The following is a 57758-nucleotide window of genomic DNA, read 5'->3' as shown; positions in this document are numbered from 1 at the left end:
AGGTAAGGCACTGCTGTCTCCTCATCCTTGTGGTGATGGTGTCCAGTGGCACAGCCAAAACCAAACCTGGGGGTCCCAAATGGTAGATGGGGATCCTGAATGGCAGCTGGGAGTGAGGGATGGCAGCTGCTGGAGATGAACACAAGGGATGCAGGAGGATAAACCATCCCATCTCTCTGGATTGGTGCAGTCCCAGCCTTGAGGACACCCACCAGGGCAGAGACTGGGAGCAGTCCCCTCGCTGGAACCCCAAGCCATGGGAAGATGGAGACTGATGTTCCAAGCATGTCTGGCAGAGAGGTGGTGCAGTGGAGGGGAGGCTCCCGCCAGGTTGGAACTGGGGAAGGCATCACAAACAAGAATCAGAGCCACCACATTTCCCAGGGCTGCACACATGTGTCAAGTTAAGCGTGGCTTTGGGAGCTGGCAGCACTGCCCTGAGCAGGGGATGGATTTGGGGAAGGCTCCTGCTGAGGCTCTGCAAGGATCCAGGGAGGGAGGGAAAGTGCTGGCCGGCATTCTGAGCCCGTTGGTTTTCCAAAGGGGATGCAGCTACCTTTCAGTGCTTTCTTGGCCAAAAAAATAGTCAGTGGGGACATCTTCAGAGCCAAGGACACGGCTGGGGGTGTCCCCTCGAGATACAAGGAGATCTGTGGACTTCCAGGCAAGAGGTGGAGGGACTGGAGCCCCCACTGATGAGCACAGAGGACATGGTGGGCCCAGGCTGCTGTTCAGCCACATTAATGAACAGTCTCCAGGGGAGGACAGGGACACTGAAGGTCCTCAAGGGTCTTCCCCTTCACTGGGCTGGGGATGCTGGCGTGGCAGAAGATGGAGTGGCTTGGCCAGCACTCGGTGCTTTCCTCCCTGCCTGGGGAGCCGAGCTGTGATGTGAAGTAAGGACAGGGACACATCGCTCCCCGCCATCACATTGGGTCCAGGACCTGCTCTGTGTCCCCAGGACAGTAGGAAGTGGTCTGCAAAATAGCTCCTAAGCACACAGGCACACATTCCTATGTGCAGAAGCAAGCACGAGGGGATGAAATAAAAGAGACAAACAGTGAGACGTTTGCCTAATTCACATGGGGCGTAAATAAAACCATGTGGTGCCTCCGAACAAAATGATCCTTGGATTTTTACCAGAAAGGTTTGGCCATCCCTGGGTTAGGAAAGGTTGGGAAACCCATCTGTAGGCAATTCATTGCAAGCAGAGCTTTCATGCAGGGGACAGTGCGAGGAGGGCACCTCACAGACGCCAGGGACTGGCTGGGCCCTGCACACGGGGGAATGTCCTGCTCTTCCAAGGCTGTAACTCATTCCTTATTATTTGCAGACACAAAGCCGTGTTTCAGGGCTTCATGCCTTATTCATTTCAGTCTTTATTCCTGACATCTGTATACAATCAGAGAATCCTTTAGGTTGGAAAAGACCTCTAAGTCCGTCAAGTATTTTTCCCTGAAACGCAGCAAGGGCAAAGCTTTAAGGGACCCCGTAAGTAACTGATGGACAAATGCCCACCCCATGGTGTCCCCAGCTTTTGTCTGCTCTCCTGTCTGCACCAGCAGGGCCAGTGGAGCCTGCCACACTCACATCCATGGGGACAGAGCTGGAGGTCCGTGATGAGCACATGGAGCTGGCCTCACCTGTGTGAGCAGCAGGGTGGGCATCAGCCCTTTGGGATCAGTTATGAAGGGGATGGGGGGAATGGTTCTCAGAGTGACATCCCAGACCGCAGTACCCCAAACCACAGTTTGGGTTCAAGAACTGGAACATTTTCCTAAAGATGGTGGGATGAGGTCTCCATCCTCAGCCATTTCCAAGGCTCTCCCCACCTCTGCCCTTTCTCCCAGGCTGAAAATCTTCCCTGTGTTTTCTGGAGCAACTTCAGCTCCCTGACTCCAACCCACCATCATAAAGCAGAGTTCCGGCAAGAAATCTCCACGCCAGGAAACCTGTCAGCATCGTACAGAAGCGCAAATGTCTTTAACCCCAACGCCTTTCAAAAGCTGAATTCCCAGAAGTTTTGGAGAGGTCCTGCCAGGAAAAGTTTTGTGAAAGACTGGGAGGATTGCAAAAGGCACCGTTTTTAGGATAACCACCAGAAAAAAAGCACAAAGCCGCCCCAACACAGCAAGTCCTGCTGCCAGCTTCCCAGCATGGAGCTGCCTTCGGGAGCAATCCCTGCCAGAGCCACCAGCATCGCTCGTGTCCCAGAGCCCTCCGTGTCCCCACACCCACTGCCAGCCTCAGGGAATGAAGGAGCTGGGAGCCCCCAGCCTGCTTTGGCCATGGCAGCAGGCTGTGGGGTGCAGCCCGTGGCCCTGTCCAGGCAGCCAGGAGCAAGCCGAGCATCCTGCCCTGCATTTGGAGGACACATGGCAGCTGAGCTGGCAGGCTCTCAAAGGGCTCCAGGAAGCAGACGCTCAACTTTCACCAGTACAAGGGAGGACAGCCTTTGAGACCATGCTTCCACACCAGAGCTGTTTCGGATGGGGCTGTGCAGCACCCACAGCTGCATCTCCCCTCATTTCGCCCTGCATGTGACCAACAGCCCTTCATTACTGCCCGTCCCTTGTTGATACAGTTTTAATTTTTGTCACCTTCCCCCCAGTGTGCCCAAACCTGTTGGAGAGGCTGAGCCACCTCCCTGAAGCAGCAGGATCCCCAGACTCACCACTTTCCAGTAAGGCAGCTCTGTATGGATGGATGGCATCCAACCCAGGCAACCGTGAGCACGCCGACTGTGGAACAGTGCTCTGGGTACTTTCTGTAGACCTCAGGTAAGAGAAGGAGAGGGGCTTACAGGTCACTTGGTGGTGGTGCAGGAGATCCAGAACCTCTGCCTGGACTTCCTGTTCCACCTGCAATGGGAAAATTATGCGTAGCTTGGAGCTCAGCTGAGATCTCTCCACAAAGGGAATAAACAGCATTCCAGAGGCCAAGGGGAAGGAGGCAACATTCATGTTCCATGCTTACTGCCTGTGCCCTTATCTCCTTCAGCAACCACTCTTGTCCCAACCCCCCAGGGTTGTGTAGAGAGCTGGGTTTTGGAAACACCTGAGCTTTCCTGCGTCAGCAGCTCATCAGGTGAACGTGCACACCCGGGGGCTCTGTGTGGGGAACCGTCCGCTTGGCCAAGCAAACCCCATGCCAAGTGCTCCATTGCCCGGAGATGTTGTGGACTCTCCATCCCTGAAAATGTTCAAGGCCAGGTTGGATGGGGCTTAGAGGGCTACTGGAAGGTGTCCTTGCCCCTGGCAGGGGATTGGAGTGAGATGAGCTTTAATATCACTTCCAACACAAACCATTTGAGGATTCTGATTCTATGATCTCTCTCTGTAGGCTGCCTTAGAGTAACACCTGAGCCCCAGGGCTGGCTCTGGCATGGACAATCTCCCTTGGCAGTGCAAGGGGAAACCCTCCTCTGCCTTTGCTTGTAGTCTTTGATCTGGGCAGTGACCATATGCACCAGCTCTCAACAGGCAGATGATGGTAAGCAGCACCAAGAGCCACAGCAGGGAAACCCAAGGATTTGCCCCCACGTGCTCGGGCCCATTGAGGACTGGCAGGGATAGAAAATGGGAAGCACAGCTTGAACCGAAATGATCCCATGGCTCGCAGGTTAGGGACCAGCCAGCAACTTCTCTGCCACAAGCCCACCTCAGACCGCCTGCCCCAGGAAGATGTGGGCACCACGAGCTCCTCCCCGGTGCTGGCAGCAGATCTGTGCTGAGATGACGGGCTGAGGTCCCTGCAGCAAACAGCAGCTTTAGCATCGTTTTGCTCTGCGGCCGTAAGAAAACCTGCTGCCCTCAGACACAGAGGCCAATTCTATCGCTCACTCGTGTGACAGTGCGGAACTTTAACCATTCCACGAGGGCCGGTGCCAGCCCTGGAGGAGGCAGCAGAGCCCGGTGGGCTCGGCGGGCTCCCGGTGCCAGGCGGGGGCACGGGCAGCCACGCTCGCTCTGCCCACCCGCCGGCAGCTGAGCGCCGCTCCATCTCCTCCGACATCCGGCAAGGGAAGGGAACAAAGGCGGAGAACAATTGCCATTGTTTTCCGTGCCTTTCTTCAGGGCAGCTCTTGCAGCACAGTGCTGCTGCCCAGTCTCTCCGGCTGCGGCCCCGCGGCTCCCTGCGCTCGGAGCTGTGCAGACTCCGGTGGGGACTCCGGTGGGTGCCAAGGTGCCTGCCACCAACCCCTGGAGCCTGCTCTCCAGGAGCATTCTCAGTAGGGTTATCCCACTCGCCACAGCTCCTGTCCTACTCCACAGCACCACTGGGCGTTCCTGAGGTGCTCAGCCATGGGAATGTGGCAGTGCTGGTTAATGGTTTGACTCCATGATCTTGGAGGTCTTTTCCAACTGAACGATTCTATGATGACACCCAGATTCCTGTAACCACCCATGGCACAACGCCTGTGGTGGGGAAGGGGCGAGCTCAGCACAGGCTCAAAGTGAAGGAGATCACCCTGATCACTTCTGTGTGTCTCCAAGGGGGAACAGATGCATCTACAGAAGAATCATTGAATGGTTTGGGTTGGAAGAGATCTTAAAGCCTATCTCATTCCACCCCCTGCCATGGCAGAGACACCTTCCACTATCCCAGGTTGCTCCAAGCCCTGTCCAGCCTGGCCTTGGACACTTCCAGGGATGAGGGATGGGCCAGCCACAGCTCCTTCTCTGAGCAAAGAAGGCATCTATCATGTGAGAGAGAATTCAACCTACAAATTTTGTTGGATGGGGTTGAATGGATGAAATAAATCAAATGCCCCTTGGTCACTGACTGGGTGCTCCAGGGACAGAGGCTGAAAGTTCCAGATCCTAAGTGAGGCTGGATGGGCAGACTTTGGACAAGTGGCTTCTCCAATAATAGTGACGTTTTTGTAAAGCCACACTTCATGCAGAGCCTTAGGAGGTTCCTACAGCCCACAAACCCCAGCCCTCCCACCAAGGCCATGCCCAGGCTCCAAGGAGAAGATCCCGTATCAAAGCAGGATCTGGCCAAGGACAAAACTCAGCTTCTAACTGCCTCCCCAGACAAAGGGGGTTTGAAAACACCTGCACTCCAGCCTGCCTGTCTGGAATCCTCCTCCACTGCAAGAACTGGTAAGAAAATCTGAGCTCTGGCTGAGCAAGGCCCCTCTGGAGCCACCCTTGCAGCAAGCCTGTAGATATCAAAGAAGGATCTCCTACCCCAGAGGTTTTTGCATCAGAACAAGTTCACCTGATCCGATCCACTCCATATTTTATCATTTCCTAGCTCCCAGAAGGATGAATGGCAGGGGGAAGCAAAGCATCCCTGGGGATGAGCTCTGCAGTTCAATTTCACACCAGAGATGTGGGCATGTCTCTAACACATCTGTCCCACAGAGGGAGATTCCCCCAGCACCTGACCTGCTGACCAAGCGTGGAGGGATCCACCTGGGACTGGATCTGGTCAGATCTCTGAGGGGTCTTCCTCTGACTGGCAGAAGACAGGGATCCTGGTGAAGCACCACACCAGGAGAGGACTCTGTGTGAGCCCATGTCAGGCAGACTTAGCAAAGAAACCCACATTCATTCAACATCCCCATGCCACCCCAATTGGTTTCAATCTGCCAAATTATTTTGGCACGGGGAAAACTGTTTTGGGCCCAAACTTCCATCCTAGCTGTGGGTGGAGAACCTCCCCCTGCTGGGCCCTGCCACCCAAGCGCGTGGGTGCCCCCCACCCCCTGCGTGTTGCATCCTGCATTTCTGCTGCTTTGAACCCACCTCCTGTGTCACCCCCAGCTGCAGCAGGGGTGTTTGCCTTTGCTCCTCAGTGAGCTCTGTCCCAGGACACCCCTCCTGGCCACCCCCTGCAGCCCCTCCAGCCAGGGACACCTGGCTCGGCTCAGAGCTGTGACAGAGCCACAGCCCATCCCCACTCAGGATGCCCCACGCACTCAGGCCAGGACTTGGCTCATGTCCCCCATGTCACCTTTCAGGGACATGACCAGACAGACCCGCTGCCAATCCCTCCCGAGAGCTCACACACACACTGCTCACCCCGGCAGCTCCCCTGTAATAACCCATGGGCCTGTCACTGCCATTAATTAGCCATTAACATACCCCATCATCTTCCCTACTGCCCAGTCCCATCTCGGGGGGTGTGAGCCACCTTCAAAAGAACCTGGCTGGTTCTCCTGGGGCTCTTACCCCACCTGTCCCGGGAGAAGACCCATGGGAGTAGGGCTGGAGTCCCAGGGAAGGCACAGCCCTCCCAGTCATCCCACACTCCCAGGGGCCATGAGAGCACCAAGCAGGACACCAGATGTTAAATGGCTTGAAAAACTCCCTCCTCAGTGATGGGTTTCACCCCTGCAGCACCAGGGAGCCTGGCACAGCACTTTTGGTGCCCAAGAGCAGCAGGAGAGGGGACATCAGGAGCCCTCACTGGGGCTGGCAGCTCAGGCCCTCAGATGGTAGAGGAGTTCTCCAGATTCCTGCAATTTCCCCTCTGGTGCTACCCCCATCCCTACCTCCAGCAAGACCCCCAGCATCCCTTCCCTCCCACTCCTCCAGCCTCTGAGCTTCCTGAAGCACTGAGATTTTCTTCCTCTCCTGAGTCAGGGAAATTTGAAAGGGAAGGCACATGGCACATGTGAGCTGTGCTGACTCTTGCCAGGGCACTGTGAGGATGTCCCATGCTCAGCCTCCATCCCTGCCCTGGCTCAGCCCCACCCCACGGGACAGGGGAGGCTGCTGCAATCCCACATCCCAGACAATCCCAGCATCAGCAGCACGGCTGCCACTGGGAAGGGACACTGCAGATCTGTGCTGCTTGTCCCTTCCACTCACAGGGGTGGGACACACAGAGCATCTCACCAAGTGACAGCTTCAGGAGGACACCGAGGCACAGAGCTTCCATTGCATCCATCCCACTGCAGAACAGCACCTTCCATTCAAGATAGCGCTCCAGAAAGGCAAAAAAAAGCTGGCAGGGAGCCCGGGGGTGGCTCTGCCCCCGAGCTGCAGCCGTTTCATGTGGCTCCAACGCCTCTCACACTTTCAAAGGCACCCCAGCCCAGTTAATGGATGTCTCACAGCCCACTGTGTGTGTTCTGACACAGCCCCTCTGCCAAGGAAAAACAACAGTGAGCGTGTGTGGATGTGTGTATATATACAAAGGCTTTCAAGAGGACGTTGCTTGCATTTTTACAGCTTTGTTGAAGGGTTTGGTTGGGGTTCTTTTTTTAATATAAAAGCCTAAAGCAAATATAATCCAGAGAAAAGGATTTTTTAAAAAATCTTTAATACTTTACCTACATGCATAACACCTGTAGAGCTCTGACACTCCCCAAGGAACATGTTTTATAATAAGTGTTTCAGGCAGAAAAAAGACAACTGCTCAGAAAAACATTGCTACTGGCCAGTACTGCACATCCTGCCAACACGAGTGTTCATTCAGGGACACAATTAAATCTTTCAGGGAAGGCTATCCCAAGAGCTACACACCAGCTTTACAAGCTTTATCCTTTAGGTGTCCCCCACCTTCAGTGAGGTGTCTGTGCCATGAGACCCTCTCAGCTGGTGACAGCAGGAGCCCACAAACCTCCACTGTGTGAGCTGAATCCTCCTGCTTTATGCAAGGATTCAGTTTGTTGCACAATAACAAAGTTTTAGTTCTTTTTGGCAAACAGAAACAGAGAGTCTAACATGCCAAACACACTGACACCTTTAAACTTTTCAGTTTAAACATTCCAATCCCAGAATGGTTTGGTTCGGAAGGGACCTTAAAGCTCATCCCATTCCACCCCCTGCCATGGGCTGAGACACCTTCCACTATCCCAGGCTGCTCCAAACCCCATCCAAGCTGGCCTTGGACACTTCAGGGATGGGGCAGCCACAGCTTCTCTGGGCACCCTGTGCCAGGGCCTCACCTCACTCACAGGGAACAATTCCTTCCTAAATGAACACAATGAACAATCAATTTCTTTTGATGAACACAAATGCTCACCCACTGGCTTCAGCTGAGTAAACAGCCACCAACTAGGACAGTCCTCACCTCGACACCAAGTTTTAGTCCTCTGAGGTGAACTTCTGCCTACATTTTGTCACCTTTAAGACTGAGAGGTAGATATGGTCACTGGGTGGCTTCAAATGCCATCAATTCAGCAAGCCCACTGCATGTCAGTCACTTAAAAAAGAAAGGTTTTTTACTTTTGAACAGAGATTTAGGGACAATAGAAACTCTGAGTAGGAACTTGGCATCTGAGAAACCTCCTTGAGTGGAAGCTGTCCCTGTCTATGTCCAGGAGGTTGGAACTAGATGGTCTTTAAGGTCCGTTCCCATTCAAACCATTCAGTGATTCAATGATCCACGTGCTCAAATCCAAGTGCTGATACCAGCACATTCTGAATGAATTTTGCCTGGAAAGTCCATGCAATCACGTCAGCTCTTTCACTCCTGAAGCATCCCATGTTTTAACTGGGTTAGAATGAAGCCTTCCACTCCTTTGGAGCAAGTCTCTTGGCCGTGTGGTTACTCATATACAACACCCACTGCAATACATTTGTGTACAACTATAAAAGGAGAAAATATAAGCATTTTATTTCCAGTATACAGACTAAATCCCACCATAAAATCGAGATAATTAGCAAGCACACATGAATAAAACACTCAGCACTTCAGCAAACCCCACTTTGCTGCTCTCTGGCGTTGTTCCCGAAGGTGGCTGCAGGACTCCCAGGAGTAATCCTCCCTCTACTTCAGAAAACACTCCCAGTTTGCATAAAGTGCTACATTTTCCTGTATGCCTTGAAATACTAGTTAGGTACAACACTATTTCATCATCTCTGCTCCCAAGCTATGTCCAGTCCCACTTCCACCCTGACATCAAAGCCACAATTACTTCTACAAGGAGGTAAAATCAGGTTACAGCAATACAGCTCCTCAGAGGTGCAGAACGATGGCAAAGTGCAACCTGCAGCACAAACAGCACGACAGAAATGCTGAACAGTTGTACCACACACATGCACACCATCACCTCTGTAAAGCTTTCCTCATGGTGTGACTCCTTCCACGTCACACTCTTTCACATTAAAAAAAAACCAAACCAGCCCTTGTCAAATTTAGCCCATTTAAAGCTGCCAACAAAATTGGATTCCATGTGCTATTAATGGGCAAGTTATTGCTTGTAGTGAATTGGAGAAATTTGGACCTACACATGAGATTGGCTTGCAAAGCAGAAGGGTCACAGAGGCCCCTCAGCAGTTTTAGGGAGTGACCAGCTGGTATTCCCTGCACCCTTCACACTGGCTACAACACTGCAGTCCAAAACACACATCATACCTTCCTCCAGCAAACAGCCCACCTTCTCTCTCTGGCTCCTATTTAATACTCAAGAGCACTCAGTGCAGAGTATCACAGGCAGTTTTTGTAAGTCCATCACGCTCATCTAGACAGGGCTGTCATGGCAAGGCAGTGCCAAGTCCTGTCACCACTCGTGTCACCAGAGTGAGCTGATATCCTTGCAGAGCTACCAACATACCCAGAGCAAACACATCCTCACTGGATTGTCCAACTGCCAGTGATCTATCTCGCCCAGGTGAACTTGGACAATCCAGCCTTTACACCTTGTGCCTCTAACTGAGTGTAAAGGTTACAATGAGTGTCTTCAAGGGGTAATAAAGCAGCTCTTGGGATTTCTGCCAAGCCAACACTGACTCAAAGGCTCAGTACAAACTCACAGTGTTACATGGGAACACCAGGCCATTCCAGACCCCCAGCCTGTCCTCACAGCTCACTCCTCAAAGTTCCTTTCTTTGCTAACACACCCTGACTATAGCCTTGCTTTACAGCCTCTCCTGCTAACTATACTCTTCAAATCAGATCTGACTGCAACTGCTGCCCTTAACCTATCAAGCACAGAATGGATACAGAAATTCCTGCCTACTGCTGCTCCAGATGCAATCCTACCTATAAAAACACAACTAATTCTGCCAGCAGAGGATCCAAGCCAGCACTGCTCTCCTACATCAGATGGGTGAGGGAGGGCTGCAGATTGCCAAGTCTCCTTTCCACACCACAAAGTAAGGTAGCAACCAGCAGCCTTTGGAAACAGCATTGTCTCTGTATTTTTCTCTAGCATTTAAATCCCTTTTCCACACAATTTAGTGAGTGAACTAGAGGCTTCTCTGGAGCAGTGGAAGAAAAGAGATGGTAAATAAATAACGAATTATAAGAACTAGGCCAATAGTTTTACGAAGTTTTCCTTTTTGGTACCAGCACTGAGCACTGCTCGTTTCTGGGTGGAGAGAAATACAAAACACTTCAGTCTCTCTGTGAGCTTAAAGTCCGAGTGACTTCTGCACAATCTGCTTGGCAATTTTGTTAAATTGTTCTCTGTCTTCCCGCCACATCTTGGAGGCGTCTACATTGGCTCCACTTTCATCATTTGGCTCTGAAACAAGAAAGACAAAGGTAGGTGGGCAATGGAGCTTCTTGCTTCTTCAGGAATGCCACTTCCCCAAGGCTTTGACTTCTCCTCGAGACTGCAGAAACACCACTAAAGCAAATCCAATGACAGCTCCTGGATTCCCAAAAGGCTCTGAGTTAACTGACCACAAGAGAAAGGATATCACAACAAATTGGAGTTTAGGCAAAAAACAAGTGGCACAGGAGCAGGACTTTGTTTTGTTTGTGTTTTCAGCAGTGGAGCCCCACCATGCACATGGCCAATACAATGTGGCACCCCCAGTGCTGTCAAGGGCTTTTAAAACCGCATGTTTCTCCCTGCAGAACATTTTTTTCCTTGTTCTCCAGCTTCCCAGACACAAAGCCCCTCCAAGCAGGCCACCCAAACAGGCTGTCACTTGTTGGGACGGCCTGTTCTATTAAAAACCAACAAAACAATCCAAGGAAAGACATAGAATATCCTTTCACTTCTGCAACATCTTACATGTGATGATTTCAGAACGTTTTACGACGCACATGGAGTGCTCAAATCCCAGGCGCTCCCCATTTTGTACAGAAAGCTGAAACCCAGGATTTAGCAGGTCTGTGGGCAGCATGCAGCAGGACACTGTCCTGGGGCTCCAGAAGGCACTAACGCTCTCTGTTCACTCCCCCTGACACACCAGTCCACACCCACCCTGGCCCAGTTCATGGCAGCATCTCAGGCTGACATCCTTCTCTGCATGATCCTGATGGTCCACCTTAGAAACCAGCAGGTGTGCAGGTCACCCAGTCTGGGAAACCTGGGCTTACACCACCTGCAGGGCCAGGGCTGAGAGCTTTCCAGTACCCTGAAAGAAGCTGACCACTGGTGTTTTAGCTTGATTTCTCCAAAAGCCATGGGAAAACAGGATGCACAGGCAGAGAACGAGACCAGTGACTCCCACACTTCCCAGTCCAGGTAAGGCTGCACCACAAACCCAGCTCTTGGAAGGCATGGGAATGTCAGGGGTACTCTTTGTCTGCACAGCTTCCCAACTGCAGGTTACTATTCCAAAGCTAAAACAGTTCCATGTAGGAATCTGCTGCTTACTCTTTGGTCAACTTTGCAGCTTCTAAACCCATTTATCCTTCAAAACCAGTTCTAAGGGACATGGCTCTGCCTTCTTCAGGCTCTGTCCACTGTGTAGAAAATGATTCATCTTTCAGAGAGCTGTACATGACAGAGCTGATCCACAGCCCTTGTTAGATTTAGAGAAAACCCTTCGAAAGGCTCCCCAAAATGTTTTTCACCCCAGGTCTCTTCTGAAGAAGCCTTCCTCTGAACCAGAGATGGCAGAGTGGGGCACATTCCCTGGCTAGGAATAATAAAGAGAAACAGAGTGTGCTGGCTTCTGAACCAGAGGCCATGGGCTGCAGCTTACTGCACTGGTTAGGCCTGATAACCCTTCAGCTGCCAAAGCCAAACCCAACACAGGCTGTAATCCACAGCACTAAAAGCTGAGTGCACAGCACAGCAAACACAGACACGGTTTAGTCCAGGAGCAAGGGACCAGCTGAGCCTCTCACCACCTGAGCCATCACCACTGTCTCAGTTGCTACCAGCCTGAAAGGAAAGCCTTGCAGTAACCCCCACCTGTTACTAATTCAGCTGCATTTTTTTCCCAACCCTTCTCAGAGCACTGCTTTACTAATAAATAAATAAATACCAGGGCTTTACCCTGGTTGCTGCTGTGCAGCTGCCCACGTGCTTTGCTCAGTGAAGAAAGCAGAAAGCAAGAGGCAGCTCCAGCTCCCTGAGGAGGGCTGCCAGGCCAGCAGTGCTCACCTGCCAGCATGCTCACCACCGACAGCAGGATCTTCTCCACGCTCTGCACGGGGCTCCAGCGCTCTGCGCTGCTCTCGTAGCCCATGGGATCATCCCCAGGGGCATGAAGGATGGAGATGCACACTCTCCCATCTGGGTAAACTGCACAGAAAGAACACAGGATTGGCTCTTACTTAGTGGAAATGCTCGGCATCTCTAGATCAAGCCTTGAGACTTGGCTTTTCTATGATTAAAACTAAATCCAGGTTTAGGTTTCCTCTTTAGGTAAACAACACAAAGTCTGAAAGAAAAAATACCTAGGACAAATCTTCTTTAAGCAAATCTAACAAACTCCTTCCCCAACAGGAACCTGCTGGGAGCACTTGTGTCATTTAATAATCAGTGACAGGCTCCATGGAAAAAATGAACAATGCAGCCTGGTGGAATAAGGCAAGAATTTATGCACAGACACAGCTCCAAGCAGGTAACCAGTCTGATTTAAATGAAAATGAATGCACATTGGAGTCCTCCACTGGACCATGATCATGAAAAGGATTACACAAAGGAGGGAAAAGTTATGTTATATATATTATAAACATGAGAAAATATAAAGCGTCATGTTAAATATACTATGAACAGTAGAACTGATCTTTTTTTGAACATTACTGAGGTGCAATCAGAAGAATTCCCACTACTTTTTTTTTTTTTTTTTCCTTAAAGCTCAGCTGCATTAAAGCACCTGGAAACAAGGAAACCTATGAATTAAGGATCCAGGTGCTTCCCCTCCCACCTTTAGCATAGGCAACACGTCTGCAACAGTACAAGCTGTCCTCACAGAGACTGAGCTCTACTGACTTGGTAATGAAACCAAACAAAGGCTGAAGAGGCATCACAAAAGAAAACACTGCTCTACCAACATGGCCTAATTCTCCTGCATGGCAGGCTCCTGAGGAATGACAACTTCAGGGCTCCTGTTCCTCAGGTGACTAGACTGGTGCCATTACCAGGAAAGCAAGACAAAATAAAGTGGGAATGCCTGCTGGAAGCAGCTGTGCTCATTTCCAGTTCCTTCCCTTTGCCCAGCTATGTTGCCCAGGCACATAAGCACTGTGGAGGACTTCCAGTCGTCCCTGCAGCCCCAGGCTGGGCACTGGGGCTGGTGTAACCATAGCTGGAAGAGGTGAAACAGCAGGAGCTGAATCAGCACTTCCTGCAAGTCAGGAACCCTCTGGCAGAAGGGATTTCACTGGTGAGGGGTCTCCTGTTTCTGTGCAGTGCCTCATTTCAAACAGCTGGAACACAGCAGCACAGGCAAGACATCAAAGGCTGCTTCCAGGAAGATGTATGGATCTTCTCTCCCTCTCTTCAGGTGAGACCTGCCCCTGCCCAGCTGTGGGGCCCCAACCTAAGGACGTGGAGCTGCTGGAACGAGTCCAAACGAGGCCACAGAGAGATGCTCTGGAAACAGGCTGGGAGAGCTGGGAGTGCTCAGCCTGGAGAAGAGAGAGCTCCAGGGAGACTTCAGAGCCCCTTCCAGAGCCTGAAGGGGCTCCAAGAGAGCTGGAGAGGGACTTGGGACAGGGGACAATGGCTGCACACTGCCAGAGGGCAGGGCTAGATGGGATATTGGGAAGGAATTGTTCCGTGAGGGGGTGGTGGGAGCCTGGCACAGCTGCCCAGAGAAGCTGTGGGTGCCCCACCTCTGGAAGTGCCCAAGGCCAGGCTGGACAGGGCTTGGAGCAACCTGGGATGGCAGCTGTCTCTGCCCATGGCAGGGGGTAGAACAAGATGGGTTTTAATGTCCCTTCCAACAATCCTTCCCAAGCCACCCATGATCCTATGATCTCCCCACACTGATGCTCAGTGCCAATAAAAGCAATGCCATTGATCACTACTTAGTTACTTTTGCCAGAGTATCCAAGAAGGTCATTTTAATGTAAGAGAAGACAGCTCTGTGGTATCTCAATTCCCCTTTCACATAACATAAACTGATGATGGGACAAAGATGAGGGGACACACCAGACTTTTTAAACATTTTCCTTGCGATTTCTCACAGGAGGAGGAATAAAAAGAGAAAGCACAGCCCAGTCACCCCTTTCTGCAGCCTCTTTGGGTAGAAGCAGCCCACCACAACTACAGCTGAGAAGAAAGATTCAAGTGTCTGCTTCAGGTGATCTCAGCTTCAGATTAAAAAGACTCCAAGTCACAAGACTTTAAGGAGCTGAGCTGACCATCCAGCATGATCCAGTTCATCTCATGGAAGAAACACCCATGTGTAAAGCCACTCTTTAAGACAGGAGTCAGGCAATTTGTGCTTCTCCACACCCCACTCCTCCTGGCAGTGCTGCACACAACACAGCTGCGAGCAGTGAACCTCAGGCCAAGGCCACAGCTGGAGCTGTGGGGACACGGATTTGCTCACGGAGACCAGTCCTGGCAGGAAGTTTGGGTAAATTAGTCCAGCTGGAGCAAGGTGCTGACATGGCTACACTGCTCCCAAGGGCCAAAGTGCCCTGCTGTGGACATCAGAGCTCCAGAGGGAATGCCACACTGCCTTGGGCATGTCCACACAGTTCTGCGCTGTGATGTGCAGGTGTGTCTTCCACAGGAGAACAGAAAGATGTGGATTAAACGGGCAAGAACCTGCATGAGTGGTGCTTCCAGAAGGGAGTAACAGAAACTTCAAGAAATTGCACAATTCCTTGTATATAGGGTGAAATAAATCAATTCCCAGGTGAGATTATGAGCTATGTTTTCCAAGTGTAAGAATGCCAGCTGAAGAGGAAGCACTAGGCAGGAGTGCAGCATTTGCCTTTTCCTGCTCTTGAGAGTCACAGACCTGACAGCCTGAACACAGACCCAGCTCATCAAACCTGGGCAGTAATAAACAACCTTTGCACAATCCATGTTGATTCAGTAGATGTCAAAAGCAATGATTTTACACAGAATTCCAAGGCTAATTCCAGAAAGTAGCAGTCTGGGCTGCAAACAGGGGGTTTAAGGTTTTTTTCATGTCCAGGACTCAAACTTGTTGGCTGTACTTCTTGTCACTGCAATTACTCCCACTGAAGAGCCTTCAGATCATCCTGTCAGCATCTCAGATTCACTAAGGCTGGAAAAGATCTCTAACTCAATCAGTAGCACAGAGCAAAGGCCAGCAAAGTCTTAATATTAAACACACACTGAATATGTGTTGACTGTTTGGACAGAGCACTCTGTATTTCAGAGAGATACCCCAGAAATGCTAAACTTGTGATTTCAGGGGGCAAAAGCCACACTGCCTAATAAAGCTGCACCCATGAAGAACTTTTCAGTCCTTAAAACAACACCAAAAGTCCTAAATACAAGAGATTAGAGCACGATTGAATTCATGGTGTGTTGGGACAACTCTCTCAGGCACATGGTGGGATTCCTGGGGTGTCCTGCACAGGGCCAGGGGTTGAACACCACGATGCTGATGGGTCCCTCCAAACTCAGCATATTCTATGATTCTGCATCCGGAAAGAGCCTGTATTAATTCACTAAGTCTCACATCCTGTACAGAAGATTTAAAGGCATGGAATTTGCAGGAATCCTTGTTGGACTGTTTATGAGCAAAAGCTTTAGTAGGAATAATGGGATAAAGAGAAAAGGACCCTAAGACAGAGCAAAACTTCTGGGCAGCTGAATGCTCGTGCTGCCTGCTCAAGGTGGGAAAGGGAGAGAGCCATCCTAGGGAAGGATGCCAGCTCTCCTGCTGCAAAAACTTCTTTTTTAATTGTACAAACAACCCAGCCCCCCATGCATCCTGCTGCATCAGACTCACTGTTGGGATGGAACATCTCACACGTGAACCTCATCTTCGGAGGACTCAAGGGGTAATCCAGGGGGAAGCTCAGGATAGCAGGGAAAACCCCGTACTCGAAACAGGTGTCCTCAGGACCCCTAGGAACAGATAAAATGTCATTCAGCAAAGTTTTAAACAGCTCTTTCCCCCAAATTCTTGTCTAGTGAGACATGTGAGGCATGAGTTATATCATCTTCTTCAGGAAACAAAGAGTTAAGGTGCTCTTACCCCACACCTCATAAACTTAAATCCAAATATGAGGCTTGGGAGGCAAGGGGGAAATCAAAGCTTGCACGCTAAATTACTAGGAAGGTCACAACACTGTTTAATTAGCAGGGTGTGTCTGGATATAATTGGAGTATCTGGCTCCAAGGCATGTTCCAGGATTTGAGTGTCTGCACGTCAAGCGAAAGCAGAGGCAGGTGTGGGACTCCTGTGCCTTTGAAGATACTGTTATGCTCTACAAGACAGAGATGTCAAATGCTGGAGCTCAAAATTAATTTATAAACGCCACCGAGATCCCAGCTGCCAGTATCTAGCACAACCACACAAACACTTATCACTGCCTGATGCAGAAAGCACAGCAAAGGCTTGTAAAAATAAAAACACAGCTCAGAGCCCATAATTGGCAGAAGAGATGAAGGACAACAATGTGTCATTGCAGACTGCAGGTACTGAGTTTGCCCTCCCTCGAGTGCAGGTGGAGAACAAATGGCTTCATCAGGGCTCTTGTAGAAACATTTCCTTATTGTGTTCAGAATGTAGTTCAAAGTGCAATCAAGTTGAGAACATAAAGACAACTATTTCGCCCTGCCTACATAAAGCACTTGTGGAAAGTGAGCAAAAAACAAGTTTATTAGCCATGATTTATTCAAACTTGATGAACCATCTGGAAGTTGTAACACAAACATGATTTCCCTTGATTGGAAAGATGACGAAAAAAGCTTCAGCACTGAAAATTGTTGCCAAGGAAACCTCATGTATTTAGTAAAAAGTCATTCAAAACAAACTGTCTGGGAAATATGGGTTAGGAATATATTCATGCATTCTCCTCCCAGTCCACTTTCTCCATGCCAGAATGAACATTAAAGTTGGAGAGCAGCAAATCCTAAAGCGCTAGAAGACTTACTGTCTCAAACTTTGGGATTCAAAAGACCTGGCTGGTAGATAAACACAAGAACTATGTGATTTAAACATGAATATTGACACTGGCAGGCAAGGTAAGAGAAATGCATCAACATTCTGCAAGAATGAAAGCTAAACCGTCTCAACCACTTTGTTCCCTTTCTGGCCTTTTCCCTAAATTTAGTCAGGATTCAATTCACATCTGAGAGTAAACTGAATGCATTTTTTCCTGACCATTTTAATTCCAGCTGCATTTTAAAGACTTATTGTTGAACTTCTGAGAGTATGTACATACAGGCATTGAAAAGCTGGTGGGTGTCTATGTTCTGTTTTGAGAGCAAACCCACAGCCTTAAGGGCTCTTCTGTCAAATGCACTCAACCCAACAAACTCCATTTTAGGCCCTGTATTATGTGAGCAAAATGCTTTTGTTTTAGCCACTCAGCGCTGCCAGGATCAACTTCAAAGAAATTATTAAAGTTAATCCAAGACAGCATTTGCAACTACAAAACACTCAGCATTTGAACTTGACAGCATCACTTTTAGCTCACACAGGACACTGGCAGGGCCAGGGAGGTAAGAGCATGGCAGCTGCTGCAATCACCCCCCTGCTCTGCAGTGATTCCAAAGCTGACAGAAGACACAGCATGAAAATGAGAAGCTCTGAGCTCCAGGAGCTGGATGTTACTGAAGCAAGGGGCAGAGGAGAGTGGTGGGTATCCTCCAAACAGGAGAGAGAAGTACCTTAAGGAGGACAGCTAAAAGGAGTTGTTCAGTTTAGAGAAAAGGCTCCTCAGGAGGGACCTTCTACAACTCCCTGGGTGCATCCAGGTGGGGGTCAGGCTCTGCTCCCAGAGGATGAGGGACAGGTCAAGAGGAAACAGCCTCAAATTGCAACAGGGGAGGTTTAGGTTGGATATTGGGAAAAATTTCTTCCCTGAGAGGAAGAAATTCAGCCTTGGCACAGGCTGCACAGGGCAGTGGTGGAGTCACCATCCCTGAAAGCATTCAAAAAACATGACTGTGGCACCTGGGGACATGATTTAGTGGTGTATTTGTCAGTGCCTGGAGAATGGTTGGATTTGATGGTCTTAGAGGTCTTTTCCAACCTTAACGATTCCATGATTCTAATTCTATAATCACAGCTTCACATACATTTGCAAATGGCTTATTTGTAAAAAGATGCTGGAAAAACCCCAAACCCCACAATCATCAGATGCCCAAAAGGGGAATGGAAACAAAAGTCATAAGCCTAATTATAGATCTAATTACCTTTCTAAACAGCTTTGTGATAAGTTGATTTCAATTGATGCTGTTTAGTTTTCAAACAGTCTTTAGGCTAATAAAGTTCTTAACCATTGCGTGCTTTTGTGTCTTTTGGGGATAAACTTCAACAGCAACACACACTTGTACAGGCCAACCAAAGAGGGCAAAACTTGGCCTTGAAATGTTAAATAAATGAACACAACACAGCCTGAAGGACCTCACGCAGCACTAGGGAATTAACTGAGCAAAGTAAGGCAAACTCTCCTGAAATGATGCTGCAAAGATCTGGCTTTCAACAACACTCCCCACCTCCTGTCCTCAGAAAGGTTTTCACATGGGTATTTTTAGTTCTGTGCCCATCACACTCATTTTAGGAGTGTAAGATCTGTTCTATCCTTTATTTTATTATGGTCTTAACATTTATATGTTTTGCATTTCTCCAGCATTGCTGCTGCAGACAAGAACGCTGGAGATACAAATTATTATTTCCATTATTTAAAAATGCATTCTTTTAACTCCAAGTGAAGCTCTTACATCAATCTAAGTAACATTACCCAGTCTACCTTTGAATTGATAAATGAGATCTTTTTTCTCTTAGGTCTCTCTTTTTTAAAAAATTATGTGCCATTATATGTGCTTTAGCTTTAAATAAACTGGGGGAAGGAAAAACAGTATTCTGTTCTTTTCACAATTATGTTTTTTACCATTTGCACTTCATCCGTCTAAAAATTTGGAGGCAGCTTTACTCTCATTTTCTCATCTGCACACCTCATTCCCTGAATCTCACACAGCACATTTGAGATTACAAAACACTGGAGGAGATCACCACAGACAAACACAAACAGCTCATGTAACTTACTTTCCAAGGGTATTGCAAACACTGCTACTAACAGGGTTTGTAAAGAGATGAAAGTAACCAAATATGTTTGGGGTAAACATGTTTCTATTGTATCACAGCTTCAAAATTGAGCAGATCTTAAAATATAACTTTATTATGACACACACACAATACAGAAACCAAAATTAAAGCACCTCCGCCTCTCATTTTACGCTGACAAAGACCTGAAGCTCAACACTCAGCACTTTAAAGGGCTTTCAAGTCTGCAAGCAGCTCCTCTGTTCTTTAAGGATGTGACGGGGAAACATCAGAAAAGGGATTTTCTAGGCAGTTCAGAAGTACTTCTGAGTGTCCCTCAGGAAATCTGTACTTAGCCACACCACTCCTGCTAGGAGGAAGTACCAATAAGCAGGAATTTCCTTCCACGTTCCAAGAAGTGCATTAAACCCTCTGGGATTTCCACACTCCCAGCAATCCCAGCTGTCTCACCTGAAATCTGGCACATTATGAAGCAGATGTGCTGACTGTGCTTCTCACAGAAAGCCTAAGACCCTGCAGCCAAAATCTCTGGTGTCAGGCAACACAACAACCAATTTCCATGCTAAGTGTTTATTTTCAGGGGACTGAGCTACCAGGAAGCACAACCTGTTATCCCAGGAGAAATCGCTGCACATAAGCAGAGGGTTTTGCCAACTCTCACCATCAATGAGCAAACAAGCAGTGGTAACCCAAACCTCCACTCACCAAGGTCCAAAATAACTCAGAGGCTCTGGCAGGATCACCCACACAGCCAGCTTGTGTGGAATTGGGAACTGGCTACGGCTCACCGTGCTTTGGTATTGGTTGCACGCCTGAGCCCAAGAGACAGAAATCTTGTTTTTCATCCCTAGACAACACACTCCAAGCAAACTGAGCTAGGAAAACTCTGCCACCCACGCCAGCTGAAAATCTCAGCAGTCAGCACTGGTGGTTGCAGGGAAAACCTGCCCAGATCACAGCAGGCATGGAGCGAGCGGGGCCACAGCCACTGCCTGCTGTCCCCAGAGTCCTCTGGGACAACCCAGCCCTGGCTGGAGGAAAGAAATCACCAATTCTTACCAAAGGAATCCTGAAATACAGATCTACCCTAACAACAGACCACCAGCTTCAAGATGGACTCGGTGGTCTGGAGCTTCTTCATCTTTTAATTGTGCAGCATTTGCATAAATTGTCAGACGTGAGTGACAAACGTCTCTTTCCCTCTCCTCTAGCATTTTAGAACTTTATTTTGTAAAAAGCACCAGTTATTCCATGTACTCAAAGTTCCCAAAGAAGGTACAGCATGAGTAGGAGTACAAGCAAGAGAGAAGACAACCTGTAAGATGCTGGGCAAAGAGATTTTGTCCTTGCATGGCAAATTTTGCTACCAACAACCACACACATCTGGGGAGTGGAAGAGAGAGAACACAGCTTTGTAAAGGAGTCTTCACCACCCCCAAAACTCAGCAGGTCATGGTCAGAGCTATTCACCAACAGAAGAGTGAAGCTCTTTCTACACAAAAAACTACATCCAACTCTTGACAACACCAACAGATTCATGAAGTGTAAAGAGTTTTAAAAGAATTACTTCAATTTCAATACTTTTTTTATCAAAACCTTTCAATATTTCATGAAAAATTTTCAATAGTAAGTAAAGTAATTTTAGACATTGATTTTTTTCTCCTGTCACTAATAATCTGTATATTTTGCTCCACTCAAAACTTGTCCTGCATTTGCAGTTAGGCAATGTTCCAAGAGGTATGTGTGATCTACAAGCAACTGTTTGTTTCCTATAGTGTTTGTAAATGCAGCATATATCCAAGGGAGCCCAAATGAGGACAAATTTGCAAGCTTATTATTATGACACCTGTGCAGGAAGTTATCACAACAAGTTGTACACATCACCAATGCTCTGTTCAAAGTCCAAATGTTTGGATCAGAGGAGTTTTCAGCCCAAGGCAGGCCAAGGCTGATGTCATCCAGAACTGACAGTACTTTTTTACATTCTTGCTCTCCTAGAAGCTCACCACAGCAACTGCTGATTTCAGGCACCAAACAGAATTTACTCACATGATCAGGGCTTCCCATTCAAAGAAGTTCTCTTCATTCATGGGACCTGTGAACCAGAAGAGAACAATGCTCAGTGCTGCCTGAACACAAGGTTACAGCTCAGAGTGCACAAACCCTGCTCGGCTCCTCACCTGCCACAATCCCTTCGGGTGGGTTCAGGGTCAGCTCTGCAAAAACAGAAACACAAGGAAGGTGAGGTGACTGTGAGCCCAAGCATTTCGGGGGGGGGGGTTGAGCAGCCATGGCTTAGCACAGGGGCCCCACCACCATTGCTAAATGCAGGACAGTGTTCTAGACAAAAGTATTTGGCACTTCAGGGTTTTTCCAGCTCCTAGAACTAGCCTTGGAACCACAGAACTATTAAGGTTGGAAAAGACCTCTAGGATCATTGAGTCCATCATCTTCACAGAGGCAATAATTTAAAACTTTTCACAAAGCCTGGGAAATGCTCTTGTTTTGCACCTCTGTGCAAAACAAGATACCATAACAGCCTGAAGTTTGTGTTCCTGTAACCTCTCAGCACCCATTCAGGTTTGATGCACTTCCGTGCAAAACTCAGAACAACACAAAAATAGGAGAAGCAGACACATGAGAGCAGCTCTGTTCCCTAAATTCAATCCAACTCCTCCTGCATAGCTTAGAAAATGTGAGTCAAAAATAATATAAGCAGCAATAAAACAGCCATAGCTGCACAGGCAAGTTTGGATCCATCAATCCTCACTTTCTCTAGGAAACTGATACAGTTCCAAATTCATGAAACAATCTTCAGCATCAGCCCCTTAATTCAAGCTGGTGAAGGCCAATACACCATATGCTGATAAAATAACAACCAGACTTTCTCCTATCTAGGGGACTGACCAGCAGTTTCATTTCTGATGTTCTCAGCAGCAGCTGAGGCACAGTTCAGCCACAAGCAGGCAGCCAATGGGCCAAGCTGTCCCAGGGGGTCAACACCAGCCCCAAGGCTCTGAGTGAGCCATGGGGCAGCTGCTGGGCCTGGTGGCAGGAGGGGACACTCCCAGCTGCCTATCCAGCACAGTGCTTCCTAATCAAGGGCCTCTGCAACACCAGTGGCCAGTAACACACAGAACACGGCCACAAGAACCCCCACACACATTCCCAGGCAAGAAAACCAACAGGAACACCGACCCAGGGAATATCTGAAGTCACAAACCAATAAATGAGACATTTGACCTGATTTCTGTTCAGGCTGTAGGTGAAAACCACGTGGGTAGTGCTGCACAGAACAGATTTCTGTCTTACAACAGCTCCTTTATTGCAGAATTTGAAGAAGATGCTGAGATGCATTGCCAGGAGAGATCATGTAACTCTTCTGTTTGCTCAGAATGCCCTTAACCTTGGCACAGCCCTCTCTGAAGTTCCAAAGCCCAGCAGCAGATTGAAACTCAGCCTTAAGGTTTTCCACACGTCCTGGCATCCCATGGCAGGTTTTTCCAGATTCACATTGGGTCTCCAAGAGCTTTTCTTGTTGATGTTTTTAGACAGAAAGAGGGAGATGTCAAATACAGGAGCTCCTGGAATCATTTTGCTCCATCTTGTGGTTCTCCCTAAGAAGAAAATCCCTCTGATGTTTCATTATGATTTCCCTGGAAAAGCTGGCAGCAGCTCCTGTGGTGGGCAGCCACAAGGAATTGTATCACACAGCACTCCAAGGAGAACAGGGGCAATGGGTCTTCATGAGGACAGAGCCCACAGAGCAAAGGGTCTTCATGAGGACAGAGGTTCAATTCTCCACTTCCTTGCTCAGCTCCGCCCTCAGAGAAAGGTTTCCATCCTTAAGGATCAGGTAAAGTAGAAAATGGGCATTCAGGGGCACAGGAGCTTTGATTTTGAACAGCTGCTGCTGCATCTGGTCACTGAGAAAGGAAAAAACCCTTTTCCACGGGGATGATGACATCCGACCCTGTGATTTCTCCAGAGCTGTTCAAAGGGAAACTGCGAGCCCAGTTTTCAGAGAGGCACAACATGAACCACCAGGAGCTGACACAGCATCAGCTGCTACAGCTCACCAGAGCCTCCAAAGCAGGGTCATTTCAATGGAATATCAGGGAGGGGGGTGCTTATGAAGATACCCTTTTAGATTAGGGTGAGAAGAACTTTCCTGCCATGGGCCTTTATAGACACATGTTAATATTCCTTAGGTTTTGTTGGTTTTGTTTGTTAAGTTTATGTCACCCTGTTACCATAAATGCACACCTGCCAGAATGTTCTCCCTTCCCTTGACCCCACTGTGTTATTTTTGCTCCAGTACCACACCCCTATAACCCCATTAGTCCCCCTGGTTCCTGGCCACCCCTCTGCACCACATTTCCCCATCCCTACTGGACCTTGACCCTCAGAAACACCTTTTTATCTGCTATATAACCCTGGACCCTTGGCCCAGTTTTGGCTCTCGTCCCTGGTCTACATTCGAGGCTGTACCTACAATGCACACAATAAAGATTTCGGATTTCCAAACAGTGCCCCTCTCCTCACCTTTATCTCAGCCCTTTATCAGCAGAGTGCACCAGCCCCGAGGCACAGGTCGCTCTCAGGGCCATGCAGGAGCACGATGCTACAGGGGGTGTTCAATTATTTATAAGCGAGCAGCAGAAGGCAGTGAAAGGCTAAAACCAACGCTCTGATCACATGCAGAGCGACTCTGACCAGCGAGGCCAAACAGCCCCACTCAGTGCAGAAATTTTCCTTAATAGCCAATCTAAACCTCCCCAGGTGCAAGTTTTTATTTGTTCCCCGGGAGCAGAGCCAGACCTTGTAAGCTTAAAACAGAGCTGATACTAGAGAAGTGTGATGCTTCCATCAGGAATTCAGGGCAGATTTGCTGCACACACAGTCAGTGCCTTCCTTTTCATTTCACTGCTCTTTGTGGAGTCATTATCAGCCAATTACATCTTGGAGATGGTTCTCAGGAGCACTTCTTGTTAAAGCACTGAAGAGACTGACTTCTCCTCCTTAAAGGAGAAGTTCAGCAGTACATTTGCTAAAAACTGCAGCCCTTTAGCAAACCTGCAAGGGGATTAAAAGCCCAGGACTTAGGAAATATCATGGGCATGTGCTCACTGCAGTATGTGACACATCTGGACTGAGGTGCTTGAACACAGTCAATTTTCTTCGGACTCCACACCACTCCCCCCAGGCTGTAAGGACGGGAAGTACCCACTGAAACACAGCCACGTTCAGAAGGTTTATTATTTCTGTGACATCCCAAATCTCACAATTAACATAAATTTCTTACTTTCGACCCAACAGCACTTCCCAAGAAATCTGTTGGCACTACAATCCACTGCTCTGTTTGTACCAGGAAGGGAATCCAGTGCACACAATCAGGCACCACAATTCTCAAGTCTCTAGAGATTTAATTCTTCCAGAGTAATCCATTTTAGACTTGAAATTTCAGCCAGCATAAGACATCTTCAAGATCTATCATCAAGAAACAGTAAACATTAAAAAAGGTTTCCATCTCTTAACTCTCACAAATATAAGCTACTGAGAGACTTAGGTCAGGCCTTAATACCATTAGACATCTAGAATTAACAACACACATGTCTAATAAAAATTATGCCCTTTTTTATATCTGACTCTTTTAAGCTTTAGCCAAACTGGTTCTGGCAGTGTAGATAGTATATCTGACAAAGCAGAGCAGTGCAAAGATCTAAATGAGGACAAAAATCCCAATCCATGTCATGTCAATGTCCACAGTCACCTTTCCTTCTGCAAAAGGAAAGAAAACCTGTGCAATTCCACAACCTCTCCCAAAATGCAGTAATTTATCTGGACTCCAACAGGTAGAAACTCCTCACAATGTCAAGAATTTTTCACAGAAGGAAATGATAAATCTTTAAATGAAGACTTAAACATGTGTGCACACATGCACAGAAAAAGATGAGAGACAAAAATTGAAAAAGGAAAAAATGGCAAGAATTAGAAGTCTGGTAAGGAAAACAGATCCACCAGCAAGGCACTGACTGCCAAACACCACTGCCACAACTAGAAGTAACTAAAGGGAAGAGATAGAGGAGAAGAGAGGAAAGTAAAGAAAAAAGATTTGTCCACAGCTTTGTACGTAACACATGCAAGATTTCATCCAAGGTGAGCAGTCAGGAGAGGGTCACTGAAAACCATTTCCATGCCCACATTCACCCAGGGCCTCACCCAATCCATGCCAGCAACACACATCATCAGGAGAGAGAACCTTCACACTGAGCTGAACCTCAGACTCCAGCCCTCTCCCAAGGTAGGACTTGCTCATTTTCTGCAAAAAGAGGCAGCAGAACTACCTACAACCAGGAGCTTTTTTTATTTGTCAAAATAACCTTTGCTGAAAACCTCTACAGGGCTAAGAGCTTCTGAAGAGCTACAACTAATTGTCAGTCTTTACAGAAACACTAGGGAAAGGCTGTGAGTCAGGGTTGATTCTGGGGTTTGTTCTAATGGAAAATAAACTTGCACATGCAGCAGAGGGGAATCCACAGACACCAAAATGTCTGGCTTACTGCACTGCTGCAACTCAGGTTTCCAGAAAGGACTGTGCAGTCAGGCACTGCCAGTTACACTGACTTATTACAATACTGTGTTTTATTGGGCTTGGGAAAGTGCTTGTAAAGGCAGATCACAGACAAAACATTATCTCTGTTCATGACTAGTGTTACCCTGGGAAACTAGGCAGAGTCAGCTTGTGTCTGCCTGCAGCATTAAGTCAAAATCTTTCTGAGGTCATTTAATATCATTTTTCCTAAAGATTTCATTCATACAAGACACTCCAGTAAGACCTCTTGTTATGCTCCTCAACAACAAAGGATCATAAATGCTTTTTTGAGACACAGGGCACAGATACGAGAGGACAGAAGCAGTGCCAAGACCTTCTGTGGTTGTTTTTCAGGTCACTGCCTCTGGATCTCAATGGGAAAATGCAGATTTCTAGGACACGCTGTCAGCAGAACCTCTCCCCACACAGCCCTGGGGCTTGCTCACCCCCCCAGCTGGCAGCTGCCCTGCTGGGTGGGGAGCTGAGCTAACACCTGTGTGACAGCCTGAGAACAGGCACAGTGCTGGCAGGAAATGTGTGTCTATAAATACTCTCTTTCACACAGGCTGGAATCTTCCACTAAATGATGACAGGAACAACTCCCCATCCCTGGACAGCCTGGGGAGCACAGTAAGTGACCTTCCCTGGAGCAGAGGACCAGTTCTTACAGCCCAGCTCCCTCCATCCCCACCAAATATTTCTTTTCTCCATTCTACCTTCTTGCTGTAAATAAAAGCCAGAGTACTAAAGCACCTAGGTACACAAACAAATATTTCTCGCCCACAAAAGGCACCTTTGGGCACCTCTCAAACTCATCGGAGGAGATGAGCCTCTCCAGAAGAACCGGGAGTCCCAGAGGGCCCCAGCCCACTGCAGCAGGTCTCTGGTCCCTGTGCTGAGGATCACTGCTTGCCACCTCCTGCAGTCACATCCCACACTGACTCTTAAACAAAGTCCATGTCTTTCATTACTAAAATCGAGTTTAAATCCTTTTACTAATCACTCTGCTTCTACTAAGGACTTCACAGAATTACAGAATTGTTTAAGTTGTAAGAGACCCTAACACTCATCTCATTGCACACCTTCCACTAGCCCAGCTTGCTCCAGGCTCCATCCAAGCTGGCCCTGAACACTTCCAAGGCTGGGGCAGCCACAATCAGAAGGTATCTGCCCTGACAAACACCTCGAATTACCTTTGATGTAACAGAGCTCTGCAACAGAGATTTCCACACCTGTATTCTATTCCATCTGGAAATTTTAACAGGGAAAAACATCAGAATAACTGGCCACTTGCCCAGGGTTCCCAGCCTCCCCCTGACTAAGGTCCTGGAGCCACTGCACCCCGGAGGTGTCCCCCGCACTCCACCCGCCTCCCGGTGTCCCAGCGGGCGGGTTCGGGGCAGGACCCCCTCCCAGAGCCTCCTCAAAGCCGGCCGGTGGCCCTCACCCCCGCCCCGGGGAGCTCTGTAGGGACGCAGAGAGGACCCCGCAGCCGGAGGGGCGGAGGGGGTCAAACAGCGGCCGGCGGGGCACGGGAGCTGCCCCGGGCGCCCAGAGGGAGGCCCGCGGCCGGGCCTGCCCCGCGGCCGTCACGGCCCCGCCCGGCCGCGGGCCCTCCCGGGCTTTGGGAGCGATCCCGCCAGGAAGGCAGCGCGAGGGGCCCAGGGAGCGCCACTCACGCTTGTACTCGGCCATGAGCCGCTTCAGCGCCGTCCCCGCCATGGCGCGGCCCCGCCGCCGCTTCCGGGTGCGCGGCCAGAGCGGCCGGGGCTGGGTGGGGCGGAGGGCGGCGCTCTATCCCGCCGGCGGCTCCTCTATGGTAGCGCCCGGTCCTCCCGCCGGCTCCGCGCGGGGCAGGAACGCACCGGGAATTCCCTGTGGGACACGGCGGGAACGCGGCCGCCGCTCCCACGCGGTGGGAGGACACAGGAGGATACGCAAAATGCCCCACGGAGCGGGGCAGTGCGCGTTTGTAGCTGGGCACACCCCTCGGTTCCCTGGAGCAGCCTTTCCTGCCGGGGCGGCCACGGGGAGCGGGAGCAGGGTCCGAGCCCCGCACGGGATTTGCCGTGGGCAGCAGCGAAGGGCGCGGCAGGGTGGAAATCCGGGAACACACAGCGGGATATCCCAGCCCATCTCAGCACCGACACGGGAAAGGGAACGGGGGCCTTCCCAGCGAGATCCCAGCAAGCAGGAGCATAGCTAATGCGAACAAATGGAAAGAGAAAAGGCTGATGATGATTCCATGGAGCAGCCGGACAGCCTGAGTTGAAATTCCTCTGGAACAGGCTTCATGGAGCCCAAACCACCACACAAATAATTACACCTCAGCAAGGCTGGAGAGGCAGGAGAGCCGTTTATTATTGTTATTGTTATTATTATTTTGAAGACATCTGAATGTCCCTCCTCACTTACTAGGTCTTCTGCAAAGTTTGGTGACATTAAAAGGCAATTCCTCCCCCCCACCCCCTATTTACCAAGTTTATCTACCAAAACGAAGTATTAAAAAGAAACTTGAGGCCATAGAGAAAGAGTCAAAGTTAAGGGAGCAGGGCAAAGGGACAGAGGCTGCCCTGTCCTCAGCAAACAGCTGGAATTTCAGTCATGGGATTTTTATAAGCTTGCACAACAAAAAACCCCACAACTACTCTATCACAAGCATTAAGTTCTTGGACTAGCTGCCCTGGTACCTCCAGTTCTCCAATACTGCAGGACAAAAAATATCCCATTTCTGCATTTAAAAGTATATTTTGGCCCACTTTTATTACAATATGAAAAAACATATGTAAACCTTAACTATTTAAACTCTATCCTAAGCATTGCATGGTGTTCTAGCCCCAGTGAAAGGTGCAATGCTGCCCAAGAGACTGAATTTGTAACAAGAGCTAAAAACTTAAAACCAGAATCTCTGTTCCTTCTCTCAGGCACAGCTTAGAAGGAAACTTTTATGCTAGCATTTGGCATGAAAATACATTAAACTATTTAAATAATCTGAACTAAAACAGAAGGTCAAGACCAACAAGAGCCAGGCATGAACACTCAGCATCCTAACACAGGGATGAATGCTTAGGCCACAAGTTTAAAGAAACAGACAAAAAAAAGAGAATACAAACAATACATTAAAAAAGGTAACAACAGAAAGATAACACACATAACTTAATCTGAACATAAAATGGTTAAATTCAGACACTGCTCAATCCCTGCAGATACTATTTTGACTTGTGCAGGCACAATGACAGTAACAACAAGCAACTTTGGTAAATATCCCTCTGAAATTTCAAAGAACCCTGTGTGATTGGCATGTTCATTTGTTCCCTAAGAAAACAGGAAATCCAAGGACAGATGAGAGAGTGAGGTGTGATGAGGATCCTCAAAGTGTTCTCCAAAAGATGCTGTGTCTTAGCACCCTCCACCTGTCTGCTGCTTGTGCACTTCTATCTCCGTGTTCCATCTCCAGCTGGGGGAGTAACACAGGAATTAGTTTAACATTTTAAAAATACAGAAATTCTAAGTAATACAGAAAACTTGAAAAACACGTGGTGACAAAAGCACTTGGCTCTCTGCTCCTAGTCAGCAATGGAGCACTGCAGGAATAACTTCAATTAACTAAGACATGAAACACTTTCCATCAGTCACCCTGAACAAATTTTGGTGGAACATGCTAAACTTACAGAAACTATTTCAGGATCATTTTGATTTCAAGCTCCTTTGATCATCACTCAGACACCCGAAGATCTGTGTAGCAATTTGCAATAAGAATGTTTTTCATACCTGTGCAGGTGTGTCTGCTTCTTTAACTGCCCGCCCATCAAACAGGAACACAATGTGCCTCATTGAGAAGCCCTGCAAGTTCAAAGTTATATCTGAGAAACCACACTCGTGTTTCTGAATCCAAACTAAGTATTCATGGATTTACTGTCAGAACAGTTGTTAACAAAATTAACAAAAGACAAGGTGGGGGGTGACAGAAGATAGATTTAGATTAGGTATTAGGAAGAAATTGTTCCCTGTGAGGGTGGTGAGGCCCTGGCACAGGGTGCCCAGAGGAGCTGTGGCTGCCCCATCCCTGGGAGTGCCCAAGGCCAGCTTGGACAGGGCTTGGAATAGCCTGGGATAGTGGGAGGTGTCCCTGCCCATGGCAGGGGTGGAACGAGATGGGCTTTAAATTCCCTTCTACCCCCAAACCAGGCTGTGATTCTCTGATTAAGATTTAAGCACCAGGACACCGAGCATATTTGTCTTGCTGTCTATACTGAGGAAGGTCAAATGCTGCTCACTTTATGTTGCCCTTAACACCTGAGTTACCACACCACTGAATCCTGTTCTGACAATGCTTAATCACATGAGGAAGTCTTTAATCCCTGCATCAGGAATTGAGGACCTTGTTCTGCCCTCTAAAATCCTTCAAACTCCATGGGATTCACACTTCTGCCACCCACAGGAATGCTAAAACTCCCTGTACCTCTCCAAAAACCCAGAGAGGTGTCAGGGAGCAGCAGGCACGGAGCAGGGCAGAGTGTAAAGTTTGAAGAAGCAAAGAAAGGATCCTGCAAGTACCAGACAAGGGCAGACGAAATCCCACTCAGTTTCCAAAGCCACTCGCATGCCCACCCTCTGCTCTGGGGAAAGCAGAGGCATTGGGAGCTGCAGGCTCAGGAACGGAGCTGCGGGGATACATCCTTCTCCTGAGGAGTTCGGGATGGAACACAGCGCTCACAGCTGTGCAGGAGGCACCAGCAGACACAGGAAGGGAGGAGGAAACAACCCGTGAGGAAGCTGTGGCATACAAGAGTTTCTTTTGTGCCGTTTTCCGAACAGAAGATGCACTCAAAGCTGATGAAGGTTTTGGCGATGACAGGACTGAGGGTTCGTGAATTGTCTCAGAGTCAGGATCGGAACCGGAGGAATTTTTGTAACTCTGTCAGGGGACATTAGGGAGCACCCGAGGAGGAAGAGGCAGCTTCCATTCCCCGATAAGATGAACTCCGCACCGAGGGGCTGCAGCATCCCGGCTCCTCATTCTCCCACACACCTGGACACCCTCACCTTGCCCACGAGTGTGTTCCGCGATCCGGGCACAGAAGCGGGGAGGGCTGCACCAGCACGGGGACGTTTCCCCGGGGAGAGCGGGGGCGGCCGCGGCGGCGGAGCCCTTTGGGGCCGCGGGAGCCCCCGGGCCGTGCCCGCGCCTACCTGCCGGCAGCAGTGCGCCTTCATGAGCCTGCCCAGCGGAGCGTGCCGCTTGATTCTGAACTGCCCCATGGAGCCGTCCTGCCCGGCACCTTTCAGCTCCATGAGCTCGTTCTCCGCTCTCACGCCTTCCTGGACGGAAACCTGCAGCATGCGGCGGGCTCAGAGCCCGGCCGGGTGAGCGCCGGGGCCCCGCTCGGGCCGGGCACCACCGGCCACGTCCCGTGGGACCTCGGCCGCTCCCGCTCCCCTGGCAGGGACATCTCGGCGGCCTCGGGCCGAGAGCGGGGCGGGACCGCACGGCAGCCGGGCCTGGGAAGCGGAGGAGCGGCCGACCCTGCCCCCGCCTGTCGCTCCGCCTCTCGCTCCGCCCCATCGCCCCGCCCATGCCCAAGCTCCGCCCATCGCTCCGCCCCCATCGCTCCGCCCCCTCCGCTCCCCGCCTCACCCTGGGCTCCTCCTCCGACACGGCGCGCGGGGGGCGGGGCGATAGCTGGGCGGGGTCTCGCGCTGGGGGCGTGCCCAACGGCCGAGGGGCGGGGCGGGGCCGCGTGCAGGCGCGTGCCCGCTGAGCCGCGCGGGGGCGCTGTGCTCCGGCGCCGAGCCCGCCTGAGGGGAGCGAGCGGGGCACCCCGGAACGGCCCCGGGACACCCCCGGGACACCTCCAAACAGCCCCTGGACACCCCGAAACAGGCCCAGGACACCTCCGGGACACCCCGGACACGGCCCCGGGACGCCCCCGGGGCACCTCCAAACAGGCCCTGGACACCTCCGGGTGTACGGGCCCAGGTGAGAGCAGGGCGCCAGGTTGGTGCTGACGGAGGTGCCCCTGCAGGGAGGGGCAGAAAGGGCTCCGGGCTTGTTCACAGCAAAGCCCCTAAATAGGAGGACCCTCCCGGCTGAGTCCACTTCTCCCACGGGCAGTGCCCTTGAACCGGTGGCCACGACTGCCTCCTCCAGCCTAGGGCTGTGGTGGGGCCAGGAGAGACGAGGAGGTTCTACCCCAAGAAAGAAAAAGTGCAAAGAAAGGTCACCTGTAATATTGAAGCATTCAGTGAATATGACCACCCTCCACCCCTTGAGATGACCTCCAGGCCCAAAAAAGGACTTCCACCAGTAGAAGGCAAATTCATGCAACTTAGTTCTAGGAAAGTGGTGTTTGTGCATTAGGAGGCTCATTGTAATGAATATGTGGGATCGGGATGGAATAAATACCCTGGGAAGTTTCACCACACACATCAGATTCAAGGAGATATCCTTCAATGTGTTCAGCCCTGATAAAGAATGACTACTTTCCAACGCTTTAAATTGAAAAAAGAAGTTTATTTAACTGATATCTAATACCTAATATCTAATAGCTAATGGCTAACATCACTATCAATATCCTACGCTCTCCCTAAATTTCTACAACTCTTTGCTTTCCCTACCACAGCTCCCACGCCCCAGCCTTGCAGCGATGTGTCAGTGGGCAGAAGGCACCAGGCGAGGCCCTTGTCAGCGCCTTGGTTTGCAGTTCCCGCGGGCCATGCAGGCCGTGCATCAAATAAAAAAAAAAATCAAATTAAAAAAAGAAAGATGACGGGCGGGCGGTGCTGGTTGTCCCCTGCGGCCATCGCTTCATCTCCCCGCGGTGGCCGCTGCCCCAGCCCGTTCCTTTGCAGGTCCTGCAGCTCTCTCCGGGGACGCTGGCGCGGCACGGGGCTCGGGGCCCTGTCCCCATCGGCGAGTCTGCGGCGCCGGCCGCCTCCAGGAGCAGCGTCCTCCTGCGCCTCCCGCTGCTGCCGCTGCCGCCAGCGCACCACGAAGGGATGGAGGCGGCGGGGCCGGCACGGGGCCAGCGCGGCTCGGCTGTCCTGGCCCTGCAGCCGGCGGAGGGCCTCGATGGGCCCTTGGCACACCGGGCAGGTGGCGGCGGCGGCGGCCCGGGGCTGGATGCAGGCGTGGCAGAACACGTGTCCGCAGGGCTCCACGGCTGCGGGGCTCTGCAGGAAATCCACGCAGATGCGGCACACCCTGACGGGCCGTGGCGCCGACTGCTCTTGCCTCCCCTCTGCCATTGCTGCTCCTGCACTTGACTTCTCTTAGCTGCTTGAGAGCACTTGAAAGCTTGTGGCACTCAGAGGCTCCTCGACCTCTGCTGGGACACAAAGGACTCAAAGTCACTGCCAGCACTCAGAGGTTCCTCAGTCACTGGAAGGACTCGGAGGTTCCTCCTCACTCACAGGCAGGACTTGGAGCTTCCTTGGTCACTGGCAGGACTTGGAGGCTCCTCACTCCCTGGAGTCACTCAGAGGTTCCTCAGTCACTGACAGGACTCAGAGGTTCCTCAGTCACTCACAGCACTCAGAAGAGCCTCACACACTGGTAGCACACAGACTCCTCGGACACCAGCAGCACTCGGCTGCCAGTGGATCCTCAGTCTGAGTGCTGTGGCACTTGCTAACGCTGGTGTCTAGGGTGACACAAGTGGTGTCATAATGGTCGAGAGGTGACATCACCGGGCTCTAAGGGGCACACCCAGGAGCTCCCCATCCACAGAAACAGATCCTGTGGCACAAAGCCCACCTGGCAGTGGGCTGCACAGCTCAGTGTTCGCTCAGCTCCCTTCCAGGCGGTCCCTGCTGGGCTGGGGCTGTGCCAGTCACACTTGCCAGGACCTGCTCTGCAGAGCTGCTTTCCATGGCATGTCCTGGTGCCTGGGCCTGCACCTCCCCAGGGACAGCACCCTGCAGAGCCCTTGGTTGAACTCCAGGAGCTGCTGTCAGCCCATTTCTGCAGCTTGTTGAGGTCCTTGTGGGTGCAGAGTCACCCTCTGCTATCACAGCAGCTCCTCCCACTGGAGGAAATTCAGCGACATTGCTGAGGGTGCCCTGGGCCCCATTATTCAGGCCACTATCAAGAAGGAAGAGGACTGGTCCCAGTACTGGTGCCTGGGCTACACTGCTGATGCTCAGGCTCTAGCTCAGCTTCATGCTGCTGATCAACAGCCTTCCTCACAGGGCAGAGCTGGGTTGCAAAGCTCTGCCTCACACAAGGCTCCTGCTTCCTCCAAACTCGTGGGAAATGTCTGGGTGATCATTTATCAGCCCCAGTGAGCATTTCCCCTTCAAATACAGCAGCTCTGGAATCAAACACAGCATCTGTTGAATTGTTTGCCTCTTGCACCACTTCTCCTGGAAATACCATTGTAGCACTGCACACTGAAGCCACCCCTTGCAATCCTTTTGTGCCCTCCACAAAGAGACTGAGGTTGTTTGGCAGAGCCTTTCCAGCCCTGGGCACCTGCAGGGCCCTGCTGCTGCTGCCACCACAGCCCTGCTGTGACTGGGATGGAAGAGGCTGTGATGACAGCAGCCAGCCCAGCACAGTTATCCACCTGCAGCTGGGCAGCCTTGGGCACTGCTCAGTCTGTCCCCAGGATTTCACCTCTCAGGATGCTGCCTGTTTGTCCCACCTTGCCTGTCACATGCTTGGAACTGGCCCAGTGCCTGCTTTTTGTGGCCTTTGTGTGCAGGGCTGTTGAACTCTCCTTAGGCTCAAAGCCAAGCTCCCTGTCACATGTCATTAACCCCTTCTTGCCAAGTTCCCTTGTGCATCCTCCTAGTGCCCACTGTGGGCAGCGGGGCACTGTCCCACTCCTCAGCTGTGGTGTCCCCATCAGGATACCACAGTCGAGACACCATGGGAACCCACCCTGGTCAGGACAGCTTTCCATTGTGGCAGCCTTGCACAGGGCCAGTTAATCCCCATGAAATGTCATTTCAGCTGCTGGGCTCCACTCTCAGTGACACTGCAGATGCCTCTGCCCAGAGCTGAGCAGGCACCTTGGCCATCCAAGGACACAGCTTCACCTCTCCCCCATGGCCCAGCCAAGCCAAAGGGTTCACAGATTTTCAGTGCATCAGCCACACGATCCCTGCACACAGCAACCTTCACAGGAGCAATTAGAAACATCACGAGTGGCTCCATCCCAGGCTAGGGGAGGCAGCCCCCAGGATGAGCACGCTGCAGCCCAGGATGAGCTCAGGATGAGAGCAGAGGACACAGTGCCTCTGTCCAGGGACACTGGGTGCTGCCCTGTCAGCATGGCAGGGCCTCTGCTTGTTCCCAGGGCACGGCCACACTCCTTCCAGGCAGGGCCTGGCTCCCAGCAGGTCTCTCTGCTGCCCTGGCTCAGCAGAGGACAGAGCCAGGCACAAGTGGGGTCTCAGGAAGAGCAACTTGCTTGCGGGGGTCCCCCATCCCTGCTGGGCTTGGAGGCATCACCCCTTCACGCTGGCAGCAGGGCCAGTCAATGGGAGTGCTCAGGGAACCCAAAATGAGAATACAGGTGCCAGTCCTAGGGGCAGGAGGGGCACTGGAGCCTGGTGCAGCCCAGCAGGGGAAAGGCAGCTCAAAAGGCTTTAGCCCCAGCTGGCCCTGGACGCTGCTGGCTCTCAAGCAAAGCCCCCACAGCTTCCCCTGTACCTTTGGCTGGCAGAGGCACCCGGGCCCTTTGGGCCAGCACATGCAGGAGAGCCCAGGGCACAACCAGGACCCTTTTCAGCACTTTCCCTTCTCTTTACGGGGCTCCACAGTTCATCTTCCACACACAGGGAGACTCGAGCCAAACGGGGATCTCTGAATCCTCCTCTTCCTGCCGTGCACACCCACACACGCCCGCGGCTCCTGCCTGGCAGCAGCGAGCGCAGCCCCTGCCCGGCCAGCCCAGCTGCCACAGACAGAAGGTGGGACAGCAGCCCCCACCGGAGCCTGGCACTCAGTCCCTTTGTTCCTCCCTCCAGTCTCTGCTGGCAGCAGCCAGGGACAGTCTGCAGGAGAAGTCCCCTGCCAGGGCTGCCCTCGGAGCACGCTGGCAGCAGCCAGGGCCTGGCAGCCACCACAGCGGCAGCAGCGAGGGCTCCCGGCCGCTGCGGCTCCTCGAGTGCAGCTGCAGCAGCTTGTGCCCAGCTCCACAGGCCCTGTGTGCACAGGGAGCCTTTGACCCAAGCCCAGGGCAGCCCGGGGAGCCCTCCCAGCTGCCAGGAGGCCACAGGCAGCTTTCCTCAGCCCACACTCTCCGGGTCCCTGCACAGGGGCTGCGCGTGCTGCAGCAGCAGCTCCATCCTCCTTCCCACCCCAGCTCCCTCACACAGCTCGGGCTGCAGTCTGAGCCCCCAGGCCACCCCACATACACAAGGGCTCTCTCCTAGACATGCCAGGGGACAAAGGGACAAACAAACTCTTGAGAGAACACCCAGCTCCCTCCTTAGAGAGCAGCCTTACTTCCATCCCAAGCTCTTCCTAACACCTGAACATCTCTGGGAACAAATTACTCCTTTCAAGCCCAGCAAGGGCCCAAGGCAACCTTGCTTCTGCCTCCCCCAGCGACCCTCAAGGAGTCAGAGCCCTGTAACAGTGACAACTCCAGCGGCCACTACTACCAACCTGTGCCTGCTGTGGAAGGAGAATTGAACTTTCAGACCACAACAGTCTGTAATTGAATCAGTTTAATATACAGTCAGCATATTGTAAATGCACTTGAAACTTACAGTATTGCTAACAGATGTGGCCAGTGAGACAGAGACCACCTTTCTAGAAAGGCACAGAGAGGTAGGAGAGTTGGGGCATTTCCCCAGATTAGTTGCAAGTGAGAAGGTGCACATAAGACCTTCCTCCTGGAAGCACCAGATCACCAGAAACTTGTGCTCTTTGAGAGGACTGCTGATGTGCTGGGAGAAGTGCAGGCACCTGGAGTGACATCCAAAGCCTCCTGCTGACCCAGGAAACTCTTGCTGGCTTTTGCATATACTAAAAGAAAAAAAATAAGAGGGGGCAGAGCAGAAGAGCCCAGCTCTGTGTGCATGAAGTGTTCTTGGTGAGGCAGCAGTGAGGGAAATGTGACACTGCTTTTGCCCTTGGCTGGGACAAGGACTGTCCCGTGCTTTGCTTTGGACACCACAGCCACCCCAGGGGTGAGTGAGAAGAAATGCACCGTCCTCAAGTATTGCCACCATGGTTTCTTGCACCAACAGGGCAAGAGAAAAGCTCTGGCCAAACCAAGCACCTGGAGTGGGGACAATGGTGTCACCAAGCAATGGTGCCATCCTCAGAGGCAGCTGAAGTGGCACCATGGTGGTGAGGGGAAGCCTGGAGACTTTTGGCTCTGCAGAAGGCACGGTTCACCAGGGGGGTAGGGAGGTCTGGAGATGCTAATTCTCAAATTTTGCATAAGGGTTCTCTTCCTTGAACAGGCCTAGAAGAGAGCAGAGATTTGTTCAGACAGCAGCTCCCACACTGCTCCCAGCCAGCAAGAAAAGCAGCCCTGGCAAACAACTCTTTGTCATTTGAGCATCCTCAAGCCTCCCAGCTGCAGTTCTCCCAAAACACCTGCTCTTACCTGAGCAGTGCCCACAGCCCTCACTGCTTCACTCTCCCCTTCTGCACAAGAGCAGACATCCATTGAGAAGCTTGACCTGATGGCAAACTCCTCTCCCAGGCAGGCCCTGGACAGTCCAGGTAAAGCAGCCTGCCTGATCTTCCAGAGTGCTCCCTCTGCACTGCCCTTCTGTCAGACTGGAATTACAAGCACAGAGCCCAGACCCAAATTAAATTAGAACTGTTCCTAGACTTGCTTCCCTGCTCCTCCACTGAGACTGGGAAACAGCAAGGCAGGGCATGGGGCTGGCTTTTGGGCTAGCAATGAGCCATGTGCTGTGCTGTTTGCTGCTTTCCCAGCTCAAGACTTTGGAGGAACAGCCACAAAAGATAAGATTGCAAACTCTGGGGTCAGGCTGCAGCAAGACAGCCCCAGAGCACAGGTCTTCCACAGGCAGGTGCTTCCCCACCAAGAGCTCCTTCAGTCACAGCTTTGCCTGCTCTTTTTCCCCCAAAGGAGCCAGCCCATCCAGAACCCTGGGATCTGCTGCCTAACCTGGACCTGCAACAGGCAGAGGAAAGGTCTCTGGCTTTCCCTACAGCCCCTACAAAGCCAGAGACCACCAAGGGCAGCATGTATGAGCCCAGCTGTTCCACAGCCAGTGGCAGAGGCCCCAGCAGCCCTAATGGGCAGGCTGGGAGCACTCTGCCCTGCACAGAGCCACTGGCTGCTCCCTGCTTCCTTCCAAGCTGATGTTCCCCTCAGGTAGGTCCAGCCCAGGTCCATGGGACTCACCTGAGGGACAGTCCAGCCCCAGGAGGGAGGCTGTGCACTGCCATCCCCAGGGGACTGAGACACCTCTGGGGCAGCTGCTGGTGGCACAGTGGGATTGGGGTGGGATTGGTGCCTGCTCTGTGCTCTGCAGCCGTGGCCATTCTGATTCCTACCTGGCCCCACAGCCCAGGCTGTGGCTCCCCAGCCACTTGCTCACTACAGAGCTACTGGAAGGCTGTGCCCAAAGGGTAACAGCATTATGATGGTGATGTGCCTGCCAGCTTCTGCTTCTCCCCTCAAGTCAAGCTCCATCAGCTTCTTCTTCATGGTAAACTTGGAGGACACGTTCTGGGGAACATTATAGACTTCCTCTCCCCTGCCCAGGAAAAATAGCCCTTGTGTGGGCTCACACACCATGCCCCTAGCATATCTGCACTTGCTCTGAGCTAAGAGAAGCAGGGACCATGCTTTCCCTGCTGGCCAGCTCTCATCTACAGCTGTAACCATGGCAAGGATTACAGTTACTGAGGCTACTTCATCTAAAGCTTAGTTTGAGTCACTCATGTCAGCACTGTACCGTATTTTCTTCGGATTTCATCATGCCGTGATTTCATCTCTGCTCTCCTGCGAGAAGCAAACAGAAAAGCCATGAGTCAGTAACTGGTGATACAAAACAGAACAAGGAGAGCCAGAGCTCCTTGCTTATTCCAACCAAGGGAGCTCCAGACTGGCAGGTTTGCTCAGCCTCCCACCTCCTGGAGGCTCTGGGGACCACCGGAGCCCACACCAGTCAGCAGCCCTCAGGGAGTTGCATGCACAATACTTGTGATGCTCATCCACGAGTCACCCCAACAAGACATTCCTCATGAGGCTTGTGTATGAGCCAGGGCTGAGGCAGCCACTGACTGCCTGTGTTGAGCCCCACATGCCTCCTGGCATCACATTTGAAGGCACAGACAAGAGCCAAATCGTTCTGCAGCCTCGGGGCCTGTGGTACAATCTCACCTCTCCTCCTGCCGCACCCGCCTCTTCTCCCGCTCCCTGGCTGCTCTCTCGTCATCCTTGTCTGGCCTGGTAGACAGAAAAGTCCCTTAGTGCCATCAGCACTCAGTTCTGCAGCAGCACACGGCTGCATCTGAGCTGCTCCACACACAGGGGACCCCACTGATACTTGCTTTTTGCTCTTTTTCTTACAACAGCAGCAGCAGCAGCAGACCCCCAACATGATCAGAAGCGATCCTCCCACCACGGACATTGCAATGATCAGGGCTTCAAAGTTCACTGAAGGATTTGACAAAACGTGTTTAGCACACACAGACACTGCCTGGAGTTACAATATATAGTCATAGGATCACAGGATCATTAATGTTGGGAAAGCACTCTAAGATCATCAAGTCCAACTGTTCCCCCAGCACTGCCAGGTCCCCCAGTAAATCATGTCCCCAAGTGCAACAGCTCTGTGTTGTTTAAACACTTCTACGGATGGTGACTCTACCACTGCCCTGGGCAGCCTGTCCCACTGTCTGACCACCCTCTGAGAGAAGAGGTTTTTTTCCTAATATCCAACCTAAACCTCCCCTGGTGCAACTTGAAGCCATTTCCTCTCATCCTACAGCCATTTCCTCTTGTCCTGTTTATGAACATACAACTACTGCCACCAGCAGCCTCAGTCACTGGGCTGGAGATGCATGAGCACCTGGGAAACAAATGGACATTGTTAGCTGTAAATATACCAAGTGTTGGTACCCACAGATAAACACCAGCTGAGTACATGTACCTGCTAGCAGGAGTGCTCAGTTACTGGCTATGAAGAAAGGCAAGGACAAACTCACTCAGGTCAAACTCCTCTGGCAGAAACATGAGCAAAGCTATCTTAATCACTAATCCAGGTAAAAAGTAACCATCAAGGGAAAAAAACCAACAACTGAAGGCTTCAGGGCTAAAGAATGACCTCTGGCAGGGAGGACTCACTGTCCATGGGAGGCAGCCTCAGAAGCCATCTCTGATGAGATGAGCACTTATAGGTGTCCTTGGGCAAGAGAAAAACTGAAACAAGATCTGTTGGGATTTATCAGCTTGGGGCCAGCAGTGCTGCTCAGGCAGCTGAAGGCCAAGTCCTGCTTTCTGCACCTGAATGCCATGTCTCCCCAGGGCTGGGGGATCTGCTTGCCCATACACAAAACAAAACCTGCTGGAGCACCCATGAGCCCTGGGCCCTGCTCATCCCACTCAGCTCCTGCAGTACTGGCAGTAGAGACAGCAGCCAAAACTGACACATCCAGATGCCAAGGATTTCAGGTGACAACAAAGAGGAGTTCCTTCCAAATATGATTCAGGCTGTTCCCAGGCTTGAGCCCGTGGAAATGTTTGCTTAGGAGTCACTTTGCACACAACAGCCAGGTTACAGAAATCTCAGTGCACCTGAACCTGCTCAGAGCACTTCTGAAAGTCATTTAGTCCAACTCCCTGCCATGGGCAGGGACATCTTTCACTAGACCAGGCTTCCCACAGTCCTATCCAAGCTGACCTTGAATGTTTCCAGGGATGAGGCATTCACCATCCCTCTGGGCAACCTGTGCCAGTGCCTCATCATCCTCATTGTAAGAAACTTCTTCCTTTTACCTGTTCTAAATATATCCTCTTTTAGGTACTCCAGGCTGAGATGACTCCACCACTGATTCTGTTTTCAAAGCCTGCAGCAGCATCAGTGCTTCTGAAACCCTTTTGGGGTTTCAGGATGAGCCTGGGGTTCAGCTCCCTCCTTCCCACACAGAGAGGTCTGTGGCAGTGCACCAGGCACTCCTCCAGCTGATGACAGAGCCTGTGTTACACACACCAAAAATGCAGGCTCACGTAAGAGCTAATCTCCCACAGGACTAATCTCCTCTACAGCAAGTTTTGCAAGCTAAGGAATGTGTTCTATAATGAAACCTTTTGTGAAGCTGCTCACATTAAAACTAGCATTTCAAGGTCTTACAGAACTTTCAGAAAAGCATACCACAGGGCTCACAAAGAGGAGATTCTTCCTCCACAAGCACAAGAGCAGTTTGAACTCTTGTGGGCAGACAAGAGAGCCCAGCCTCGAGCAGAACAGATGACAGGCAGTGACAGTTCAGCTCCAGGCTCCTCATCAAGGGGGTGGGTGAGAGCAACCAAGCCCCAGCTTGCTGCCTTCCTGCTCCAGCCCCCAAAAGCTGCCTCCTGTCTGAGCATGAACATGCACTAAGCTTGGTCTAAACAAGGCACCAATCTCTCCAGAAATCCTTCAGAAAAACAGAGCAGCAGGGTGGAGAGGCAGCTCAGATCCAGCTGTCCACCACCACATGCTCCCAGAGGAGACCTGCATGTGCAGGGATGGTTTTAGAAGTGGTTTTTTTTTCTCAGGTGGGTAAGAGGTGAGCAGAACCACAGTACACTCAGCACTAGAAGCATACACAGAGAAGTCACCACATCTCTGATTCCACCTGGAGACCACCTGGGACAGCAGCCACATGAAGAGCCAGAAGCAGTGCACAGAGTGATGTGCCAGCTGCACAAGAGAGATCTTCTGGGATTCAGCCACCAGGAAGGGCTGCACAGGCCCACAGAGAACCTTCCACTCGTGTTCCCAGGCGCTAGCCACGTCTGGAGCCTCCATCACACCAAAGCATAAGGGATGTATTTTGGAGCAGCTAAATCCTCACGGGTCCTACTTGCCAGAAGGCAGGGAACTGCTCATACTCTGCTTGCCCACCCACGCTTCAGGAAGCCTGCAGAACCCTGACTGACTTCAGCCTGTCACTGCTACACTGGCAGAGGGATGGGGAGGCAGGGGAGCCTCCCACAGCAGCAGGCACTCCTACAGTCCCCAGCCAGGGCTGGCACTTACCCCAGCACACCCCCCAGCGCGCAGAGCGCAGCTCGCACAGCTCGGCCGGGGGAAGGATCCTTCGCACGGGGTAATCCATGCACCTCCTGCTGCTGGCACACCACAGGCACTGCAACACAGGGAGCACAGCGTTACTGCTGCGCTGCCAGTGAGCCACGCTTTGCTTTGGCAGCCTCAGCACAGGGTCACCGCTCACGAGAGCCACACAGCACCCAGCAGCAGCAGGGTGCTCAGGAGCGAGAGCTGTGTCAGCACAGATCACTCCAGGTGAGGAGAGTGCAGAGCTCTAGAGCAAGTAAAGATGCTGAGACTCTTTCTCCTGCCTTAGAATCATAGACTATCCTGAGCTGGAAAGGACTCGCAAGGGTCATTGAGCCAACTACTGACCCTGCCCAGGACAGCCTCAAGAATCCCACCGTGGCTTGCACAGTTAATGACACAAATTCTTTTTGTTTATTTTTGGGACAAGAAGAAAGCCCTTGAGACAAAGTACTCTAGCTACACAAAGCTGATAAGCAGGAGAGGCGTGCATGTGCCCAGCCACTACCAGACCATCTGCAGAGCTTTGCACGCTCCTCTCCTGGTGGCTCCAACCCCCAACCCCAGCATTCGGAAGGGTTTGGTCAAACTGGTTCTGGCTACATCAGCTGCAAGATCTGACTCAAGTTCAAGTTTGCTGATATCTGCGATAAGGCAGCGCAGACTGGCAGGACATCAGTACACATCCTGCATCCACCCAGTGCCACAGCACAGGCTGCTGGAGGGGAACTTGCCCAGCCAGTCCAGCCCATTCTGTCCCTTCTCCAAGAACATTGCCCATCCATGAGGAAGCAGCTCAGTAATTTCATTAGTCTAATAAAAAAGCACACAACAAAAGCCACCCAGTTTCTAGCAACCTCCTCCCAGGGCACCAGAGAGGGATTGCCCTCTCACCCCCATAGGTGGGTGGAATTTGCAGCATGTCTGCGACAAGGGCAGGGGACCAGCCCCCCTTCCAGGAAGGAAACGTTTTTGGGCATGGTGAGAGGTTGGGAGTCTCACTGCTGCTACTCACGGTGACATTTTTCAGGCACTCTTCACAGCTCCTGTTCGTGTACTGGCGACATTCTGCAGGAAGGAAAAAAGACACCTCAGGACTTTGAAGAGTTTCAGTGGTTTAAAACTCTGGGCTCCTCCAAGCCTGCTCCCACCCACCACGGGACCAGCAGCAATGCATGCTGCTGCTGCAAGAGCCACCAGCTTCAGCACGTGTTCCGTGTCACAGTGGGAGGCACAAACACCAATGGAAGTTCATCTGCCTTGCTCTGCTGACAAAGCCCTAAGCTGTGAGTTCCTCTCTTGGGTTTTATTTCCCTAAAAGCCTGAGCATCTGCTATGGCAGTAGGGCAGCCAGGGGACACAGCTAGAGTCGGTCTAGAGGGACACTACGGGGATGAGGGCAAGCACTGGGTAGGTGGCACAGTCCTGTAGCACCAGATGATTGATTGAGCAGCAGCTCAAGCAAACAAGCCCCAGGCACAGAAGTTGCTACCAGGAGAAGCAGAGGAGCACACAGGGACACACAGAGCTACAGATCCTGCAGGAGGTGAGAGCTGTACCCTAACCCAGCCAGTTCATCCAAATCTTCCTTCAGCAGCACACAGGTCCAGGCAATGGGAGCAGCACCACAGCCCAAATCTCTGCTCATGTTCAGAACCTGTTTCCACCCCCGTTTGGCAGAGGAATACCCCCAGTTCTGTAGACACAGGTGGCTCTCAGACCAGTGCCACCATGGATGAGGGCATCTCCACAGGATAAATCCAGCTGGGCAGGGGAATGGAGAAGGTCTGAGCCTGAACACAGGACAAGCTGGCCCAGTCCAGTCCCTGTTCTGAGCTTAGCTACAGCTCCCAGCAGAGCTCTTGGAAAATGTCTTCCTGCAGGATATTCACCTGCAATTCACTGGTGTGCTTCCCCAGATCTTCAGGAAGGGTGGTTTGCCACGCTGTCAAGAATGAGCCATTTAAAACTGACTCCTGCTTAAGAGTCTAAGCAGCAGCCTGTTTGACAGTGGTTTAAAAGGAAGGGGTCAATTTGCCTGACCACTCACTGCTTTGCAGTGTCGTAATCAGGAAAAAATCAATCCCAGAGGTGCTTATTTTCCACTCTCACAATCAGCAAAGCTGCATTTTCTCTCTCCAGCTGGCAGGAGCCCTCAGCTATGACCCACTGTCAGCGGTCACATGCTCTGCGCAGCCCTCCAAACAACTGGGCAATTGATTAACATAGCTCAGATAAGGGTGTTTACACACCCGGAGAGGCTGAGATTGCAGATTTTAAACACTCTGAAGCTGCATCTTCCCCAGTTCTTCAACTGAGGCTGGAAAAGCACAAGGGCGCCTGTGCTGCCCCGGGACTGCTCTGTACCAGGAGTCACAAAACACCCTCCCACGCCACAGGAGGCCAGTGATGGGCAAAAGTAGAACCTGTGCTTTTAACTGGGCTTTGCTTTCCCCTGGGCTGTCCCCTCTCCTGGCATCCCTAGCTGGGGATCATCCTCCAAGTCACAAAGTCAAAGCCACCCACTTCAGCTGTTTGGGAACGGGCTGCTTCAAGGACACAGCAGCAAACCCTTCAGGATTTGGTTTGTCCAAAGGGCCCATCTCAGGTGACCAGACTGCTCACATGGGATGGCACAGGAAGCACTGCACTGCTCAGGGACACAGGTAGGACAGCAGCTCTTCTGTGCTAGAAGCCACCTGGGTAATGCTTTTGACAGCTGGCTACAAGAGGAGTGAATGGCTTGGGGTGGAAGGAAGAGCAAACCATGCTGGTCTTCAACCTCCTCCCTGGCAGAGCCACCATGCAGGCTTCATCACATGGAGAACAGTTCCTGGCTTGGAAGAGGGGCAGACTTCTTAGGACACTCTGAAGGCAGATGTCCCCACTCTTTGCTACAGCTTCTCCTCCATCTGGTGCAGCACCTCTGGGGGCTGTGCTCCATCCCCCACCCACTAAGGAGGAGCAGCTGCTCCCCACTCATCCATATGTGACAACACTCCTCTTCTTCCTGGGCTGAGGCTGCCCCAGCCTGTCTCCCCCACCCTCCAAAGGGCCATTAGCAGCAGCCTGGCTGCCCAGGGACTGTCCCCTGCTCGGGGAAGGTAAGCAGCTCTCTCACCTGAGCTGTTATCATCACTAAATCATGGAATCATAGAAGGGTTTGGGTGGGAAGGGCTTTAAGCCCATCTTGTCCCACCCCCCCACCATGGGCAGGGACACCTTCCACTATCCCAGGCTGCTCCAAGCCCCATCCAACCTGGCCTTGAGCCCTTCCAGGGATGGGGCAGCCACAGCTCCTCTGGGCATGGCAGTTCCATTGCAGTGGAAGCCGGAAAAGCAGCGAGCAAAGCCCCACTCCCAGCACCCACTCAACTCCCCCGAACTCGAAGGGACACAGCGGATCCCACCCTGCCAGCCCTCACTGCCCATTCTGAGTGTCCCCGCTCCCGGCACGCAGCCCAGGGCGCGCCCGCCCGCTTCCCGCACATCCCACCCAAACGGGGCGCACAGCCGAACCCGACCGGGGGCTCCGGGGCGCTGTGCCGGGAGCGCCGGCCGCCCGGACCCCTCCGGTCACCGCTTACCCCCGGTCACCGCTTACCCCCGGTCACGTCCTGCGCGGCCACGGCGGGCAGCAGCGCCAGGGCCAGCGCGCACAGCCGCAGCGCCGGGGCCATGGCGGAGCGCGGCGGCCGGGGCGGCACCGCCGCTTTGTAGGGCCGGCCGGGGGCGGGCCGGGGGCGGCCCTCCGAGGGGCAGCGGGGCCGCGGCCCCGACCCGCCGGCGGGGCGAGCGCCGGGGGAGGAGCTGTCACCGGCGGAGAGACCCCCGGGGCTGCCGGAGCCTCCCGGAGCCGCCGGGGACCGCGCCCGCCCGCAGGAGGGGGCCAGACCCCCGCGGGAGCGGCAGGAGGAGGCGGGCAGGGATGGGGGAGAGAAGCCTTTCCAAAGCCTCCCCGAGTTAATCTCCCCGGGACACCCACTGCCTGCCCCTGCCCAAACCCACCCCGAGGGGTCCCGCACCCCGCCCCGCAGCGGTTCGTCAACCTTTACAGCACGGAAGCACGTTAATAGTAAAATACACATTGGTTCTCGTGACACACATCATAATGTGATGAGGCAGTGGGGTTTTATTACAGAGTTCGGTAGTGTTCGTGCTGAAGGAAAACAAACAGCCTGGCCCTGGAGAGGAGGACTTTGCTTTTGGGAGGCTTAGAGCAGCCCCAGAGGGATAAAGAGCAGCTTTATCCCTGGCATGACCAAGGTACCACAGCACCCCAGGCTCTGAGACCCTCTCAGCCTCGGCTGCTGTCACAGGTCAGCCAGAGGCACTCAAGGACTCCTGGATCCATAGAAAAGCAGAAACAGAGCAGCTTTGCCAAGTTTTACTGTGACTGGAACTCTGTTAGTGTGGGTGTCAGTGCTCAGTCAATTTGTGTTGTACCTGAGCAGGTGATGGATGTAAGAACCTCATAAAAAACCATACCTGGGTGTCCTGATTTGGCTGGGACATCTCATGCCCGTGAATAAATATTTACATTTGTGATTCCAAGCTTTGCATCCCAGCCTGGCACCTTGGTCAGCAGGGGCCAGGCATGAATTTTGTGACACACAGCGTGCTAGGAGCTCCCTCCTGGGCAAAGCCAAACACCCCTGGCCTCACACCCGCGTGTGTCAACATTCAAGCCATGAGAAGCTGCATCAGTATAAATGAGGATTTTCACACACTGCAGGTCAAGAGTGAACTGGGAGCTGCCCTGGCATCCCCAATGCCCCCCTGGAGGTGCCGGCAGGAGCAGCCTGGCACGGGCAGCAGGATGGAGAGATGTGGGTTAACCTGGTACTGGCACCGTGGCCAGACCCTCCCTTGGGTTTTGGTGGAGGGACTAAGCAGTGCAGGAGTGTTTCTCTGTGGGAAAGCTGGCTGGGTTTAGAGGGCAAGTGAGGGGTGAGGGGTGCTGTGAAGGTGTCCCTATGTGGGGGTGGGAGGCAGCTCTGCAGAGCAAGTGTGGGTGCCAGGGAAGAGCTCTGGCTTGGAGAGTCACTGACCCCTCGGCATGGAGGCAGCTCGGGGACAAAGAAGAAAATATTTTAGATTGCCCTGAAGAAAATGAAGAAGATAACTAATTTTTTCAGCAAAACCCCAAAGAAAGCTGTCCCATAGCTTGAACAAGCAGCAGCACTGGCCACCTCTTCTGCCGCCAGCTGCGTCGTGGAGCTCGCCATCCATCTGCTCCGAAAGCTTTGCTGTCCCTGCCGTGTTCTTGGTGTCCTTGAGAGCCAGATGGAGTGGCTGCCGGTGACAGGGCTCCCGCAGGCTGGGAGCCTGAGTGGCCAAAGGCTCTCTGTCGGCGGTGTGCAAGGTGCTGCGGGGGCTGAGCCGGGCACAGAGGTGCGCTCCTCCCTTCCCTCCCGCCGCCACGGGCGAGCGCTCTGCTCCGGCAGCGCCTCCTGCCCGCGCTGCAGATTTTGGCAGCTCCTCTGCACAAACACGGGGCTCTTCACGTGTGATGGGACTTGGGCTGTCAAAGACGTGGAACCTGTGCATTTGCTGCTCCACGAGCAGCTGGTGCTTGGGTTGGGCAGGCGCTAATAATCACCCTGGCGTTCGCTGGCATAGGGGAGTCTCCCTGAAGCCCCCCGTGAGCGGTGCCCTGACACCAGAGTCACTGCCTGATGGCCTGGGGAGCAGGAGGCAGCATCAAGTGAACGATTTCTGTTTGCAAAGCACTTCATTCCTTTATCCTGGGGCTAGCCATGAAGCAACACCTGGACTGCAAATCATCCCTGTGGCCTTGGCAGGGAACCGGGCAAGGAGCTGACAGGAAAGCCAGGGGAGACCAGAATGCCACTCTGATCCCAGCGGCCTTTCCTCTCCCTCTCCTTATTTGTCTCTGAAGGGGATTTGCAAACCCTCCAAGATGGCCTCAAGTGGTTTCCAAGGCGACGGTGCTAGAGTCATCACTGCCATGGAAACCCTCTCTTTGGCATCATATAAATATTTCCCTTGAAGGAGGCTGGATGAGTGGGCGATGCACTATTTCCTAGCACTCCCTGGCTGCAACAGGACAACCTCCAGGAGATGGGAGGGAGCTTGGGAGGTTAAAATTAGCTTGCCATGCCGGCCGGCAGTGAAAAGAGGGGATTGCTGAAGTTTCAGCCCAAAACCTGGGGTTGCTTGTGTCAGCAGGATCCAAATCAAAAAGACACTCTCTAAGGAGACAAAAATGAAAAAAAAAAGGAGAGGGAAAAGAGGTTGAAAACTTGTGGATTTTTGCCGTTCTTCAAAAAAACTTCCTAAAGTTTTCCATTTAATCCCAATCCCACGTTCTCTTGGGACAGTGCAGGCAGATAGGGGTCTTGGAGTGTTTCACCCTCTCCTGGAAGCATATTCAAGGCTGAGGTGTTTTGCTTTGCTTTTGATTGCCTCCTTTCTGTCTCATAACTCACCAACACCTTCACACAGCACGGGGAGAGGTGTCTGCCTGCAGCCCTGAGCGCAGGCAGTGGAACAGGGAACCCCAAGGTACCCTCTGGTGCTGTGGAGTCCCCACCCCGGGGGACACCAGGACTCCCTACAGGGCCAATGTTTCTGCCATCAGCTGCAGCCCAGCAGCCCCCCAGCCCCTGCCCGCCCAGGCTCCTGTGGCTGCAGTGTGCTCAGCCCCAGGGCACAGCTCTGCAGAGGCTGCCAGCATTCCCAGTGGCATTCCAGCATGGCAGGGACACCGCTGCAGCACGTGGCAGCCCCGCTGTCACCCCACCATGCCAGCTCTCCCCAGCCACCAGCCAGGATGGATTTCTGAGCTGCCCTGGGAGCTCCCCGAGTGGAGGAGCCGGTGTTTTCATAAACAGAGACGTCTGCCTTCATCACTGGGGCCAAGCCCTGAGCAGGGCGGAGGTGCCAGCGGCGCGCTGGGAGCCGGGACGAGGCTCAGCAGAGGTGTAAACACCTCCTGTCCCCGAGCAGATGGCTCCTCTCACATCCCCGCTGCAGGCAGACACCAGAGGGCTTTCCTGACAAATAAAGCACTGGCCTGGAGCGCTTCTGGCTTTCCTGGAACCAGGGGATGCTCCCTCCCTCCTTGTTGGGCTGCCCAGGCTATTTTTAGACCTCCATAGCAACCGGAGGATGGGGAGACACGGTGTCCCCCCGCCGCCTCTCGCCTGCTCCCTGCTGCCCTTTGGCAGGGCTGCGGATGAATGCGGGCTCCTGGATGGACTGGAGGACAGGGGCTCCATCTCATGACCCCCCAGCACCACCCCAAAAAGTCTCTCAGGAGGCAAAGAGCTGCCCCAAGACCCACTCGCTCTCCCCACTCTAGAAGGCGCTGCTAAGGAAATCTGGAGACCAGCAAGGTCAGACCCCAGCACCTGCTTTCCTCTTTCTCCCCTTAGAAAAAAAACACACCCTAAATCCAGAGCAAACAATTAAAATGTTCCAGCTGCTGGCTCAGAGCAGCAATCCCAGATAAAACCCCAAGGATCTGCCAGCTAAAAATAGCCTGAGCCCCATAAATTAAACAAAAGCTTTTTGCCGGGCTCTTGGAAAGCCAGTTCCAGGGCAGTTTTCTCTATGTAAGGTATAACTCTAACCGTATTTGTTATTGTTAGCCCTACCTCCCCCGTGTCACCGACCTTCCCAGCACCATTGTTTAGGAACAGGAATTTTACAGAGCCAGACTTCTTCCTCCTGGCAGCTCCTCTGCTGCAGTGGGATCCCACCTCAGCCACTTTCCTGCTTTTTTTATATTAGTTTAAACCTGTTTTTTCCCTTTTGGGCAAGTGATTATTTGATACTAAGGCATCCTATGTTTTGCAGGGCCACCCTCATTTAAGGCCTTTCTCAGACATCTGCTTAATTTTTATCCCTGTCAGCTGTCCTGGGAGCTGCTGACCCTTAAATAAATTCCTGGGTGGAATGCAAAGGAATTGGGCAGCACTTTGTGGATACTGTGCAATCCAACATGCATGTAGAGGCTTGTCTCACCTCCTTTCTGTCATCAAGCCCGTGAACAATATTTTCCCATATTATATTTTATATATATATATATGATGTTAGCCAATGATTTACAGCTTTCTGGGAGCTTTCTCCTCCAGCCCTTTAAAGAGCTTCCAGCATCCCACTGCCTCAAGCACACGTGGCCAGCTCACGAGGATGAGTTCTTTGCAGTTCCCCTCCAAAGCTTTTTCCCAGCACTCCATGCCGGGTGTGAGGAGCACATCCAACACCTGCTTTCCCATCCCAGATATTTAGGCTTTGTTGCTTTTTCTATGGGCTTTTACAAAAGTATTTCACTTACTGCACCCGGAGCAGCTGCATCCCAAAGCCACTGAGATCCCTCACTCCATCCTGCTGCCGGGCTTGGATTTTTGTGCTGCACTTGCCCGTAGTTCTGTGGCTGAGTAATCCAGCCCACATCTCCAAAAGGTGCCAGCAGGGCTGGAAGCTCAGAAAATCCACACCGCCTTTTCCAAGTGAAAGCACCATGCCGAGTTTTTCTCAGCTTTCCACCACTGCAGATTCCCAGCAGCAGGACTGGCTCTTCTGAAACCACCCAGCAAAGCTTCTCCTTGCTGAGCTGAGTGCGAGCGAGTTTCCACAGGTGCCACCCACTTGTCTTGTCCCATGTCATCATGGGCCCCAAGTTTTTTGGCTCCCTGCAGTGGTTTTTAGGCTGATAGACCTTTCTGGGCAGGGTGTGAGGAGGAGGACACCTTGCCTGGTTCCTCCCCAAGGACTGGAGACAGCCTGAGTGCTCTGCACCCGCATCCACTCCCCCCTCAGGACCATTCAGGGGTGTGCAGGAGGAAGGGTGAGGTTCCCATCCCACCATATCCTTGGGTTTGTAACTGTGTTTGTAAACATGCCTCTATCTGCCCCCTCAGCTGGGCACAAAAAAACCCTCAAAACACTATTTTAAGTGAACTCAAAAAAAAAAAAAAAAAAAAAAAAAAAAAAAAAAAAAAAAAAAAAAAAAGTCAACTCTGAGGCTGTCATGTCTATATTTAGTTGGAACTTTTCTGTCCAGGATTCAGACTCTATTTGGAAACCCTGTGCCTTGGCATGCAGCCAAGCATCTCAGTTTTATACTGTAATCCCTCAGCATATGGCAAACGTTTCTCCTCTCCCAGTGACTGCGGCAGCAGCAGCCTGGCATGGAGGGGTTTAAGCTGAACCCAAGATAAGCTGTCTGATTCACATCGTGGACCCAGAAAGCTTTTTAATAGCAGCATCTTCTTGATGTAGCTTTAGAAAAAAACAATCCCTCAGGGTGCCCCCTACCCCAGGCCCCAGGGCCAGGAGGGCATTTTGGGGTGCAGGCCTTGGGGCATTTCTGCTGGCTGCTGGTCTGGGGTGATGGGGATGAAAATGTGGGACGTGCCAAGGCATGTCCCCAGGTGTCCCTGGCTGATTCAGCTGTCAATGTGGAAAACAGCCTCTGGCTTATTTTGCCTCTCTCTTCACTGAAAATGTAATAAAAATTCCCATTATTCATAATGCCCACTATTCTATAACAAAATCCATTATTCTAAGATATGTGCCAGGAGTTCTGGGATTGACACAAATGTTGCCCAGTGCACGCTGTAGTTCCCAGTATTTGTTTTGTCCCAGATGGTGTTTCCGTGTCAGCAATTTTGCCCTGACAGTTTGCAGGTGTCTGACGGATGTTCAGGGAAGCAGCATCCTCGTGAACCCTGGTGCTGCTCCTCTCCTCTCCTCTCCTCTCCTCTCCTCTCCTCTCCTCTCCTCTCCTCTCCTCTCCTCTCCTCTCCTCTCCTCTCCTCTCCTCTCCTCTCCTCTCCTCTCCTCTCCTCTCCTCTCCTCTCCTCTCCTCTCCTCTCCTCTCCTCTCCTCTCCTCTCCTCTCCTCTCCTCTCCTCTCCTCTCCTCTCCTCTCCTCTCCTCTCCTCTCCTCTCCTCTCCTCTCCTCTCCTCTCCTCTCCTCTCCTCTCCTCTCCTCTCCTCTCCTCTCCTCTCCTCTCCTTGCAGGTTCCACACACATTTCCCCTCTCCGTGGCAGCTGTGGGACAGGGAGAGGCAGAAGCCAGATGAGAAAAGGTGATCACACAGTTATTTATACGACCCTTCCAAATATTTGAGGCTCGTGACACGCGTGATGATGTATAACAAAAATATCTCCTCCAAAACCCTTCCAAGTTAAATCCCACATCCGTATTTTAATTCAGGAGTTCAAGGGATTTAAGGAAGTGTATACTTTGTGTACTTACAGCGATTCTTATCGCTCACAGCGAGGAGCTCCTCAGCCCTCACAGACCGTGGGCAGGGCTGGGGACAGAGCTGCAGCCTGGCACCACAGCTCTGTGGGGACAACAGGCTGGACACCTGTGGGGATAACAAAGGGCAAAGGTCTGTGGGGAGGCACAGGATCAGCACCTCTGATTTGGGGACCCCCTCTGCCCAGAGAGGGGAGACTCACTGTCCCCTGGTGCTCCAGACTGCTCAGCATGGTAGGGTTTCTAATCAAGTTTCATTTTGCTCGCTCAAGAGAGGCCAAATCATCTGAGCGAGTGCTGCAGGCTCTGCAGGGCCCAGGGGCCGGAGGTGGCACCAAACACTCCCTGGGCAGGGCTGTGATGGCAAAGCTCAGTTCACACCATCGTGCCCTGCTGGGACCACATGCTCCATCCCAAGGCACCATTGACAGGTCCCTTCCCCTGCTGCAGGGGTGGCAGTGTGCAGGGGACCCCCGTGGACACCGTGGTGTTTGGTTCCCCCCAATCCCTCCAGGTATCCCCAGCTCTGGTAGGAAAATCCTCAGAAGAGGCAGCAGAGCACATTCCTGCACGCCTGAACGCCTGCTGCAGCTGAGCCAAGCTTCACAGAGCGTTTTCAACACCCACCAGCGTGTTCCCTGCAGCCCTGTGACTCATCGATGGCCACTTGACTCAGCTCTACCCTTTCATCGTGCCCGAATGTGGCATTTCCCAAATCACATGGGCTTTTTCTGCTGCTGCCCCACACCTCCAGGCCCAGCTGCTGCCTCCCAGCCGCTCTGTGTGCTGCCCTCCCGTGCCAGCAGTGCCGTGCCCCGTGACACGTGCTGCCCTGAGGTGACACAGGGGTTTGTCACTGCACAGTTTGCCCCCACAGTCTCCCCACAAATCCTTCTTCCCACAGACAGGGATTTCCTCCTCACAGTTACTGTCTCACGCAGCTGTCTGTGTCCCTTGGGGTGCAGCAATGCAGGGCAAGAAGGGTGGAGGTTCAGATAAAGGTCTGGTGCCTCTTCACGGCTGAAAGGCTGGTGGAAAACCTGCTCAGTCTTTTGATTAAGGATGTAGGATCCATGTGCACACTCCCAGGTAAGATGGGTGTCTTGGGAACCAGAAGTGACCCACAGCTGGATCAACACATCCCAAAAGATGCAGCGAGTTTCCCAGGAGCTCTGTTCTGCAATGAGGATTTTTGTTGCAATCCTGCTTTTCTCACTCTCACCCTGGGATGTGTGAGCTCGTGGTGCCAAATGCTGCCCAGCGTGTTTATTAGTGCTGATTGTAAAACCCTGGCAGTAGTATTCACAACCAGGTCTGCAGAAATCCTGCTGGACGCGCTGCCTTCCACACAGATGGACCTTATTAAGAGGTGTCACAGCACTAACAACATCTGACAGCTCCTGTACTCCCTTCCCTGCTCTTCTCATCACGATCTGTGAGTGAGGCAGCAGCCAGAAACAGAGACAGGAGACAGGAGCCCTCTGTTTCCATGCCTGCCCTGAGGGCACAGAGCTGGGGCTCTGCCTTTGCAGGGAATCCTGCACCCCGAATTTGCTCCATGCTCTTCCCTTGCCCTCCTCCTCCCACCTCCCTTCTTCATGATGGAGGCACACAGCTGCACCCATGGGTGTCACCCCAGCATTGGATGCTTGAGGTTGCAGATGATACATCAGGATCTCTGTACAACAGGGGGGTTTCTGTATATTTTGATACAGTTGGGATTTTTTTTTTTCACTAGGCTAAAAGGACCTGGTGCTGTCTGCCATGGGTTCTGATGTCGTGATGCTGTGACACCAGCATGTTCTGAGATGTTGCATTGTCACTGTGGCCATCTCAAGTCCAGAAGAGGCCACAAAGGTGGCTGGAGGGATGGAATCCCTTTCCTATAAGGAAATGTTGAAGATTGTTCAGTCTGAGGAAGAGAAAGCTCCAGGGAGACCTATTTTTGGCCTTTCAGCACCTACAGTGTCTCCAAGAGAGCTGGAAAGGGCCTTTGGACAAGGATAGGCCTGGGTGATAGGACAAGACAAAATGGCTTTACACTGACAGAGGGCAGGGTTAGGCTGGATTTGGGGAAGTAATTCTTCCCTGTGAGGTTGGTGAGGCCCTGGCACAGGCTGCCAAGAGAAGATATGGATGGCTCCTCCCTGGAAGAGATTCAGGACAGTTTGGATGGGGCTTAGAGCAACCTGCTCCAGTGGAAGGTGTCTCCACCTGTGGGGATGGGATGCTGGAACTGGATGACTTTTAAGGTCTTTTCAAACCCAAACCATTCAGCGATTCTACAATTCTATGATCACCTTCCACAGGCTCGAGGTCCCTCAAGGGAAAGAGGGCAGGGGTGAAATTTGAAGTAGCCATAACACCACTCTCAGTGTCCTAGCTTCCTCCCCCCTGGGTTTCCCCAGCCTGTACTGAGTTCCTGGGCTCCATGGCCCACAAGGCTCCATGTTCTCAGCATGGAGTCCTCCTCCAGCCTCAGGAAGACGCCGAAATCCCTGACTCACACCATCCTTCCCTGACAGTAGGCTGGCTCTGCAATGGCAGCCGGGCTTGGGCAGGAGCCACACAGCCCTGAGAGCTGCTGCTGGCTCTGCTATGGATGTTCCCTCCCACTGAGCTGCTGCAACTCTCACTTGCTTCCTGTCAGCCCCATGGTTCCCCAAATCAGAATTACTTCACCCTCCAGAAAGCCACCCTGCCTGGAAGTCATGCTCTGCAGGGGAGGCACGCAGGCTGCTCTCCAGTGCAGAGGCAAGGATGCAGCCAGCAGCCAGGTTGGTGTTTCCTCTGTGATCTCAGCACCCCAAGGCTTGGGAAAAGCCTGCTGGGGTGACACCAGGTTCTTTGGGAAGATCCACAATAGTGAAAGAGCAAGTGACTGCCCTGCCGTGCCACTGGCTCGTCTCACTGCGTGCAGGAGCCCCAGCACCACGCCCAGGGACACCCATGTCACCAAGACTGGCAGGGGGAAGGGGCCAGCTTGGCCACCTTGGCATCTCCCAGCTCTTCAGTCAGGTCCCTCTCAGGGGACATCCCAACCCTGCAGTGTTTTCTAATTTCCAGCCTAATCTACCTCTCTCCAGGCTCACTGAGACTTAATATAACACTGGCAACCACCCATGAGCTCATCCTTCTCCCGGGGAGCAGAGCTGTACTGAGCAGAACAGTACCAAAAAATCATCCTGGAAATTTCTTCTGGTTTTCCAGGGGTTTTATCACCTTTCCTGCGGTCACTAAGAAATAACTGGGCTGGGAAGGGTTTCCCAAGCAGCTGTTTGTCTTTGGAGCAAGAGCTAGGACCAGGGGAGCCTGGGCTCATTTTAATTTTATCTTGACTGCAGTGCTCGTTGCTCTGCAGTTCCCATTTGTAATCACACGTTCAGTAAAATAATCAAGTTATAATTGCTTGGGATTCCTTCTCTCCTACGTCACAGAGCCCAGGAGGGGAAGCAGTGCTACAACTGAGTCAGCAGCCAGCCTTGGCGTTGCCTTGGGCCAACATTTCGAGAGAAAATTAACCAGACTTAAACCAAGAAGAGAGCTGATAAAAATCTCCCAAATCTGCCCAGGTGATAAAAAGACATTTTTAACCTCTCCTTTTCTTGTCACACTGAAAAAAGCCCCCCATAATAAGGCTGGATCAGTGCCCACCCTTTGCAGAGCAATCAGCTCTGAGGGAACCTGTGTGTTCAGGGTGGCAGGGAAGGTTCAGCCCCTCCCCTGCTGATCCCTGCTGGGTTTGGGCTCTGCCAGGGGCAACCAGGGAAAAAGAGGAAATCACTGAGCGTCAGAACGAGGAATCATAAGTGACTCAGGTTTAAGAAGAACGATTTTTGCCAGACAAAATGTAATTGCTTTTTTGGACAGGGATAGAAAATGGGGCTGCAGCTCTCATTAACCCATTGCTTGCCTTAACCTGGAGAGCGAGGCTTGGGCAGACCTGGCCTTGAGGCACAGGGCTTGGCAGAGGTGTTGTGTCAAGGGCACCTGCAGACACGCCTGTGGGGTGGGGGGTGGGTCATGCCAGGGAGCCACTGGCAGAGCAGGGAGAATATGGGGAACTTGGCAGGGACTGGGGAGGCATTACACGTCCCCAGGGTGGCATCCCCATGCTGGCACCTTGTCCTTCCTGCTTCTCCAGACTGGGCTTCTCCTCCTGCATGTGCAGAGGCAGCGCTCAGAGGCTTCACAGCTCCTGCCAGCACCCCTGGCCCGTGGTCCAAGGGGTCCTGCTCCTCCCTCAGGTGTGGAGCATCGTGGGTTGCGTGGTCAGGGCTTTCAGACCCTGATATCAGTGGTAAGTAGCTCTCCTCCTCCCAAAGCTGACCCCAGTGTGCCACTGAGGGAATCAGTCTGGGGGGTGAATCTGCTGCTTCAGCCCTTTCAGGGACTGGGAGTGTGTCAGGACACAGCACACAGATCTGCAAGAGAGACACATCATCACCGGGGCTTGTGCCTAACCACAATAATTTGGTCGTTCTACCCTTTTAATTTACTAATTAATCTCTGGAAGGAATACTTACTCAGATGCAGGAAAAGAATTAAACTCTCTCATCTGGGAGAGCTGAGAATTTCACCAACAGCCCTGGCAGAGCATTAGCAAAGTCAAGGCAGAGAGGAGGAATCCAGCATCTCACTGGGCCAGCAGCTTCTCATGACTGAGCCTGGAAAAAATATTCATGCCCCACTCCCGCGGGGCCATTGCAGTGGCTGGGAAACCTGTGAGAGCTCCTGGCCATCTGGAAAGCCCTGGGAGACTGCTGCTGGCTGGAAATGATGGCAGGAGGTAATAATGCATCCTGAGCGTGCTGCTCCTGGGAGGGCTGGGATCAGCCCTGAGCTGAGAAAGGTGTCATCTGGTGTGAGTTTTCTTTTGGGAAAAGGGCTCAGTGTCCACCAGCTGAGCCCTTGCAGGAGGAATTTCACCAGCCCTGGCCAGGTTTCTTTCTGCTCAGCCCAGAAACCAGGTGCCCTGGCACCCTGGATCCTCCTCCTCCTCTCATCCATGTATTTAACAAACTGTTGCCTCCATGCAATAGTTGATAATGGTAAAACTCATTTGTTATGAATTTCCTGCCCCGTCTCCCCCATGGTGGCTGGGCTTTCCCCACATCCCACCAGCCCAGCATGGTGCCCTGAGGCCCCACTCCTCCATCCTCCTCCTGGTCCCCAACCCAATCCCCACCCCTGGGATGGAGGAACAAGGCAGACAGGATGAGTCAGGACTGGGACACTCAGGGGAGAGGAGGTGTCCCCTGCTTTGGCCCAGGGCTGACACAGGTTACAGCTTCTGAGGGAGATGGTTGTCATGGATGGGAGCAGGGAGCTCAGGGTCCCTTCCCACTGTCCTGGAATGTGAGACTTCCCT

At 52.1% G+C, this 57758-nt stretch overlaps 3 protein-coding genes across 5 annotated transcripts; all 3 read right to left on the bottom strand.

Moving 5' to 3' along the window:
• Nucleotides 1-8554: 8554 nt before the first annotated feature.
• On the bottom strand, nucleotides 8555-27707 carry UBE2G2 (ubiquitin conjugating enzyme E2 G2). Of its 2 annotated transcripts, XM_063408726.1 has the most exons (7): nucleotides 27597-27630; nucleotides 27111-27165; nucleotides 21503-21538; nucleotides 21372-21417; nucleotides 16035-16153; nucleotides 12251-12391; nucleotides 8555-10429 (listed from the first exon to the last, which is right to left on the bottom strand). In XM_063408726.1, exons 4-7 carry the CDS (start codon nucleotides 21410-21412, stop codon nucleotides 10317-10319), a joined length of 414 nt encoding a protein of 137 aa, XP_063264796.1. In that variant the 5' UTR covers nucleotides 21413-21417; nucleotides 21503-21538; nucleotides 27111-27165; nucleotides 27597-27630; the 3' UTR covers nucleotides 8555-10316. The 2 variants fall into 2 exon arrangements, with proteins under 2 accessions (XP_063264796.1, XP_063264795.1); XM_063408725.1 differs by lacking the exon at nucleotides 27111-27165 and having other exon boundaries at nucleotides 27597-27707.
• Nucleotides 27708-27838: 131 nt separating this feature from the next.
• On the bottom strand, nucleotides 27839-31500 carry LOC134556332 (small ubiquitin-related modifier 3-like). The gene is given in 4 exon segments (XM_063408727.1): nucleotides 27839-29353; nucleotides 29355-29374; nucleotides 29689-29760; nucleotides 31111-31500. Coding segments are annotated over 4 exon segments (279 nt in total). The 5' UTR covers nucleotides 31261-31500; the 3' UTR covers nucleotides 27839-29316.
• A 5082-nt stretch (nucleotides 31501-36582) lies between these two features.
• On the bottom strand, nucleotides 36583-45912 carry PTTG1IP (PTTG1 interacting protein). 2 transcript variants are annotated; one of them, XR_010081649.1, is made up of 8 exons: nucleotides 45752-45912; nucleotides 43163-43215; nucleotides 42109-42217; nucleotides 39416-39521; nucleotides 39246-39311; nucleotides 38818-38864; nucleotides 37226-37343; nucleotides 36583-37190 (listed from the first exon to the last, which is right to left on the bottom strand). XR_010081649.1 is itself a non-coding variant. In XM_063408724.1 (7 exons), the coding sequence occupies exons 1-7, from the start codon at nucleotides 45825-45827 to the stop codon at nucleotides 37300-37302; spliced, it is 501 nt and encodes a 166-aa protein (XP_063264794.1). In that variant the 5' UTR covers nucleotides 45828-45912; the 3' UTR covers nucleotides 36583-37299. The 2 variants fall into 2 exon arrangements, 1 of the variants encoding a protein (XP_063264794.1); XM_063408724.1 differs by having other exon boundaries at nucleotides 36583-37343.
• Between the last annotated feature and the right edge of the window lie 11846 nt (nucleotides 45913-57758).

The sequence above is a fragment of the Prinia subflava genome, chromosome 11, assembly GCF_021018805.1.
Source record: "Prinia subflava isolate CZ2003 ecotype Zambia chromosome 11, Cam_Psub_1.2, whole genome shotgun sequence".
Taxonomy (NCBI): Eukaryota; Metazoa; Chordata; class Aves; order Passeriformes; family Cisticolidae; genus Prinia; species Prinia subflava.
This window is presented reverse-complemented; position numbering and strand designations above follow the sequence as displayed.

Bases quoted from the DNA above. Each gene is read 5' to 3' on its own strand.
- PTTG1IP (XM_063408724.1), bottom strand. From the start codon at position 45,827: ATGGCCCCGGCGCTGCGGCTGTGCGCGCTGGCCCTGGCGCTGCTGCCC. The intron at 43,216-45,751 runs GTAAGCGGTGAC...TCCTTCCTGCAG, and splicing joins CGCGCAGGACGTGACCGGGG to AATGTCGCCAGTACACGAAC. The intron at 37,344-38,817 runs GTACAGTGCTGA...GCTCTCTTCTAG, and splicing joins TGAAATCCGAAGAAAATACG to GCCTGTTCAAGGAAGAGAAC.
- UBE2G2 (XM_063408725.1), bottom strand. From the start codon at position 27,639: ATGGCGGGGACGGCGCTGAAGCGGCTCATGGCCGAGTACAAGC. The intron at 21,539-27,596 runs GTGAGTGGCGCT...CTGTTTTTGCAG, and splicing joins GCTCATGGCCGAGTACAAGC to AGCTGACCCTGAACCCACCC. The intron at 21,418-21,502 runs GTGAGGAGCCGA...TCTGGTTCACAG, and splicing joins ACCCGAAGGGATTGTGGCAG to GTCCCATGAATGAAGAGAAC.